Source organism: Emys orbicularis, chromosome 1 (genome assembly GCF_028017835.1).
Source record: "Emys orbicularis isolate rEmyOrb1 chromosome 1, rEmyOrb1.hap1, whole genome shotgun sequence".
NCBI lineage: Eukaryota > Metazoa > Chordata > Testudines > Emydidae > Emys > Emys orbicularis.
The window spans coordinates 336,582,475-336,654,563 of record NC_088683.1 but is presented as its reverse complement, the minus strand read 5'-3'; the positions used below and the strand labels follow the sequence as shown (position 1 = coordinate 336,654,563).

General features: G+C 42.7%; 1 protein-coding gene across 1 annotated transcript; it reads right to left on the bottom strand.

Annotated features, from left to right (window-relative positions):
- Positions 1–57,989: 57,989 nt before the first annotated feature.
- LOC135879521 (matrix metalloproteinase-27-like) lies at positions 57,990–66,951 on the bottom strand. The gene is made up of 10 exons (XM_065405539.1): positions 66,835–66,951; positions 66,232–66,470; positions 65,260–65,408; positions 65,032–65,160; positions 62,972–63,133; positions 62,690–62,810; positions 61,687–61,817; positions 60,868–61,027; positions 58,572–58,675; positions 57,990–58,312 (listed from the first exon to the last, which is right to left on the bottom strand). The coding sequence occupies exons 1-10, from the start codon at positions 66,949–66,951 to the stop codon at positions 58,212–58,214; spliced, it is 1,413 nt and encodes a 470-aa protein (XP_065261611.1). The 3' UTR covers positions 57,990–58,211.
- Positions 66,952–72,089: the final 5,138 nt, after the last annotated feature.

Sequence of the window (72,089 nt, the reverse complement as noted above, 5' to 3'; positions counted from 1 at the left end):
AGCTGTTTTCATAGAATCATAGAATGTTAGGGTTGGAAGAGACCTCAGGAGGTCATCTAGTCCAACCCCCTGCTCAAAGCAGGACCAACACCAACTAAATCATCCCAGCCAGGGCTTTGTCAAGCCGGGCCTTAAAAACCTCTAAGGATGGAGATTCCACCACCTCCCTAGGTAACCCATTCCGGTGCTTCACCACCCTCCTAGTGAAATAGTGTTTCTTAATATCCAACCTAGACCTCCCGCACTGCAATTTAAGACCATTGCTTCTTGTTCTGCCATCTGCCACCACTGAGAACACCCTAGCTCCATCCTCTTTGGAATCCCCCTTCAAGTAGTTGAAGGCTGCTATCAAATCCCCCCTCACTCTTCTCTTCTGCAGACTAAATAACCCCAGTTCCCTCAGCCTCTCCTCGTAAGTCATGTGCTCCAGCCCCCTAATCATTTTCGTTGCCCTCTGCTGGACTCTCTCCAATTTGTCCACATCCCTTCTGTAGTGGTGAGACGAAAACTGGACGCAATACTCCAGGTGTGGCCTCACCAGTGCCGAATAGAGGGGAATAATCACTTCCCTCGATCTGCTGGCAATGCTCCTACTAATACAGCCCAATATGCCGTTGGCCTTCTTGGCAATGAGGGCACACTGCTGACTCATATCCAGCTTCTTGTCCACTATAATCCTCAGGTCCTTTTCTGCAGAACTGCTGCTTAGCCAGTCGGGCCCCAGCCTGTAGCGGTGCATGGAATTCTTCCTTCCTAAGTGCAGGACTCTGCACTTGTTCTTGTTGAAACTAATCAGATTTCTTTTGGCCCAATCCTCCAATTTGTCTAGGTCACTCTTGACCCTATCCCTACCCTCCATCATATCTACTTCTCCCCAAAGCTTAGTGTCATCTGCGAACTTCCTGAGGGTGCAATTAATCCCATCTACAGTACTGACCATTTCTTCCTCCCTCGTTCCCCCTTGAAAGTGTAAGTATTTTAGGGCAATTACTGTAGAATTCTGTAATATATTTTCATAAAGGCAAATCTGTTCCTGCCAGTAGCAGCATGTGACTCACACCCTAGACTACATTTATCAGCTAATTTGGGCAGTGTATTGAAACCATCCTAACTACAGTTCAGACCCACAGAAAGTGTGATGAGTGCTTCCGTAATCTCCTCATCCTCTTCCCCGTTGTTCAGTACAGTGTCACAATTCTAAGGACATGACTCTTTTTCCCTTCTTCACAACATACACAGAAACCAACAGCTCTGAGAATAATTGCATAGTTTGACCCTTTGCAACTGAAATGTATACCATGCCATCACTCGTAGCTCTCTATGATAATTATAATCCCTCTATTAGTGACCCACGTCTCCTATATACAGATTCTGGTTCTCTAAGACAGTTTGCAGTTCAGACTTTTCCTTGAATTGTAGATCATCCTAGTGATCCTAACACTTCTCTTGGCTATTACAGTATTACAGCTTCCATCATTTCTTCACTAAATAGCCCTTCCAGTAACTAGAGTGACATCTTATAGAAGACAGCAGCAATGTGCTCAGTGACATCTTTTCTTTCTTCGTATCTCCATTTTCTAATTCCCCCAGCCAGCAGTCACAGACCTACTACCATTCCACTATAGCATCAGTATTGCTCAATGTATTAGCTGCAAATAGCAACTTCCATCAGGAGAAGTCAAAACTCTAAATAAACATCAACTGATCTTTTGAACACCCATGGAAGCAGGTGTTGCTACCATCATTTTACAGATGGGTAAACCGAGGCACAGAGCGGTTAAGTGACTTGCCCAAGGTCATAGAGAGTGAAACTGACAAACAGAAATAGATCCCAGGATTCGTGACTCCTAGACCCCTATTCTAATCACTAAATGACACTGCCCATACGCTAAACTGGGCATGGGGATCTGGAAGAGATACAATAGGTCTGTGTGTGGGTGGAAGGGGGATAGCTTCATATACCACATGCTGAGCAATAACATGAGAGGACTCCAGGTTTCTATAACTAAACCATCTCTTTATTAAGAGAACTATTTACAGAGGTGCTGCAACTGCAGGTGGCATTCTAGTCATGTGCACACACTGGTTCCTGATGCCTCCTCCAAACTCTTCCCTCCTGCAACTCATGATCCTCCCTCCAAATTCCATGCAGCTTGCTGTGTGTATGTGTGTGTGTCTGAGTCTGTGTAGAGGTCAGGTTAAGACTGCAAGGTTGGATTAAAGCATATCAGCATCCTAAGCACACCAGGACAGGGGATCTTCTGTAGCCCCACCCCTTGCACTGTGGCCTTGATCCCTTGGAGTGATGGCGGCAGGGGAAGCTGTATTGGCTGCCTTTTCCTCCCCAGGAGCATTGGTAGGTACCCCTCTCACCTCCTGAGATGGGGGTGGCAGCAGAAGGGCCACCTACTACTTACCAGCAACTAGGGCATATCTACTTGCATGCGTGAACTAGCCTGCTACACTCTGCTTCTCCTACTGCAGACACAATCCTTTCCTATGATAGTGTTGGCAGGGATCCCACAGAGCAGTGCGTCTTGGAGCTAAAACCCTATTGAGATGCATGGGGCAGTTCACTCATCTAAGAGCTGTTATTTCAGGCTGTCTGCAGACTCAGGTAGAGGTCTGCATTGGTTACACTCAGGTTATGTTTTCAAGTTTCTCTTTGCAAACATGAAGACTAGAAACTTTTTTGTTTGGATGAAAGCTGAGAGCATAATCATCTGACTCCAGGAGCCTGGGTCCTAGGCAAAGGTTGATAGTGCCTGTTTGACCCCTCAACTAATGATGAAGTTTATAGGAAATCCAAGGATGGTTTGGCAGTAGAGCACGTGAATGTCTCCGTTGTGTTTGAATGAGTGGGCCTCAAGAGAGAGCTACTTAATGTTCTGTTAAAAAAAAAAAAAAAAAAAAAGAATCTGGATAGAATAGAAATGTATTTTGGACATCTGTTTAAAAATCTTTGATCTAAATTTTGAAAATAAATATTTTACTTACATGTAATCAGTAATATTCTTCTGTTTCTCACTTTTTGCTCTATCTGCAGTGGTCAAGCCCCAATTCATCAAAGTGCCCACTTCAGTCTGTCCCTATTGGAGAAAGCACTGTCACACATGGTTAACATTGAAGTACTTGCTTAGTCGCACTGAAGAAAAAAAGTTTAAGTAAAGTTAAGCAGGATTGGGGATGGATTAATGAATCAAGGATTTACTGTTTTCTCACATTTGTCAATCAGTTATGCAGCCCTGGCAGTAATAAAGAAATCATCAATGATCACTGTTTAAAGCGCTGTAGGACAATACTTATAACGTCACCTTAGCAGTTGATTTTTTTCTACAACATTACCCGTTCTCTGATTTTTATGTTGTGTGTGTGTGTGTGTGTGTGTGAGAGAGAGAGAGAGAAAGATATTTTTCCAATATTGACTAGCAGCTTATAAATTTTACAGGAAAAATCCTGCATGATGAAAGCTGATGTTTAATAGTTCAACTAAATTATTGATTCCAAAAATTATAATCTTACCAGTCATTTCAAACGCTGCATCTAATTTGCCACTTGTTCCTGGAAAAGTATATGCAATGTTCTTGGGATAGTCTCTTTCCATAGTAAGGTAGACTGATCATAACTAAAGTACAACTATATAAACTAACAAGGAATACAAACAATTCAATAAATCCACAGAGTATCATTCAATTGATAAATAATTTCAGTAAATCAAGGATTGCACTGGCCAATGCCATGACTAGTAAAGTTGACTTCACTGGAATTAAAACTAGGGATGAATCTGGTCCCATATGTTTTAAGTGAATGTATATTTCAAGGTATATAACACTTATATATTTCAATAAATATTTCAGTTAATGATTTTTGAGCACTGTGATGGGATGTGAGCCCCACACTCTCCTTGAATGGGTTAACATAGGCCAGATAGGCCAATTCACCTATTAGACTGCAACGGGGGAGGGGCATTTAGGCTGAGAGGAAAACCCTAATTAAAGGAAGCTCATCTGTGCAGGAACAGGTGGGGCATTTATAAAACCAGGGAGCTGGCAGTAGAAACAAGACTACAGGGAGGAGAGGTGCAGTCATATTCCTTGGAACAAAGGAGCGAATGGGGTTTGTCTAGCAGACCCAGGTGACAGGGGTTTAGCTAGAAGGGTGGAGAATGCAAGCCTGGGACAGGCAAGGTAGGAAGTAGTCCAGGGGAGTTCCAGGAAGGTTCCTGGAGATAGGGCCCCTGGGCTGGGACCCAGTGTAGGGGGTGGGCCTAGGTTCCCCTACCAGCCACTGAATGAGTGGCACAATTTGGACAATGAACCTGAAGACTGTCTGGGACTGTTCATTCTAGTCACTGAGGGAGTGGGTCAGCCAGGACAGTGAATTTAAGAAGTGACTGAGACGGTGTGGAAGACTTTGATAGCACCCTGGAAGGGGAAGACTGTTGTGACTTGGTTGGAGTGCTAAGCCACGAAGAAGAGATACGGCAGCTCCTGAGGAGTAGAGGGTTGGGGTGGGGGTGCTGCAGAGCAAGAGAATGAGATGATGGGCCCAGGAACTGTGAGAAGAGGAAGTTGGGCTGGCAAAGCTAATCCTCAGATGCAGCCCGAAGGAGGTGCTCCAACGGTGAGTTCTTGAAGGACTGGTACCTGCTTAGCCAGTACTTCCAGGCGGGTGCGTTTCGCTTTTTTCGCCTGGTAGTTTTGTCTGAAGGCCTGCAACTTGTTCTGGGCATAGGCTTGGGTTGCTGCCTGGTTAGTGATTTGCGCTTTAAGTTGCTTAATTTTTACCAGCTGTTGGGTACACACCTTTTTCCCTTTTCCCCAACTTTTTTTTTTTTGTTTTAACAACATTTGATACTACATGGCTGCTGCAGTTTAAATTAATTTCACAGCTGCCCCTAGGTTTTTACCCTTTTGCTTTTTATACTTCGCATACAGGTCCAACAAATCCTGCCAAGTATCCATGCTCCTCTGAAGCTCCGCCATGGAACCCCAGGGATTATATCCCACCTTGGCAAGAGCCCTCTTCAACCAGGAGAGGTCCTTACCCACCTTTGAAAGAGGCAGCAAGGTTCCGTCCCTCTTTGCTGCCTCCCCCGTAGCACAGGCATTCAGCTTACCAGCCTCCCTTGACCCCAGCTGGCCGGGCGGTGTCCATGCTGCCTCCTGCCCTTGTGTCCAGCTGTGAACCCATCGATGATGCCCACAACTGTGGGACTCCTGATAATATTACTTTAAAGGCTTTTTAATTACTTGAGATTTTATGCTGCCCATGTTGGCACTGGGACTTTTAATGCTTACCCCTGGGCCGGAGGGAGAGACGCTAAGCCTCCCTTTGTATTACTTGGTTCTCTACCACCGAGGGTTCATGCACCAAATCCAAAACCCTTTGCGGGCAGAGTGAGAAACCCTAAGTTCTTCTCTTTTGCTTAGTTATACTACGACTGAGGACGCATGCACCGAGGTTTATCCCTTCTGCTCGGAGCGAGGGGCTCTAAGCCCTCCTCCCATTGCCCGGTACTTCTACGACCGGGGGTAGACCCACCTGCACCCTTCCCCCGCCGACCGGGGTGGAGAGGGGAATGCTAAACCTCCCTCCATTTCTCAGTCCTGCTACAACTGAGTGTGGGGCTTACCTTTAATTATAAAATTTTTAACATGAAAGACCAACAGTACCGGACAGAGCAAACATGAAATGCCAAGGGCAGAACAGAACAGTTGGTGCACCCCGCAAGGCCCCCCCCTCCGCAATTCTTCACCAAAAATGTGACAGATTTTAGTTACCAATCTGCCTGAGGCATCAGGTAATCAGGCTGAGGCCACAGGATTGTTTGGGGAGGGGAAGAAGGAGCACACCAAGGATTTAAATTTTAAAGCTTTATTAATAAAATAATAAAATAACAGTGGTGAGTGTTGGGACTGCTCCCACGTTACTCAAAGGAAGCAAGAAAGCATTAGTACCCCAGCCCTAATCCACTTCATACTCACACACGCATGACCCAAGGCTGGCCAAGCCTGGGTGTAACGTAAGAAGAAGAGGGGGAGGGGTGGACGGGAGTTTTTGTCCCGGGCACGGGTTGTCCAGGGTCTGCTGTGATCTCCAACTTATTTCGACCCTTAGAAGGGTTTTTAAGTCCCGGGTTCTTTAGGGGGCATTTCATTCAGGGACCTCTGTTCCCCGTGCTCTTTGTACCAGTCCAAACCGGCTTTCTGTGGCCTCCTCAGCGTTCCCAAAACACACCGGCTCCAGGGATGTGAGTGTGTTTTTTCCCCTTGCTGGCCTTCTCTGTCTTGCCAACTTTGCGATCCCCTGCCCAGCTGACCCCCCTTTTCCCATGGTTGGCTGAGGTGGGGTAAGAAACAGCTGTGACTGCAAGTTTTTTGGCTGCATAAAGTTTGTTTCAGCGCCGTGACCTTGGATTGGAGCCCAAATGATGCACATCTTATCCAAGTGCATGAGCCAGAGTGCCTCCTTGACCATCAAATGGATGTGATTCTCCATGAGCTAAAAAGATAATATACACTGACACGTAGACTTTTCATGTAAATCAAGTGCGGGTTATAGCCTTGATTCAGCAAAGGATGTAAGCCCAGATCCTCAAAGGTATTTAGAAACCTAATTTCCATTAGATCAATGGGAGTTAGGTGCCCAAATACATCTGAAGATCTGACCCTTACTTAACTATAGTATGCGTATATGTCCACCTATTTAAAGTTAAGTACATGCCTCACTGTTATTGTTGCCAATTTTCACGTGGTAAATAAGCATCCCAACTTTCACAATAAGCCAAAAATCAAGCTCATCCCATTTCAAAACAAGGCCAAAACAAGCCAATCCCTAAGAATCCCAACACTCTATCTGACTAGATTCCCCCGGTGTGCAGTCTGGGACTATGGTGGGCCCGCTGTGCACCCCTGACTCTCTCCCCCACATTGTCCCTGCTTTCCCTTGCCCCTGCTTGGTGGGAGCTGATCAATAAAAAGAAGCAACAAGCTACAAGGCAAAAACTAGCCAACAAGCAACTTACAAGCTAATTAAGCCAAAACCCAGCCCAATTTCTGCATTTCCCCCCCCCCCCCCCGCCCCGCAGGTTTGGCCTGTCTGCTCACTACTTTGCAAAATTGAGGCCTAAGCCTCAAAGAAAATGCAAATCCTGCCATTCCCTTGAACACTTTTACTGACCACTCTATCAGCATTTTTAGATGGGACAAACATCAGCTGACTCAGGCCTGGTCTACACTACGAGTTTAGGTCGACTTTAGCGCATTAAATCGAATTAAGCCTGGACACGGCCACACAACGAAGCCCTTTTTTTCGACTTAAAGGGCCCTTTAAACCGGTTTCTTTACTCCACCTCCGACGAGGGGATTAGCGCTAAAATTGGCCTTTGTGGGTCGGATTTGGGGTAGTGTGGACGGAATTCAACGTTATTGGCCTCCGGGAGCTATCCCACAGTGCTTCATTGTGACCGCTCTGGACAGCACTCTCAACTCAGATGCACTGACCAGGTAGACAGGAAAAGCCCCGCGAACGTTTGAATTTCATTTCCTGTTTGCCCAGCGTGGAGAGCACAGGTGACCACGCAGAGCTCATCAGCACAGGTAACCATGATGGAGTCCCAGGATCGCAAAAGAGCTCCAGCATGGACAGAACGGGAGGTATGGGATCTGCTCGCCATATGGGGAGACGAATCAGTGCTAGCTGAACTCCATAGCAGTAAACGAAATGGCAAAATATTAGAAAAAGTCTCAAAGGCTATGAAGGACAGAGGCCATAACAGGGACGCACAGCAGTGCCGCGTGAAAATTAAGGAGCTAAGGCAAGCCTACCACAAAGCCAGAGAGGCAAACGGAAGGTCCGGGGCAGAGCCGCAAACATGCCGCTTCTACGCGGAGCTGCATGCGATGCAAGGGGGTGCAGCCACGACTACCCCAACCGTGTGCTTTGACTCCGTCAATGGAGAAACACGCAACAGGGAAGCGGGTTCGGGGTACGCGGAAGATGATGATGATGAAGACAATGAAGATAGCTCACAGCAAGGAAGCGGAGAAACCGGTTTCCCCAACAGCCAGGATATATTTATCACCCTGGACCTGGAACCAGTAACCCCCGAACTCACCCAAGGTGTGCTCCCAGACCCTGAGGGCACACAAGGGATCTCTGGTGAGTGTACCTTTGTAAATATTACACATGGTTTAAAAGCAAGCATGTTTAATGATTAATGATTAATTTGCCCTGGCAATCGCGGCCAGTACAGCTACTGGAAAAGTCTGTTAACGTGTATGGGGATGGAGCGGAAATCCTCCAGGGACATCTCCAGAAAGCTCTCCTTCATGTACTCCCAAAGCCTTTGCAAAAGGTTTCTGGGGAGGGCTGCCTTATCCCGTCCGCCATGGTAGGACACTTTACCACGCCAGGCCAGTAGCACGTAGTCTGGAATCATTGCATAACAAAGCATGGCAGCGTATGGTCCCGGTGTTTGCTGGCATGCAGACAACATCCATTCCTTATCTCTCTTTGTTATCCTCAGGAGAGTGATATCATTCACGGTCACCTGGTTGAAATGGGGTGATTTTATTAAGGGGACATTCAGAGGTGCCCGTTCCTGCTCGGCTGAACAGAAATGTTCCCCACTGTTAGCCACGCGGTGGGGGGGGGGGGATGAAGTGATCATCCCAGAGAATTGGGTGTGTGTGTGTGTGGGGGGGTAGTTGGGTTTGTGCTGCATGTTAACCCGGAAACCCCAGCCCCTCCTTTTACATTGCAAACCCATTTTAAATGGCCAACCCAATGGGTCCTTGGTATGGGAAATGAGGGCGCTGCTGTTTGAAACCATTCCCACATGTTATGAAGGTTAAAAAAGCCAAAAGACTGTGGCTTACCATGGCTGCCTGCAAGCCAAATTCTGTTGCCTGGCACTGCATGAGTGATCTCTCACACCAAACTGGCAGGCCCTCAATATAAGAGGAAAAATGCGACCTTGTAACGAAAGCACATGTGCTGTGTAATGTGAACAGCAAAATTTAACGTGAAAGAGTGTACCCATTGTTCTCTAAAATGTGTCTTTTTTAACCACCTCTCCCTTCTCCACCACCAGCTGCAAATGTTTCTCCTTCGCAGAGGCTAGCGAAGATTAGAAGGCGAAAACGGCGGACTCGGGATGATATGTTCACAGAGCTCCAGATGTCCTCCCATGCTGAAAGAGCACAGCAGAATGCGTGGAGGCAGTCAATGTCAGAGTGCAAAAAAGCACAATATGAACGAGAGGAGAGGTGGCGGGATGAATCGCAGGCTGAACAGAGCAAGTGGCGGGCTGAAGATGATAGGTGGCGTCAGCTTGCAGACAGAAGGCAAGAGTCGATGCTCCGGCTGCTGGAGCATCAAACTGATATGCTCCAGCGTATGGTTGAGCTGCAGGAAAGGCAGCAGGAGCAGAGACCGCCACTACAGCCCCTGTGTAACCAACAGCCCTCCTCCCCAAGTCCCATTGCCTCCTCACCCAGATGCCCAAGAACACGGTGAGGGGGCCTCCAGCCACCCAGTCACTCCACCCCAGATGATTGCCCAAGCATCGGAAGGCTGGCCTTCAATAAGTGTTAAAGTTTTAAACTGCAGTGTGTCCTTTTCCTTCCCTCCTCCCCCACCCATCCCGGGCTACCTTGGCAATTATCCCCCTAGTTGTGTGATGAATTAATAAAGAATGCATGAATGTGAAGTAACAATGACTTTATTGCCTCTGCAAGCGGTGCTCAAAAGGGGGAGGGGAGGGTGGGGTGGTTGGTTTACAGGGAAGTAGAGTGAACCGGGGGGTGGGGGGGCGGAGGGATCATCAAGGAGAAACAAACAGAAGTTTCACACCGTAGCCTGACCAGTCACAAAACTGGTTTTCAAAGCTTCTCTGATGCGCACCGCGCCCTGCTGTACTCTTCTAACCGCCCTGGTGTCTGGCTGCGCATAATCAGCGGCCAGGCGATTTGCCTCAACCTCCCACCCCGCCATAAATGTCTCCCCCTTACTCTCATAGATATTGTGGAGCGCACAGCAAGCAGCAATAACAATTGGAATATTGGCTTCGCTGAGGTCTATCCAAGTCAGTAAACTGCACCAGCGCGCTTTTAAATGTCCAAATGCACATTCTACCACCATTTGGCACTTGCTCAGCCTATAGTTGAACAGGTCCTGACTACTGTCCAGGCTGCCTGTGTACGGCTTCATGAGCCATGGCATTAAGGGGTAGGCTGGGTCCCCAAGGATAACGATAGGCATTTCAACATCCCCAACGGTTATTTTCTGGTCTGGGAAGAAAGTCCCTTCCTCCAGCTTTCGAAACAGACCAGAGTGCTTGAAGATGCGAGCATCATGTACCTTTCCCGGCCATCCCACGTTGATGTTGGTGAAACGTCCCTTGTGATCCACCAGGGCTTGCAGCAGCATTGAAAAGTACCCCTTGCGGTTTATGTACTCGGTGGCTTGGTGCTCCGGTGACAAGATAGGGATATGGGTTCCGGCTATCGCCCCACCACAGTTTGGGAATCCCATTGCAGCAAAGCCATCCACTATGACCTGCACGTTTCCCAGAGTCACTACCCTTGATATCACCAGGTCTTTGATTGCCCTGGCAACTTGGATCACAGCAGCCCCCACAGTAGATTTGCCCACTCCAAATTGATTCCCGACTGACCGGTAGCTGTCTGGCGTTGCAAGCTTCCACAGGGCTATCGCCACTCGTTTCTCAACTGTGAGGGCTGCTCTCATCCTGGTATTCTGGTGCTTCAGGGCAGGGGAAAGCAAGTCACAAAGTTCCATGAAAGTGCCCTTACGCATGCGAAAGTTTTGCAGCCACTGGGAATCGTCCCACACCTGCAACACGATGCGGTTCCACCAGTCTGTGCTTGTTTCCCGGGCCCAGAATCGGCGTTCCACGCCATGGACCTGCCCCAGTAACACCATGATTTGCACATTGCTGGGGCCCGTACTTTGTGAGAGGTCTATGTCCATGTCAATTTCCTCATCACTCTCGTCGCCGTGCTGCAATCGCCTCCTCGGCTGGTCCTGGTTTTGCTTTGGCATGTCCTGGCTCTGCATATACTCCAGGACAATGCGCGTGGTGTTCATAGTGCTCATAATTGCCGCGGTGATCTGAGCGGGCTCCATGATCCCAATGCTATGGCGTCTGGGCTGAAAAAAGGCATGAAACTGACGGAGGGAGGGAGGGGCGTGTGACGACATGGCGTACAGGTACAGGGAATTAAAATCAACAAAGGTGGCTGTGCATCAGGGAGAAACACAAACAACTGTCACACAGAATGGCCCCTTCAAAGATTGAACTCAAAAGCCTGGGTTTAGCAGGCCGTTGATTTCACGGAGGGAGGGGGAAGCAAATGAATACAGAACAAATCTGGTCCATCTATTTTTTACATCTTAAGCTGGCAGCAGATGGTGCAGCATGACTGATAGCCATAGACATCTTCTGGGTGCTTGGCAGAAAATGATGTACTACGACTGCTAGCCATCATCGTCAAGACGGTTCAATAGGCCAGGAGACAAAACATGTCTGCCCAGGTGCCTCTGATTGAACTCACTGAGGAATACGACGATGACGGATACCAGTCGTAATACACCACCCACTGCCAAAAGGCAAGGAGCTGCTGCTGTGTAGCAATGCAGTACCATGTCTGCCGGCACCCAGATGACATATGGTGACGGTGAGCTGAGCTGAGCAGGCTCCATGCTTGCCGTGGTATGTTGTCTGCACAGGTAACCCAGGTAAAAAGGCGCGAATCTATTGTCTGCCGTTGCTCTGATGGAGGGGGAGGGGCCTGACGACATATACCCAGAACCCCCCGCGACACTGTTTTGCATGATCAGGCATTGGGATCTCAACCCAGAATTCCAATGGGCGGCAGAGACTGCGGGAACTGTAGGATAGCTACCCACAGTGCAATGCTTCGGAAGTCGATGCTAGCCTCTGTACTGTGGACGCGGTCCGCCGACTTAATGCACTTAGAGCATTTTATGTGGGGACACACACAATCGACTGTATAAAACCGATATCTATAAAACCGGCTTCTATAAATTCGACCTAATTTTGTAGTGTAGACATACCCTAACATCACTCCAAACTTTTAAAGCTGAAGAAATAAGGGATGATTGTAGTCATGAGGTATCTGTTGATATGCTGTGAAAAGTCAGAGCAGAAACTCTTTGTTTATTTTAGCAATTTTGTTTTAGAAATTATGAGTGGTCAAATCTGTGCTGGGTTTCTGTCTTAGGCTGATTTTTTTCTTGAAAGTTTCAGCCAAAACTGTCACCCTTTCTGAGGATGAGGTGAGGGGAAATGTATTGGTTTTGTTTTCCAATGAAAACTTTACAACAGTTTCATTGGGAAATCCAATGCCTCCATGCTTTGCAATGGAGACTTGAAATTTGGGCTGGGGCCAGAAAGCTGCCTTTTGCTGTACCCATACAGGGCCAATTTCAGCATCTGAAAATCACTGTTTGCAGATGCTCAGTAGACGGTCATTAGACCTAAGCAGCATAATCCTCAAGCCCCACCGTTCTGTGTAAACGTGCATGCTCCACCCTCCAGGCCTCACTGAGCACACTCTGAAGCTTTAATGGCTGAGCAGGACTTTTCTGCAATTGCTCCGAGCAGCTGGGGGCTGTAATGCTGAGCAGGGAGACTGTCTCTCCTGTGATTTCAATGCTCTTCAGTATAACATTATATATGAGCCAAATTCCGATGCAAATGCTGGGTAGACAGATTAGGCAGATGCACAAAGGGGTGGAGGAATCTTTCCCCGGCCTCTTCCACAGCTGCACTGCAGGTGGAGGACTGGATGATGATTTATTTAAGAATTAACAATGCACTCGATTCTGTTCCACACAAATTCCCGTCACCCTGCCCCACCTCAGTCTGCATTTCCCCTGCCCACCTTTCCTCTGTACCATACTACACAAGATACCCCTGTAGGTCTGCACTGCAAAGGAGGTGCGAACACTTCCTCCAAATCCTGCCTCCTGCATGGCCATAGAGGGATAGGCAGGATTTGTTCCTCAATTATACCCCTCTTCCTCATACAGTAAAATAATCTGATATGTTTTTTCCATGAGTTCGTTCTCTAATTGTGCACTGATCTCTATTTTCCATCACTTAAACAGGAAAGCGCTTCGGGTGAATCACTGAACATTATGCAGCTGAGTACAGATGATTTTAGAACTAGAGCTTTAACCACAGAATAATACATATGTGCCAGGGGCTCTTTACATGTATGTTAATACTTTCTTGAGCCAGGGACTCTGTTGCCCCACAGGGATGAAATGTTTTTTATCAGGTACTCCAGACCTAGGAGTTTTCATTACTTCCCACACCAATGTTGGCCCCCAACTTTAGAAGGATGTTTTAAAAAAAAAATACAGTTAATCAAAAATACAGTTCATCAACAGTAACAGAGTCTGGCCCATAGTTTGTAGATGTAATCCAACCAAGACTTTAGATTTGAATACCATCACTTAGTGGACAAAGGGGATGGTTCAGAATCTAAACCTGGATATAGATCTGAATATAGCAATTCTCTATCAATGTACAGTAGAACTTCAGAGTTACAGACACCTCGGGAATGGAGGTTGTTTGTAACTCTGAAATGTTCCATAACTCTGAATAAAATGTTATGGTTGTTCTTTCAAAAGTTTGCAACTGAACATTGACTTAATACAGCTTTGCAACTTTACTACGCAGAAGAAAAATGCTGCTTTTAACCATCTCAGTTTAAATGAAACAAGCACAAAAACAGTTTCCTTACCTTGTCAAATCTTTTTTTAAAGTTTCTCTTTATATTTTTTTTTACTATTTATGCTTAACAGAGTACTGTACTGTATTTGTTTTTGTTTTGTCTCTGCTGCTGCCTGATTGCCTGAGGTGTGTAGTTAGTCAATTCATAACTCTGGGGTTTGTAACTCTGAGGTTCCATTGTAATGGCAAACAACATCCACAACCCAAGTATCCCAAAGTGCATCCAGGTACCAATTATCTGGTTACGACCCCTCTTTAGTTTAGTATTTCTCCCCCCTCTCTTTTAATATCTGTTCAATTATTTCCCTAGTGAAGGAAGAACAAATATCAAGAGAAAATAATCCATAAGTGCCTAAAACTGGCATTTTCAAAGGAGCAGAAGGGAGTTAGGTGCCCAACATCCATTGGAATTCATTGAGTTCACCCAATTCCCAAAGTGAATTTCAATGCCTAACTTAAACCAGGCTACTGTCCCAGCGCTAGAGGATAATGGCATTGAGTCAGAGCTATTAGTCCCATTAATGACCAGGCTTGAGTCTGGTTACTGTGTATAGTCTGACAAGCTGCCAGATGATGTGGCTGCAGAAAAAAGCACTGTTGTTTTCCCCAGATAGCTTCTCATGATATAGTTCATTTCTTTATTAAACATCCTCATGTTCAATACCAACAACAACCTGCGGCTATGAAGAACACCTTCGAAAAGCCAGGATTTCATTCTTTTTTTTTTTTTTAAATCATAGTGCTCTGTGTATTTCTTTAGCACAAACCAGCCATATGGGCCCTATAGAATTAAATAATAATGGTAGTAGTAATAATATAAACTATACAAACCCTTGCAAATGTCAGGTTATTCTCTTTGAACCCATCAGCCATTTCAATCTGATCTCATTGCCAGAGACATAGTGAAAAGCGCAAAAAACCCAGCGAGGATGCTGTAACGCAATCATGATTCTGAGATTAATGGCAGATATATTAAAAATATATCTCCCTGTTTAAAAAAATGTAGTGTGCCAGTGTCTTTATAACAGTGTCTGTGTTGCAGTTGAAGATGATTCACCTGTGATATGTTAGAAACCAAATTAATGCCTTTGTGTTTTTAAGTACTCAAGTTCCAGATTCTGCAAATCCTTTTTATGCTGTGGTTGTTCTTGTATGAGAAGTCCCACTGGATCTGCTGCTCCTGTCACTTACAATGTGGTCAGCGAGGGCTAACTCCATTGAAGTGAATGTGATTCTCCACTGCCTTGCCCTCTTTGCAATCATTTATACCTGTGCAATAAAGAAGCGAAACACTACAAGCAGATTCTGATCTCAGTTACACTAATAAATCTCCAGAGTTACTCCACTGACTGAGGTCAATGGATTTGGCAGCATTTTACCCCCGCTTTGCATGCATTGTGCACAAATGACTATGCACAGTGCAAGGAGGTAGACAACTGATCCCAGTAATTTTAGACCAGTGGGAGAACCAAGTTCATAGAATTCTACTGGGACCAGCTGGGTGATAAAGAATATGGCCCATAGAGAGAAGGTAGACTGGCAAAGAAGAGGTGAAATCAAGAATATTCCTCTTTCATCTATAATTAGTGAGCAGTAAAATATTACTATGAATTGAAATATTAATTACATCAAGAGCTGGGTCATCTGGTGCATAATTCTTTATGCACTACATTTCTTTAGAAATAGACTTTTCAAACCTGTTAAAAATAATTTTTGTCACAATTTGCTTCCTTGGTTGCCTTGTGCCACTGGGCTTGATGGCCCCATCCAGTGAAAACAACTACGGGAGGTGGCTGTGGAAGGGGAAGAAACTGGAATGATGTCAGATTGGAGGGAGGTCTCAAGTGGGGTTCCACAGGGGGTCTGTTCTGGGCCCAGTGTTTAAAATCTTTATTAATTACCTGGATATAGGAATAAAGAACATATTGAGCAGATCTGTAGATGACACAGAGGGGGGGGGTTGACAATATTTTTTTAGGATAGAGCTACAATTCAGAGGGATCTTGATATATTGGAGAACTGGGCTATAGACGACAAAATGAAACTCAGCAAAGACGAATGTAAGGTGCTACACTCAGGGAAGAAAAACCAAATTCACAAATACAGAATGGGAGATAACTGGCTTGGCAGCAGTGCTGCTGCCAAGGATATGGGAGTTGTGGTGGATCACAACCTCAACATGAGTCAGCAGTGGGATGCTATTGCAAAAAAAGCAAATGCAATTTTAGATTGCATTAACAGAGGCATAGTATGCATGTCACAGGAGATGATAGTACCACTCTATTCAGTGCTGGTTAGGCCTCTGCTGGAATTATGTGTCCAATTTGGTCACCAATGTATAGAAAGGGATGTAGAGAAACTGGAAGGGATCCAGAGCGAGCGACAAAGATGATCAAAGGGACGGAATGCGAGCTATATGAGCAAAGGCTGAAGGAACTGGGTATGTTTAGTTTGGAAAAGAGGAGATGAAGGGGGGAACGTGATAGTGGTCTGCAAATACTTGGAAAGGCTGCCATAAAAGAGACGGAGAAAAGTTGTTCTCTTGCCCCAGAGGGCAGGACAAGAGGCAATGGGTTCAAACTACAGCATAGTAGATTTAGATTAAGGCTATGTCTACACTGCAGCCTATGTTGGCAAAATTTATGTTGCTCAGGTCTGTAAATATTCCACCCCCCGGAGTGACATAAGTTACACAGATCTAAGTGCCAGGGTGCACAGCGCTATGTTGGCAGAAGAGCTATTCTGCCGCCTACATAGTTCATGCTGCTCATAGAGGTGGGGTTTTTTTATGCTGACGGGAGAGCTCTCTCCCATTGGCAAAGAGCATCTTCACCAGACTCACTGAAGCGGCGCAGCTGTGTTGGTACAGTAGTGCCGCTGCAGTGCTGTACGTATAGACATGGCCTTAATCTCAGGAAAAACTTCCTAGCTGTGAGAACAGTAGGACAATGGAACGGATGCCTCGGTAGGTTGTGGAAGCTCCTGTACTGGACGTTTTCAAACAGAGGCTGGATAGCCATCTGTCTTGGATGGTTTATCCACAACAAATCCTGCATCTCTGCAGGGGGTTAGACTAGATGACCCTTGCGGTCCCTTCTAACCCTATGGTTCTATGAACATTCCATGAGATTCCTTTCATGGAGATTTTTCCCTCTGGGGTGAATGGGAAGGTTGTCCTTACAGGGAATGGGCAGCAGTTCAAAATTCTGTTGATCCTAGCTGCTCTGCAGGAGGCTCGGTGACTGGTGCTGCTGAAGACCTCTATTCCCATTGTTCTGGCTCTGTAACAGCATGGATCCTCTGGAGCTGTGCTGCCATGGCTTTGCTTAGCTGCTGCTGACTCTGCTCCCTAACCTCCCCTCATCCTTCATAGGCTTCCCCAGCAATGAACAGTTAACATAGCCTCAGTCACTTGCAGCTCTGATGCTGGCAGACCAGGTACCAGCTTATACCAAGGTCCCTAGTCCTCCCTGAACACTTACAAATGCATAGCTGGAAACCTGTCGGGCTCACCTGTGTGTTACATTGTCAAAATAGATATTGGCGTTATAACCATCTGTTTAGACTTTATGGAACACTTGTGGGATGCTGCATGTATTAATCTATTTTGAAAAATCTATATCCTCTGTTTATAAGATAACGTTTAAATATTTGCTCTGTAATCATAAAAATATTTGACTGTAAATTCCCCACAGTCAAGGGAGAAGCATTACCAAGTGTGAAATATTGGTTTACCCCAAGAGGTGTCATCTCTTGCCCATCAGGAAGGACTATTGAATCCAAATGGGCCATTGTGGAACAAAGACTTTGTCAGCTGTTCCCCTCCACCCATGAAGAGGTTACATGCAGGAGCGCTCATCTCATCAGCTTGGATTTTGGGGAGAAGGGGATAAAAGTCCCTGGACGCTGGATCTTTTATGCTGTCTGGACTCTGAGGGGCAACGATTCCTAAACATAAACAAAGGATCTCCAAGCTGCTTGGCCTGGGTCAGCCCTAAAGGACACGTAGAGCAGCTTATTATAGAATCTTTATTGCCTTTTTAAATGTAAGACTAACTCGTTTGTGTTTCCTGTTTTAACCCTGTAAATAATTCATTTCTTTTCTTAGTTAATCTTTAGTTAGTTTATTATAGGATTAGCTACAGGCATTGTCTTTGGGTTAAGATAGGAAAATAAATGACCTGGGGTAAGTGACTGGTCCTCTGGGACTAGGAGTAAACTGAATATTATTGTGATTGTTGGGGTACAGTGACCATCTATCACATAGTCCAGCTTGCCTGGGTGTTAAGATAGACTACAGTGCCCAAGTAGACTGTCTGTGACTCCATGGCAAGACTGTTGCTGCTTTAGGAGTTCACACGTTTTACTGGGTTGGTGAAACATAATTATAGACCATACAGCCAGTACAGAGTGTCTGCCCTGCTTCTTGCCAGTCTGCCCTGAGGATGGCACTCATGGTCATGAGCCACTCCAGACAGCATGAAAGCTGCTTTTTCCCCCCTGACTTTGTTTTACTGGCATGTAAGGGAATGATGCATGTGCTCCCTGTCCCAGCTGACCTTCCTGGGTTTTCTCTTCTCAACCCTATGGAGGCTTCTTTGGCTTTCTGCTGGACACACTCCATTCCCACACAACCAAGTACAAATCTGTAATGTTAATCATTTGCTTTTAGTACCAAAACATCCCTGAGTGTCATTCCCCAAACCATAGCTTATAGTAAGGATGGAATACATTCATAACACTTTAATCCTCTTGAAAGCCAGGGGATCCAGTGTGTTTTAGCTTTTAGATTAGACATGAGATTTACTCAAAATAGAGCTGGTTGAAGTTTTTCTTGCAAAACATTTTTTCATTGAAAAAATGGCATTATTGCAAAGACAATTTTTGTTGTGAAAAATGGTTGACATTACCAACATTTTCCACAAATTATTTTGATTAAAACGTTGCTAAAAATTGATTTAAGAGAATGTCACCAAACATGGGTCCATCTTGAACCCTCCAAAATGGAAATGTCTTGACATTTTTCATGAAATCATTTCCTGTTTTTTTGATCTGCTCTAACCCAAAACTTGAATGGAGGATGCAGAATCCACAAATCTTACCGGTTCTAGGACCGTTGAAGAGAGCCAACTGGGAGGGGGAAATGAATGCCCCATCACCACTTCTTCATCGTTGTTTAACTATAGGATAGCCTTTTAATTCTTTCATTTTGTCCTGCCCAATCTGTCCAGTTCCTTTCACTATTGTACTTGTATTTGGACTCTTTCCTGTTGGTTTGCATCTTCTTGGAGTTGAGGAGCCACAGCATGCCAGGTGCTATCCTCTTCTTGATTAGTGGTGCCTTTACTAATGAAGATGTTTGCAATTGCCCTTTGCAGTGCTTGACTAGTTTTGAATCCATATGATGTTTATACAACAAAGCAAATTGAATTAATATCTGAGTAAGGGGATGCTTTAGTGTCATTAGATGGATTACATTTACTGCGTCCCTATCATCCATTTCCCCCCACAAAATAATCATTTGGGGCCACATAACTACACCCCTCCCCCATGTGTGGATCATCTGCCTGCTCTGAGAGGAAAGGGGCCTCAGCTACCTCCTTGTCACTGTTTTCCCACTCTAGGCCCCTTCCCAGGCCCTGTGGAAAGCCTCATTTTGGGATTTGGGGATGAGTTGAAGACTGGCTAGTCTAGGGGTGGAGGTATGTCTATTGAAATGTATCAGGAATAAAGTAATACAACTCCAGGCTATACTGCCATTTCCACAGAGCTCCCCACCTGTTCCCAGGACAGCCACTGTCCGCACAGCTCTGTTGGAGCCACACAGCCTGAGAGCTAAGGGGAGTGCTGAGGGCAAGAGACAGTGTGGAGCTACAGAGCCTCCATGTGGAAGTCCTCAGGGTGGAACCCTCCCCTGATGGGATGCTATGGTAGGGTTACCATATTTCAGCAAGCAAAAAAGAGGACGGGAGGAGCCCCGCCCTAGCCCTGCCCCCGTCCTGCCCTAGCCCCGCCCCTGCCCCTTCCACTCCCTCCCACTTCCCGCCCCCGTCAGAACCCCCAACCCTCCCCCCGCTCCTTGTCCCCTGACTGCCCCCTCCTGGGACCCCTGCCCCTAACTGCCCCCCAGGACTCCACCCCCTACCTAAGCCTCCCTGCCTCTTGTCCCCTGACTGCCCCCTCCTGAGACCCTCCCCCCATCCTAACTGGCCCCCTAGGATCCTACCCCCTACCTGTACCCTGACCGCCCCAACCCTTATCCACACCCCCACCCCCAGACAGACCCCTGGGACTCCCACGCCCCATCCAACCACTCCCCACCCCCTGACAGCCCCCCCCAGAACTCCTGACCCATCTAAACCCCTCTGCTCCCTGTCCCCTGACTGCTCCAATCCTTCTCCCCACCCCTGCCCCCTGACAGCCCCGCCCCCAGAACTTCCAACCCCCCCCCCCACCGCTCCTTGTCCCCTGACTGCCCCCTCCTGGGACCCCTGCTCCTAACTGCCCTCCAGAACCCCACCCCCTACCTAAGCCTCCTTGTTCCTTGTCCCCTAACTGCCCCCTCCTAAGACCCTCCCCACCCTAACTGCCCCCCAGGACCCTACCTCCACCTGTACCCTGACTGCCCAAAACCTTATCCACCTCCCCCAGAAAGCCCCCCCCTGAACTCCCGATCCCCCCCCGTCTCTGGACTGCCCCCTCCAGAACCTCCCTGCCCCTTCTCCGACCCCCTGGCCCCCTTACCCTGCCGCTCATCCCGGCAGGCTGGGCAGCAGGGGAGGAGGAGCGGGGGAGGAGCTCCAGACTGCCGGAGGCGATTTGCGAATGCAGGGAGGGAGGGAGGGAGGGAGTGATTTCTGCTGCAGGGGAAGCGGAGGAGGGGCTCTCTCTGGCTGTCGGAGCCCCATGTAAGTGGCACCATCCGGCCTGCTGCCCTGTTAGCCGCTCTGCATGGGGGGGAAGTCCGGACATTTATAAATTCCTCCCGGACGCTATTTTTAGCTCAAAAAGCCGGACATGTCCAGGGGAATCCGGACGAATGGTAACCCTATGCTATGGGGGATCTCTGTGAGGGAATCTTTGGGAAGGTTTCCATGCAATAAGCTCCCTCCCATGGTTTTCCATGCAGGCGAGGCGCTTTACTTCTTGCTTGTTGTTCATATTGAATTATGCTCAAGATTATTAAATGGTAGTTGAAACAGATTTATTGCACTCTGTAACAAATTATGAACTCTGTGTTGTATTATGCGTGGGAATGCTACAGTACATGTTAGGGTTTACCCTAGGGAAGGGGCATCTCAGGATATTTATTTTTAAAGATCTTCAAGTGCTTTCAGAGTAAATTCACTACAGTTAAGAAGTCCCTTTGTTATGCCTGTGTTCCTTGCTTTCCTGCCACCTTGTAGAAATTCAGGGTGTCCATTGCCTAGGTAGAGCTCTGGGCAGTTGGGGAGGGGAAGGGGGGGCTGAGAGGTCAAACACTGATTTTCAGAGTAGAGGGCAGTTGGTGGCAGTGCCCCATGTCCCAAGGAAGGGCAGCAGACAAGAGGTCTGATACGGGGAGTGTGTCCTAGAGCTAGAAATGGTGAGTAGACTATACCCAGACCCAGCTGACTTGGAAGCACATGGGCCCCAGTAATTAGATTCCCTCTTAACAGATGGGTGACCATACAGAGGGATACTGGCCAAGGCTGTAATAAAAAGAATATTTTCCCCTATATGAATACCTAAACATCTCAAGAATGTGACTTAAGTATGCTGGTTAAGGGAAACTGCTATTAATACAAACCTCAGAGAATTAGTGTTTGTAAGATGTCAGTGTTTTATCTGTCCATGTTCACTGTAAAATATATTGAATACACAAGTTATAGATACTTTTGTGGTACTCCAACTTTTCTTTGTTTAGCCTCACAATGAAATATATACTTGTGATGCATCGGGATACTGGATTACAAAGAGTTTCAGAAGATAATAGGCATGAACTGGAGCTGGGACTATGCGGCTATCTTAAACATCCTGGGTGAAATCCGGGGTGCTGGAACAATTTGTATAGTGGGGGTTCTGAGAGCCATTGAACCAAACTGTAAATCCTGTGTATGATGGAAACCACTTCAAGCCAGGGGGTGTGGCAACACCCTTAAATCCCGCACCTATGTGTGAAATAGTGACTCCACTGAAGTCAGTTGCAAAATTCCCATTGAGTTCAATGGGGCCAGGATGTCACTTTAAATTTGATAGACTTGTAATCTGACCCTGGAACTACCAGAATCTCCACATAAAAATAAAAGGAAATATCTCAGTGTAGCCCATGCATGTCTCCTGCTTCAGTAAGAAACATCAACGAAAGGGACCGATGTAACAAAATACTGTACTTATTAGGACTAAATGTTGTAGCAAAGCCAAGACATTACTTTCCTAAAGGACACATTTATCTCATTAGTGTTTTGTTACAGTATCTTTCAGTGTTTTTTGAGTATGTCATGGAATATATATTTGTAAAACAGAGCAATTCACTTCTGGCATAAAGGGGTGCAGCTGCACTGAACTCTGAGGCAGAGTTTTAATACTTCTACCTCTTACCTCTAGACGTATACAACGCTATCCGTTGCATTTACAAAATCTGAGTGTTTTAGGAGAATTGTAAATTTGCTCAAAATTTATTTATTTTTGCCATTTAACCACAAAACACAGTGGTCAAAGTTGGACCTTGTCCTACCACCCTAGTAATACCTGGAAGAAGTTAGACCATTATTTGTAACAAAAAAAGCAACATTTCACCTTCACTTAGCATTCTTCATAAATTTGTCCCATGCAAAATAGCACCATTCCCACAACAAAAATTAGTTCCTTTGTTTTTTGTGAAACAGTAACAGATTCAAGATGTAACTGGAAAAAAAAAAAGAGGGACATTTATTTAACTAATTTTGCCAGAACCGCAGAAAAGTTTTCATGGATGATATATGTTAAACTTGTTGCTGATTTCATTAAATCGTAGGTCTTTATAGCTAAAAACTCTAGTTGCACAATCAAGTTGCAGAACAATGACAGAAATTAGAGATGGGTCCCATTTGTGAAGTTTGAACCTGGATTTAAACTTTTGCTAAGTTCAGGATGTTTGAATCCAGAGTTTTGGCTGGCATATGATATAGACGGGTGGGTCCAGAGGTGGAGTTCAGATCTGGGTCTGAGCTTCTTTAACGTGTGGTTCTGGAGGTTTGGGAGCAGTCCACCATTAATAAAAGTGAGCAGGAGAATTTCATTGAGGTGCTGCACATGAGAAGTTACACAGCAAATAACAGATAGCTTTTGTGTTCTCAGTTCATTTTTAGTAACAGAACTAACAGGAAGCCCCAAGACTGCAAATACTAGAGAATCAGTGCCAAAGTATGTTTCTATATTAAATCAAAAATTTTACTGCTGCAGGTAATCCATCTGGTTAACTTCCTAACATTTACAGCTCGATATGATGTGTTTAAATACAGGAATTATAGATGTGAACTAATCAGTTGAAAAGGAAACTTGCAATTTAGCAGATAGAAAGAGCACTCCCCTGTGAAAGCAAGATGTAACATGAGAGCCATGTTTTGGTATTGTATAATTAATAACTATATACTTACATATAGTCCAACATATTAGAATGCACTTATCTGACAACCTAAGATGTATAAAAACTAAAACAATAAACTACTCAATGGATATATTCACTTCGCCAAATATTTCCATCTCCTTCATGTAATAACTCTCTTCCCATCCTTTCTACACCCACACAAGCAAGTGTCTGATTAAACACAGTGTGTCCTGAAAATCAGCAGACTCAGACAATCCAGTCTGGGTATTGAGTTCAAGACCTCAAAGAGCCGTAGGTTTAAATCTAGGGTGTGTATTAGTAAAAATCACTCATACTATCAACCACAGAGAATTGTGATTTACAGTATTCACATGTTGTAATGAAAGGCATGACACTCATTTTCTATGTTCCCTTTTATTTTTCAGAACACTGAAAGAACTATTGTATTATCCCTTCCATTAGTCAGTTCTGTATAGAATACTTTAAAGATGAATACGTACAGGATTGGCTTATACTGCTGGAATGCATCACTGTGATTTCTTACACCTTTGTGGCCTTGGCCAAGCCTCTGAAAATCTGTTTCTTTGTTTGTACTGTTTATCAGGATTACTCAATTGTCTGCTATATTTAATAACTCAGTTTAGCGTAGGCAATGAATGATTGTTGCCTTTCACCAGCACACTTGACTTGGGGCTTATTTTCAAAGGGGCCTCAAACCAGGGTCCATTATTTATTAACAGAATGCAAAGCTTCAGCATTTGTACTTCAGATGAAAGATTGCATGCAGAAATTGGGTAATTAAATATCAAATTAGCAGATCTGTGTGCACAATTCTCATTTGCAATAGCTGTGCGTATGAAGCGAGAAGCCATCTGTGCCAGCACCTCACTTCACAACTTCTGGAAATTGTGAATATTATTTTTTCTTGATGGCGTTTGTTCTGAATAAGTGAGAATGTGGAAGGTTCATTCACTAGGAAGCAGGCTGAGAAACCAGAGAACTCCATTTGATACCCTGCAAATAGCCAAGAAGACATCCTGTGCTGCATCTCTTGCACAGATCTCAGTCATGAGAGGAGAGGCAAAGGTGGATTAACACCACTTTTGCACCTCCTGATTCTAGGTTGCTATTGGGGCCAAATGGCTACTGGTGTAATTTAAATTAGTCTGGGCAGCAGAAGGAAAGCTCCTGGAAGTTTTCCTGTGGGTAGCAATATTTTCCAGAATCCCTAGAGCACTATGGCCCAACCCACCAGACTCCCAGCACACTTCCTGGTCAGAGCTTCTGAAAGGCTGAGTTGCCATAGGCAGCCCAACACAGTGCCTGGGGTGGAGGAATTCTCCCCTTGGTGGTTGTGGGGTTTTAACCTGTGATGTACACAGGGCTTCATGGAGGGGGAGAAAAGTGAAAGTTTAATGTAACCCATGACACCACTTATCCTCATGGCCTTTAAACACAATTTGCTTGGGCTTGATGGTTGTTACTGGCAATAGAAAATACCAGAACGGTGCTTTTGCAAATCCATATGCTACAGTGTGCAAACCTTCTAATGTTTCCTGTCAACTGGACAGTTTTATAATCGCTAATTAACCTCACTCACTAAACAGCCCAAAATCAATTATATTGAACTTAGATAAGGAAGGGTAGATTCCAATTTGTTCCTTCATCATCGCCTTCTCAGCTAAAAAAATTTCTGTTGATGAAAGGGGCTAAATTTAAAGGCCTGGATGACTGATGTCCTCTATTTAGACATAGCAAGCAACTGTAGTGCAATCTTCCGTGTGCTGTCCTGCTGTGCCCTGACCTTGAAGATTCACATCTAACAATGAAGGAGTAATTCTTTCTCCATGTGCATTGTATCCAGAGACCTCTCTACTGATATGCCCAGGAAAGGGTCCAGTTAATTCCCATTGCAGTAGTGGTTTTATGTTGGGGAGAACCTGTTTACGGGACAACTTATTTAACATAAGCCACCAAGCATCTGTCAGACAATTTATCATTTTATTTTGTTAGAGTTAATTCTAGCTGGGGCTAGACTCAAAATTCATGTGAGCAGGAATTTAAGATGAGTCTGGGGCTCTTTGAAATACTGCAACGACATGACTATTATAACAGCTTTGTGTTTTTATGTTTTCTGAGCTGACTGATAGCAATGACACTGCAAAATGCCCTTTGAAAGGGAAAACCACAGCAAGAGAACATCCTTGACTCCGGTCCTTGAGCTCTAGTTTTCAGTTCCCACCAGCTGCAGTTGATGATCTGTTGCAGCTTCCAAGAACTGGATTTCACAACACTAACCACGTCTTTCTTCTCTCTGTGGTATTTATAGGCTTTAGGGCCAGAAAAGAAGTAAATGAATCCTAAAATAAAAAGAGGAAAGACTGATTATAGAAACTAACTTGTTGTAAGGGCTCTGTTACAACATTTTGTGGTTACATGTGCACATTCTCACAGATCCTAGAGAATGTTTGGGTGGTTCAACACAGGTAGATACTCTGGCTTGCTTTCTTATAGCTGTTAGAATTTTTTGGAGCTGCATATTAGCCTAGGCATAAGATGTTGCACAGCGACTTAGAAATATTGAATACAATCCTGGGGATGCCATCATATGCCAGCAATGCCCCTCTGCCATGTACATTGACCAAACCGGACAGTCTCTATGCAAAAGAATAAATGAAGTGGGCTTTAGCCCACGAAAGCTTATGCTCAAATAAATTTGTTAGTCTCTAAGGTGCCACAAGTACTCCTCGTTCTTTGTTTACTGAAGAATTATAGCATGAAATGATACATCAGCTAGTGACTCCTTCTGGACCATGGAGTTTCTAAGCTAGAGTGTCAAGTTCAAGCAATGTTATATTTGCCGTAGAGTAGTGTCCAGTGTCTCCACTCAGGATTTGGTCCCCACTAACACATTTTCTCATTGAGTCATTAAGAAGGCTTTCACAATAATCCGTAGACATAACTCCCAGAGACATTTCCTTGATACTGCAGCAATTTGATGTGGTCCAATGGACACAGTGGTATGTGAGTCTGTTTGTTTGGTGTTGATTGGGACATATACAAAACTCCCCAAAATGTTACATGTAACTACCAAAACCTATTGGATGCACTATCATAGTTATTGCTACCTGTCATAGCAGACATTTGTTCTGTCTTTGTCTCTGTACTGTTGGTTTCATGCCTTTTACATGAACAAATTTATATTTGGAAACTACATTTTGAACATATGACTTATTTTTAATCTTTAGTCATTTTATGGGTAGATTTTTTCTATTGACAAGGGGTTGCTTATATAATGGACCTTTATTATGGTTATTGAACACATGTCCTTCTGCTCTAAAACATTGGCCTTCACCACTTGAGCTGATGGAGCAACTCCCTTAGCTAAGAACAGTAGCAGGCTATTCTAAATGTGAACCAGCCACTTACCTGCATTACATTTACTCTAACATTAAGCCAAAGTTAAATGATATTTTGGATTTGAAGCTTTTCTACTCTATCTGTGATGTGTAGAAGGTCTTCAGTTCACTTATTGTTAGAAGAATAGTTTTTTTCCTCTTTGTGTTCAAAGAGGGTTAAAATTTACCTTAAGCAATGAAGAGAATTAAGAATTTTTCTTAACTGGAAACTCACAGTTCTTGCATTTTGCAAGTTTTCCAATAGAAAATTGGAGAGTTTCAGAATATTTAAAAATTAAAATGAAAAAAGGCCAGTTAAAATGAATATCAAATCTTGGGGTTTGAAATTAGTACAGTAATATAATAGTCCTGATCCATAACTGATGTCTACTGGAGTATCTCTCTGTGGAGCTAAATGAATTCAAACCAGCTGAAGGTTTGGTCCAATATTATTAAAAAATACCCACTTATTTATAGAGACTGACAATGGGCCTATTGTTTACATGCCTTCCTCCCACTGATGTACATGAGAGTTTTCTCTCAGGCATGACCAATAGGATCAGGCCTGTTACATGTGTTTGTGTGTGTGTGTGTATGAAATACTCACCATTCACTTCTATTGCTGCATCTATTTTGCCACTAATCCCTGCAGACTCTTCATCAATGCTCTTGGGAAAGTCTTTTCCCATCTTACTTTTTCTTCATTCTAGCTTTAGGAGCAGAGACTATCATCCTGGCCACTTCATTAACAGACACCTGCCATGAATAGGCCAAGGCCAATAGACCCAGGTCCCTTTTTGTAATATTAAAAATATCCCTGGAACAGTAGTAATTATTCAGTGCAATTACTGATTAATAACTAGGTGGTGCATTTTATGCAAAAACTGGAGTATGGCGGACTGGGACAGAGGAGCTTGTTACAGTCCTTTTTCAGGGTGCTACTTATCTCCCTCCCCCTATAGCTAGCCAGAGCCACTGGCCAGCTTAAGGGGAGGGTTGGGGATATAACTCTACCTATTCCTTGCCTCTCGCTAACTACAGTATTCATAGGGAGAGCATCTGGAGTGCAGTCAATGCACTTCCCTCAGCAGCTGGGACTAAGACCCAAGTAGCTCTAACATCTAGTGAGTGTGTGGGAATCTTTACTTTTCCCCTATGCAGTTGCATTAGGGCTAGGCACAGTCTCGCCCTGAGTGGCGAACTGGAATGCTGCTAATGTGCCGCAGTATGTGGATTGCAGTAAAACGTTCCATACAGAGCTGTGAGATGGACTGTATAGGATAATTATCCATATGAAAAATTTGAACAAATGCACACTAGAAAAAATAGTAAAGTAGGGCTAAGAAACTGATTGACCAAAAGGGGCTGGGAAGGCCCCCAAAAGGGATACCCTCCAGAGGAATTGTTTGACACTGCAGTTTCATCACTGATCAGAGTCAAGTTTACACCTTCCTTTAGTTCAAGCTTGCTAGTAAGACTAAAATGAGAAGGACAGCAAGTACTCACGGGAACACAGCCTAACTGCTGAGCTATAGGGAGTGTTCGAGGCCAACTGAAAATGTACTAGGATTGGTTGGAAAAAATATGGTAGGGGCAACTAAGTATCCACTTCCCTCAGATCTGCACCCGAGTCTCATGGCAATGAGAGCTGGTCAGTCAGGTTAAGCGTTTTTGGTGTCACTTTCGACCATTCTTACTTGGGTTTCCATTTCTATCAGATACATGTGATTGCTTTTCACTTGCATGATTTTCCCAGTCTGCCCTTAATTATTCCATTGTCCATGACCTTGTAAAATAGACACATGTCCTTCTAGCTGCAAAGTCTAATGACTTTAATATCCTCTTCACAGGACTTCAGAAGGGCAGGTTTGCTACGTGCAGTTTGTTCAGAATGAAGCAATGTGTTTGCTCACTGGTTTGAGCAACTGTGATAATATTACACCCACTTTGCATACTTTACATTGTTTGTAGAACGTGGACTGATTTTAAGTAGGTCTGGTTGAAATCTGTTAAACAATTGTTTTGACAAAAAAGGCCTTTTCATTTTCTTAAAAAATATATATAGATAGATAGATTTTTTTTTTAATTTTCTGGGGTTTTTTTAAGGGGAAAAAAGAAAACTAAAATGGTCTCAGATTTCACCTGTTTTCCCCTTTGTGATCCTTTTTTCTTCCCCCCTGCTTTTTCGGTGGCAAAAGAGAAAAGATGAATATAGAAAGGGGGAAAAACACTGAGAAACCAAAAATCAATTTTTTAATCATCATTTTCTTTAATTGAGAAAAATGAAAAGGTTTCACTTTTTTCCCCCCAGCAAAACATACTGACCATTTTTTGACCAGCTCTAATTTTAAGTGTAATTAGTGGTTTTTAAAACCATTAGCGATATAGGCCTAGGTGTATTGGAGGCCTTCTCCTGATATGCATCTGTATTCTAGTACAGCTACTTCTTAGAAATCCTCACCAGGTTTTAGGATCTGGGTGTGGAATTCCCTTCACCCCAGACTTCACAATCTACTTCACAATCTACTTTTTTGTATTGGAGAATAAAATATTGTTGTTAGAGCAAGATGTTTTCTAAAAAGAAAGGCAATAATAAATGCACCTGTAATATTCATTTCCCATAAAGAAGAGTATCTTTAGACAACTCATCAGTGTGCTGCACATTTCTCAAAAACCCAGAGTCAGAGATGGGCTGAGGAGGGCCTTGAATTTGAAACCCTCAAGTTGTCCATTAATGTGGGCCTGAAAAACATGAAATATATTATACGAGGATTATCAGTTTCCCTGAAATACTCTTGGGACCCAATTCTTCCATCCTAACTGCATGAAAAAATCCCACTGAGATCTCTCAGCATGAGTAAGGCTGAAGCTGGTGCAGAACGCAATGACTCACTTACTGAGTGGGCTGACTCACTGGGATCATATGACACCAGCACTCCAGCAGCTGCACTGGCTGCCCATTGTTCTTCAGGTGGAGTATGAGGTCTGGGTTATGACCTAAAAAGTCCTAATGGCCTGAGACCAGCCTACCTGAGGAACTGCTTTCTTCCGTGTGCAATATGCCACCGCTGCAGTGAGCATGGATGCCCAAGTGGATCCCCCTATTATAAAAGGGAGGGGGTGCTTGGCAGGGCACTGTCTGTGAGGGCTCCACGACTAGAACTTGCTCCCCTCTTGGTCCAAGACAGTCCAAACATGGTGACCTTTCAGGCATGCTGCAATAGACACCTGTTTAATTGGGCTGAGGGTAATGATTCCACCCCTTTCATTGTTATAGGCAAGACGTTTCTATATGTGGCTCATTGAGCGCCTGTTGAAATGGTCATTTTAATGATGGTGTTATTATAATATTAATGATGTATCAGGGTGCCTAGAGCCATCCATAGTCATCTTTTATCATTATTATTTAAATCTAAATAAATAAGGGGGACAAAACTGTGCCCATCATTCATAATTGTTAGTCTGCTGTTAACATTTTTAAGTGAGGGTAATTAACTACTGAAACATCTCATCAATGAGAATGGAAAATTCTCCAGCATTTGAAGTCTTTAACTCAAGACTGGATATCTTTCCCTACATTATCTGAACTGGGAATGTTGCAGTAAAGGGTTTTCTTGCCTATAGATTTTTCTTTTGGGTCTCAAAGACAGGGGTTGTACATCATATGGTGCTCTGCAAATCCTAAACCACTGTTCTGGGTGTATATGGGGGATGGCTAGAGCTTGTCAAAAGTTCGAATATCCATTCGATAAGAAATTCCAAAATTCTGAAAAAAAATATTCCATCTTTGGAATAAGTAGGATTTTCAAAATTTCCTGTGGAAGGGAAAATCCCCCAGAAGTTTGAAGAAAAAATCAAACCAATTTTTTTGAAAAATTTGAAATAAAATTGAGTCCTGCCTCCCAAATATTGAGGTTCTTGGCTCAGCCTGACCTTCCAGGGCTGTTGTAACCAGGTCACTCTCTAGCCCTGGCTTCTACAGTTCTCTCAATTTTCTAGAAATCTGCTCCTACTGCACTATTGATGGGGCACAATTTTTTTTAAAAAACATTTTATTAAGGGATGTCACAATACTACATCCTAAATTACTTAATTAGGATCAGGTTAATATTCGAAGAACCAGGCAAAAGATTCTGGCTTGCTGGCTGGGGAGCCCACCTCCTCTGAGTATGCTAAAACAGGTGAGCAAATTTCTAAATACCTATTCTTTTAGGCACCTTTCCTGTGTACCTACTTGATATGAAAGTTTTTCCATTAAAAGGACAGCCCATATTTTACTATACCAAAATACCATAGAAGAAGTCACATGTTTCCTTTAATGTGCAATACAAAGTCTTGATGCTAACAATAAACAAGAAATTAATTTGTTCTGTTTAAAATGTAGTTCCATTACTGGAACATTAAGTAGGCAGGTCAGGGGATCTCTAGGAAGCTGGTATTTTGTCATAAGATGAATTTCTTTAATAATTTCCTCCCAAAACCATTTTAATTCCTGGACACAACTACTGCCTGTACAAGTATGTTCCCCTTTTCCTGCAAGCCCTCCAACAGAGCACCTTCCTAGCAGCAAAACTATAATGAAGCTTAACTGGAGTTGAATGCGTTCAATACCGTAATTTAAAAAAAATTCTTTGAGCTATACAGATTGAAGATGTATATCCTTTCCCCATATATATCAATTTCTTTGTCCAAATCCCCCTCTCATCTTTTCATCTGTGTTGTTTTCTTATCAACATCTGTTTCAATCAAAATTGTATATATCTTCGAAATTAAATCTTTCGTTCCAGCTTGCTCCTGGGTCAACTCCTCAATTGTGGTTAAAGGTCTAGAAAGAACCATCTTGTATTCAGATGTCACAATACAATGTTTGACTTGTAAATATTGAAAGTATGGGTTCCTTCTGTTATTTACACAGTGTCATATAAACATAGTGTGAGCTGGGGTGGACAATGCCAGGGCCCTGTGTATGCTACATATTCTGCTCTTCGCAGGTTCACGCCAAGACTTAGGGAGACCCTGAATGGTGACTTGAAACATCACAGGCTGCATTTAGTTAGGCCTTGGTCCAGCAAAGTTCTCAAGCTCATGGTTAACTTTAGGCATGCAAGTGCCCTTATTGGGACATACTAAAGTGCTTTGATGGATCAGGGCCTTAGTCTGGCAAAGAGAAAGCCAGGGTAAATTACAGGGTCCGTGTCTGCCCAGCGGCTTCAGCAGAGAATCCTCTTTGCATACTCTTCAACCAACTCTCTGTCTTAGCCTCAACTACAAGCAACATAGACTCATAGACTAAGTTCAGAAGGGACGATTATGATTTTCTAGCCTGACTTCCTGCACAACGCAGGCCACAGAATCTCACCCACCCACTCCTGTAACATGGTGCTGGGGGGAAGCAGATGAATCTAATGAATAGGAATTATTCTTTGAAAGTTTTATCATTAGTAAGAAATTGTGTGTGTATCTGTAACTACTGTCTGGATAAATGTATATGGGGGAATCAGCCCTTTTTTCAGGGAGAGCTCTTATCCTGCAGCTCCCATGCCCAAGACCTATGTCTAATGTGTTGCACATTCTTCTCAAATGGGCAGCTGCCATCATCAAGGGATTTTCTCCATTTTAAGTTCCTCTTAGCTTCCTGGTGACTTTGTGGCTTCTTGTGAGCCGGCTGCTACTCTGTCTCTTTGTGAGAGGAGTTGCAACAGCTGCAGTTCCTATTCTGATTCTTCCTTAAAATCTTCTAAATACTCCAAAGAAGGCAGACAATGAAATCAAAGAAAATAATTAAAAAGAAAAGAGGATGGGCAGGAGGGGGAGAAAGTGTTCTGCCTGTTCACTCCAACTCAAAGCTATCATATCAAGGGTTGTAGAGGGGATTTGCAAAGGAGCCCAAGAGAGTTAGGCACCCAAATACTGGCATTTGTGTGCTTAACTCCCTTAGGTTCAATTGAAATTGTACTCTGTGTGGCTGCCAAAAATGCTGCACAATCCAACAGGGCCTCAGCAGAACAGTCAGGTACCGTTGTACGGACTCAGTCTGGTCTGAAGTCAAGTGACTATCTTGCCACTGCAGGGGTGTCAAATGAACATGGCTCTCCCCCATAAGTACATACTGTGCATGTACTGTGCATGACCATTCCCCTCTTTTTTACTGCAAGCAACTGAGCAGATGTTAGAAGCAGTGAGGAATTTTTCAGATCTCTCCCTGGTGCAGAAAAGGCTGATGACTCACAGGCCATTTACAGTAACTTTCAAAATGGGCTGGGCATTTTGCAGTTCTTCTAGGAAAAGGAGAAGTGAAAAGCAAAGTGGTCTGGGCTAATTGCAAAAACAACAAGGAGTCCTTGTGGCACCTTAGAGACTAACAAATTTATTTGGGCATAAGCTTTCGTGGGCTAGAACCCACTATGTCCAAATAAATGTGTTAGTCTCTAAGGTGCCACAAGGACTCCTCATTGTTTTTGCTGATACAGACTAAGACGGCTACCACTCTGAAACCTGGGCTAATAGCAATACTGAAAATAGAGCATGTAACTCAACACATTAGGAGTGGAGGATTCAGTTCCCAGGCCTAATTACTCAGTACCTGAGTTTGCACAGGCAAGATGGCCAGGGGAAAAAAAGGCAGAGCTTCTGAGGGAAGTTAGGGTTCTACCAACCTGAATTTTACCAGCCCCATGGTAAATTTGGAATGGATCCAGATAATATTTTGCAGCCCAAAGCTCCCCTAACACCATCAGTGATCAACATAGGCTGAAACTCAGCCAGGGAAAACATGTGCTTGTCCCCACTTTCACAGGTTTCTGACAAATCTACTGTGGAGTCAGCCAATCCAGTCTTGGAAAATCACAGGGGAATGAAGACCATATCGTATGAGATGAGACTAGCAGAGCTTGGTTTCTTTAGCCTATCAAAATGAAGGCTGAAAGGGTACATGATTATTCTCTATAAATACTTTGGGGGTAAACACCAGGGAGGGAGAAGAGCTACTTAAACTAAAGGACAATGTCGGCACAAGAACAATGGGTATAAACTGGTCATGAAGAAATTTAGAGTGGAAATTAGATGAAGGATTCTAACCATCAGAGGAGTGATGGTGTGGAACAGCCTTCCAGTATAAATGTGTGTGTGTGTGTGGGCAAACTGCCTAACTAGTAAAAGATGGAGCTTGATAAATTTATGAACAGGATTATGTGATGGGGTTGCCCGCGATAGCAAGGAACTGGACTCAGTGACTCACGAGGCCCCTCCCAGCCCTATGTCCCTACAGTAGATCTCATAACCAGTGTCCAAATAAAAAATTTTCTGATGCGGAAGGAAAATCCTTGTAAGCTGGTACCCTTCCTCAGGAAATGAAAACACAAGACAAACCTCCCATCTGATGTCTACTAAAGGGCCATTCCAATGACAAAGTTCCTTTGTACAAGTATGTGTACGAACAAGGGCTAAAAGACATCTCTGGAAGGGGGATGAATTAGCTGCATCCAGATAGGGGAATAAACTCACCCAGACTAGGAAAAGCCCTCAGACCCCCTTCAATGCAAATACTATGCATAGATACAGGTTCACCTAGAGACTATACAGTGTGATATAGAGATAAAACAGTGTCACAGAATAATGTTACATTATAGGTCTAGTGCAAATTAAAATATCTTGCACTTTCCAAGCAAATAAATAATGATTTTCACAGTTTTACCCATTTTATTTCAGGGTGTAAGAGGTGATATCCTCTAACAACAGTGCAGGGACGTGTTTCATCTTAATTGTGGTGTTGTGGTTTGAATACTTACCTTCACTTTCAAATAATATAATCAAAACTGCTTCCCCTGTGTTTGTTCTCACAGATTTCAATGGGGCAGCATTACTTCATGCATTTAACCCCATCTCTGCAGCTTTACTGACGTCTGCATGACTCAAACTGGATGTGTACTTTACTACTTTGTAAGAATAATACATGTTAGTATGGCTGCATGGGGCTGTACAGTTCTCCTAGAAGAGAAGGTCAAGAATTTAGAAGCAAACATTACTTTAAAAGAGGGGGAGTCCTGGCATGAGTTCATTTATTTGTCATTTCTATAAGGTTTTGCACCACATTAATTTTTCAGTTAACAGCAATATTAGTCTGATGGTGTTTCCTAGTAATGAGAATCAAAATGTATGTAAACTAATGAATCCCACCCTCTTTGTGACATCATTGTGCATTCCCCAGGCCCAAAATTGTACATGTGGAAATAATAGTCAGTTTTTAATTTTAGGGTCTTTCTTAATTTTTGCTTTATATATTCTTCAAGTTATAAAATTTCACTTAGTAAAAATAATGGGCTTGATTTTCTTCGCACTGGCCCTGGTGTATAGTCAATAGAGTGACACCAATTTAAAACTGGAATGAGAGGAGAATTAGATTCTATCGACCAATCTTTTTCCATTTAAAAGATACAGTTTTCAGTATGTGAATCTATGCACTGCTGCCCTGTTTATCCAGCCTTGCCATATATTTATTCCAGCCAAACAATAGCCTCAGTTGGTGAGAACTCAATTCATCCCCACCCAAAATCATCTCCATGAGCCATAAACGTTTTGTACTATTTTAATATCAGCATTATTAAGCACAGACAACTTATTTTTTGTTCACTAAACCAAGATATTTATATTCAAAAATCTGTTTGTACAGCAGTAAGGCTGCCTAGTTAAACTCGTAAAACGATGTGAAACACCCAAAGGGAATGTCCCACAACAATAACTCAGCTGCACTGCACAGCCTTAGTACTGTTGTTTTTTAAATTTGTCATCCCATTTAAATGTAAATGTAGCAAAATTTTTACTGCTCAGGCCCATCTCTACATTATTCTAGATACATTGTTTCTTGTGAATGTTAGACTGACAGTGTGTGGCTATTTGGCTTGTTGATTTTTTTAATGTGTTTATGTACATCTATATAGGGAGTCAGATTTGGTCAAATTACATGCTGTTTAAATGAGAGACAAGTTGGGTGAGGTAATATCTTTTACTCTGTTGGGGAAAAAGCCAAGCTTACAAGTTTCTTTTAAATGACATTTACTCATATTTTATCTGCTTTTTCTAGGGTGGCATTCATCCCTTATTATTATTTGTATTATCATAAAGCAGTTGTTCCCAAACTGGGGTTTGTGAGTCCCTGGGGGGTTGTGAAATGTTACAGGGGGTTCTCGGGAAAAAATTCCCTAATGGCGGATAGAGCTGTCCCTAGGGACCCCGGGCAGCATGGGGCCAGCAGCCTGGAGCCTCTGGACTTCCAAGAGCTAAGCAGATCAAAGCAAGCATATCTATCACACTGAGGAGATTTAAATTTCAAGACTCCTTATAAGAAATGGAAAGGGAGATGGATATTTTTTGCTGTTTTTAAAATTATATAGACAGCTAATATTGTTTTTAAAATTATTATGAAGAACAAATTTAAGCTTTGTTTGCCTGGACTGCTCAAGACCTGAATGCTTGTGTAGGAGGAACTCTTTGAGTTCCTTAAATTCTTAAATACCTTCATGTTGTTTCACATCTGATACTCCTTGATGAAACATAGGAGCCTTGTCTTATAACAGGCTTATTCAAAGTGATACAAGCTACGAAAGTAAGATCTTGGAAGAGTGTTGCCGTATTCATAATGTAATAAAAATGCTGTAATGATAAATAATAATTAATAAAAAGAACAGGAGTACTTGTGGCACCTTAGAGACTAACAAATTTATTTGAGCATAAGCTTTCGTGGGCTACAGCCCACTTCTTCGAATACATAGAATGGAACACACAGAAAGAAGATATTTATACATACAGAGAACATGAAAAGGTGGAAGTAGCCATGCCAACTGTAAGAGGCCAATCAACTGAGATGAGCTATCATCAGCAGTTGATCGTGTGGTGTGTCCTGGATGGAAGCTGGAGGCATGTAGGTAAATATAGCAGTCAGTAGGTTTCCGAGATAGGGTGGTGTTTATGTGACCATCGCTTATTAGCACATAAACAGACTCCAAAGAGAGACACACCACACGATCCATTGTCTACAGCCAAGCTCTAAGATACAACCGCATTTGCTCCAATCCCTCAGACAGAGATAAACACCTACAAGATCTCTATCAAGCATTCTTAAAACTACAATACCCACCTGCTGAAGTGAAAAAACAGATTGACAGAGCCAGAAGAGTACCCAGAAGTCACCTACTACAGGACAGGCCCAACAAAGAAAATAACAGAACGCCACTAGCTGTCACCTTCAGCCCCCAACTAAAACCTCTCCAACGCATCATCAAAGATCTACAACCTATCCTGAAAGACGATCCCTCACTTTCACAGATCTTGGGAGACAGGCCAGTCCTCGCTTACAGACAGCCTCCCAACCTGAAGCAAATACTCACCAGCAACCGCACACCATACAACTTAAACACTAACCCAGGAATCTATCCTTGCAACAAAGCCCGATGCCAACAATGTCCACATATCTATTCAAATGACACCATCATAGGACCATCATAGGACCCATCAGCCATGCCATCAGGGGCTTGTTCACTTGCACATCTACCAACGTGATATATGCCATCATGTGCCAGCAATGCCCCTCTGCCATATACATTGGCCAAACCTGACAATCTCTACGCAAAAGAATAAATGAACACAAATCTGACATCAGGAATCATAACATTCAAAAACCAGTGGGAGAACACTTCAACCTCTCTAACCACTCAGTGACAGACTTGAAGGTGGCAATTTTGCAACAAAAAACCTTCAAAAACAGACTCCAAAGAGAGACTGCTGAACTTGAATTAATATGCAAATTAGATACAATTAACTTAGGTTTAAACAGAGACTGGGAATGGTTGGGTCATTACACTAATTGAATCTATTTCCCCATGTTAAGTTCTCCTCACACCTTCTATGGGTCATCTCGATTATCACTTCAAAAGTTTTTTTTCTCCTGCTGATGATAGCTCATCTCAATTGATTGGCCTCTTACAGTTGGCATGGCTACTTCCATCTTTTCATGTTCTCTGTATGTATAAATATCTTCTTTCTGTGTGTTCCATTCTATGCATCCGAAGAAGTGGGCTGTAGCCCACGAAAGCTTATGCTCAAATAAATGTATTAGTCTCTAAGGTGCCACAAATACTCCTGTTCTTTTTGTGGATACAGACTAACACAGCTGCTACTCTGAAACCTAATAATTAATAATAAATAGTGTGTAATAAGCATGTCATAAAAACAAATTTTATATTTCCAAGATCATTTCTTTTATAATTTATACTGAGGAAAAAGGAGAAAATCCCTGAAAATATTCATTGTTAGGAGGGGATTCACGAGACTTGACATTTTAGTGAAAGGGATTCACACATTGTTAAAGTTTGGGAACCACTGCCATAGAGCCTAGGAGCCCCAGTCATGGCCAAGAACCTGTTGTGTTACGTGCTGTACAAACACAGAACAAAAAAGATGGTCCTTGACCTAAAGAGCTTACATGGGTTGATGGACCGTGTTGGTGGGATTTTTCAGAAAAGATCAATAATCACACTGTACGTTCTTGGCTTTCATTAGTATGTAACTGTCTTTTAGGGGATGTCTACACTACCCGCCAGATCAGCGGGCAGTGATCGATCCAGTGGGGATTGATTTATCGCGTCTAGTCTAGACGCGATAAATCGACCCCCGAGAGCTCTCCCGTCAACTCCTGTACTCCAGTGCCATGAGAGGCGCAGGCAGAGTTGACGGGGGAGCGGCAGCAGTCCACTCACCGCAGTGAAGACACCATGGTAAGTCCATCTAAGTCCATCGACTTCAGCTACATTACGTAGCTGAAGTTGCGTAACTTAGATCGATCCCCCCCCCCCAGTGTAGACCAGGGTTAGGAGTCCATGTGACCTTCTGTGTATTACTTAAATCTAGCTCATCTGCTAACTGCTTATGCTATATAATCAAATTTTCTTTGGAACCTTTTTTAGAGTGTGGTTGCTGGCACCTACTGGCTGCAGTGTGTAATAGCAACTAGGGCTGTAGGTTTGTCATGAAAACTTGGAAGTCATGGATGTGTGAGGTCAGAATTGTCAAACATAATGGAATAATCTTAAAAAGCCATCAGGTCATGTGAAAATCATCTCACTTTGTGGATTTAGGCTGTACGTTTAGAACAAGATTTTTATAGTTTACAAAATGTGGACACAAGGTATGTGCTTCTCAGTCACCCTGTAATTAAAACACAGTAAAAAAAACTTGCAATTGGATCTGTACAGTGCACCTTTATTATATATTCTTCCTTGATACTAAATACTCCTCCTCTCTGGCAAAATACTACAGACAGCAATGTGAGTTATGTAATCAGAATACACAATAGGGGTGAGAGCTGAAGTAAAGACGGAAGAGGAAAATTTTGTTCAGAGATTTTAAAATACCTTTAGTTAATTTAAAAATTCCCAGGAAAGACTTAATCTCATTGCCTGTATGTCAATGTATTTTTTTCCCATTTGGGCTTTCCTGGAAACAGGTGGTAGTTTGCTATATCAGGGACACCACCATGTGGCCTCTTTATTATACCCATAGTGCTATAGTTAGGGCGTTACCAAATTTACGGTCCCTTTTGGTCAATTTCACAGTCATAGAATTTTAAAAATCATAGATTTCATGATTTCAGATATTTAAATCTGAAATTTGATGGTGTTGTAACTGTAGGGGTTTTGACCCAAAAAATGGGTAGTGAAGGGGTCACAAGGTCATTGTAGGGGGTCACGGCATTGCCACCCTTACTTCTGCTCTGCTGCTGGCAGGTGGCACCGCCCTCAGAACTGGGCAGCCGGAAAGCGGCAGCTGCTAGCCAGGAGTCCAGCTCTGAAGGCAGCAGTGTAGAAGTAAGGGTGGCATGGTATGGTATCACCACCCTTACTTCTGCACTGCTGCTGGCAGTGCTGCCTTCAGAACTGGGCACCCAGCCAGGAGCTGCCGCTCTCCGGCTACCCAGCTCTGAAGGCAGCACAGAAGTAAGGGTGGCAATACCACAACACGCCCCCCCCCCACAACCCCCTTTGGAGTCAGGACCCCCAGTTTGAGAAATGGTGCTCTACCCTGTGAAATCTGTATCAGATAGGGTAAAAAGCACACAAAAGACCAGATTTCATGGGGGAGATGAGATTTTACGGTCCGTGACATGTTTCACGGCCATGAATTTGGTAGGGCCCTAGCTATAGTCCAGTTTCCCAGTAACCTGGAGACAAAAGAATACTTGCATTTCTTTAATTTTCCTTGCCATGGGAACTGTCATCTGTTACCATTGCCCCAACCTGGTGTCCTCCTTTCTGTATGTAATACTTGTCAAGGTATTCCTAAGAATGGAAAGAGACAGTCAAACATTGCTCTCTGTTTGACATGTGCTCTACTTTCGTTGATGACATTGTCATACATGTATGGTTTATATTTGACATTTAATTTTTGAAAATTGCTATGCAAGCTTATAAAACAAAACACATATTCTATACAGGGCTGAACATGTGGATGGTAGAAAGTCCTAGCAATGGCACTTCAGGAATATCAACACAAACAATGTGGCTATGAGTATCTCAGAGTAAGGCCACTGATAGTAGCTATACATTCTCCTGTGAACCCAATTCCTCCCAAAACTTCTTGGATTGAATTCCTTAATACAAACACTTTTCTTGGCTACATACTGTAACTTTCCTTTTTCTATATCAATGGTCCTCTCATAATCTGGGAATGATTTATTTTGGGACAGCTGTAGACATGGCTGGCTCTTTCTTCCTCCTCATGATATGCTCCAGAATTACAGGCTTCTTTTGAGCAGCAGGATATGTTGGCATTCTAACTATCTTAAGTATTTATATGTCTCCCATTATTGTTGTATCTGGGTGTCTTGTAATCTTTAATATATTCATCCTCACAACACACCTCTGATGTAAGGAAGTACTATTAGATCCATTTTACAGATGGAAAACTGAGGCACAGGAAGGCTTAAGTGACTACCCATGGTCACACAGTAAGTCTGTGGCAGGACAGGGAATTGAACAGCAGTCCCTCAAGTCCCAGCTAACACCCTAACCTCTGGACCAGCCTTTTTTCTTGTTGTCACATTATACCACAAATATTTAAAATGTGATCTTCCAAACCAAATTCCCAATATTCAGGTTTTGTTCAGGAGACTCAAAAACAGCTAGTTTGGGCAGACTTAAACATACACAAATACATTAACATTACATTTGTTCCAGTGTATTGCACATATTCATTTCTAAGAATGCTGCCTGGGTAAAGAGGTAGCTGTCAATTCGGTCCACCACAGTGTGGCAGTGTAAACCAGCTGGAAAGCTGCATAATCAGCTACCTGGGGATTCTGCTGGCCTGGGGGACTCTCTGGTTGGCTGGGTACTAGGACATCCTCCTCCTGGCCCCTGGAAAAGAAGGTGTGTTGAGAGCATCACTGGCAGGAAGGCAGTGTGATTACAAGGCAGTTGTGCTCACATGATCTCTGTGATCCCTAGACTAGGGTGACCAGATGTCCCAATTTTATAGGGACAGTCCTGATTTTGGGGTCTTTTTCTTATATAGGCTCCTATTACCCTCCACCCCCATCCCAATTTTTCACATTTGCTGTCTGGTCACCCTACCCTAGAAACCCCTATATTCACACCTTACACACTATTGAATAATATTTGTATAAAATATGCCTATGAGGTATCATATGAAAGCTGATAATATGCTGATTATTAATATCATTGTGAAGTTATGAATTCTCTCTGTATGATGTTACCAGAACATGTTAAAAACAAGACAGCCTAGTCTAGATAAAGATGATAAACAAGTCTGTCCTAGACACAGGAAGGTGGGTTTATCTCAGTTTACATATTAGCAGTAAAACAAAGCTATCCAGCTAAACCAGCAGGGGTTATCCTGATTTTGTCCTCAAGAGACAGAAAATTAACACGGCTACCGTCTCTCTGGGATATAAGAGACTGAATCCCCAGAGGCCTCCCTGACTTTTAAGGCAAAGACATCCCTTTGGGGATATAAAGAACACAGAGAGACTACATTTTTATCCATCAGGCTTAGGAGACAATGAAACCAAGTGATTTGATCACATCCCTCCACGCCGCTTCCCGCAGCTCCCATTGGCTTGGAATGGCGAACCGAGGCCAGTGGGAGCTGCAATCGGCCAAACCTGCGGATGCTGCAGGTAAACAAACCATCCCGGCCCGCCAGCGGATTTCCCTGATGGGCTGTGTGCCAAAGGTTGCCAATCCCTGGTCTAAGTGATCACCATATTTGAGGTCAGGAAGGAATTTTCGCCCAGGTCTGATTAGCAGAGATCAGGGGAGGGGAGGGAAGAAGGGGTTGGGTTGCCTTCCTCTGCAGCATGGGGCACCAGGATCACTTGCTGGTTTGTGCTAATGTAAATGGTGGAGTCTCTGTATCTTGAAGCCTTTCAATCAAGATCTGAGGACTTCAGTAACCCAGCTGGAGGTTATAGGCTTATTACAGGAGTAGGTAGTTGAGGTTCTGTTGCCTGCAATGTGTAGGAGGTCCGACTAGATGATCATGATAGTCCCTTCTGGCCTTAAAGTCTAGGAGTTCATTGAGAACTTGTTTTCCTTAGTTTGATAGTGTTCTCAAAGTAAAGGCCCCTACCTACTTTCATAGATGACACTTGCACAGCTCTAAATAACTACACCCTGCTTTTAATTTGCTGCCAAGCTATGCATGGGTTGTAGTTTCAGGAAGACTACTCAACCTTTAAATGGTCCCAAAATACAGCCCTGAAAATGTTCAGAATGTGTCACCAAATGGGAAAAGTCTGTTTCAGGTCCTACAAAATGTTTCATTTGGGCCACTTTTAAATGGCCAGCATCAGCAAAAGAGTGACTATCTTTTAACCCAGTGGGTAGGGCAATTAACTGGGATTGGGGAGAGCCAGGTTTGAATCCCCACTCTAGAGCCAGGATTTGAACTTAGGTCTCCCCTTCTCAGGAGAACATCCTAACCATGAGGCTATTGGGAGATGGGTTATGCTGAAGCTCTTCTGTTGAAGTGCCTCCACTTTGAACAATACTGAAAAATTCATTGGGCCAAAGGGGGAGAGAAAGAGAAATGACCCTAGAGCCTGGTGATTTACACATTCAGCCGTGAGATGGGAGATATGGATTTAAATCTCTTCTCTGAAACAGACAAGAAAGGATTTGAATCCACATCTCTTACTTCCCAGGTGACTTAATCACCAGGCTATAGAGTCATTGCTCTCTCTCTCTGGCCCAATGAATAGCTATGTATTTACACAAAGTGGAACAGTTTCAACAGAAGAGCTTGAGTGCAGACTAGCTTATAGCCTGTTGGTTTGGGCACTCACCTAGCAGGGGGTAGACCTGACTTCAAGTACCTGCTCCAAAAAGTGCTTATACAAAGTAGAATAGTTTCAACAGAAGAAACTGAGAGCAACCCACCCCAGAATAACCTACAGCCTAGTGGCTCGGATACTCACTTAGGAGGAGAGAGAACTGAGTTAAAGTCCCAGCTCCAGAGGGGGGATTTCAATCCTAGGTTTCCTACAGCCCAGAAGAGTGCCCTAAGCCCAGGACTAAACATTATAAAAGGACCCTCTCTCTCTTTTTTGAAGCTGGCCCCAAAGTCTTTTTCCAAGCTCAAACTAATCAGGGCAAATTCACAAATAGTTTCTACTGAAAGTGCATTTTTTTCAGCAAATAGTTTTCAGATAAATAGTTTTTTCTCCCCGCTTGACTCCTAAACTTTGTTAAGAATGATCCAGTCTAAATTGTCAGCTAAAAGACAGGGAGACAAGAATCTTTGGGCTGCTACCACCATCATCTTCTGCCACAGGAGGAGCAGAGCTCAGATGCTTTCATGGGTGGTTGCTACCATAATTGCCAGCATGTGAAGAAGTTTCCCCCAAACAAGTCTCTAAATAAGCGGAAAAACTTGGAGTATAGAGTTCCCATGGTCTGTCCCTGGTGTATATCACAATCTACACACACATGCAGCATTTCACACAAGTCTGACACCAGCTGAAATTCACCTCATTTGCAGAAGGCACGGATAAGGATAGACCACTTCAGTTCTCCTAGAGAGCTTAAGTAGTGCATAAGCGTTTTATTGGCCCTCTGTATAGGGTGATTTTCATCCTTTGCCTTATTTTTGTGCTTTTTCACTACTATAGTAAGACAAACAAGAATGTTTCCGCAATAAGTTTCTCCATAGATAGGATATTAAGCTGTGTTTATATGTGATAGTATTATATAGAAGTAAGCGTTAAGCCATCATCTCCTTAACTTTTAGTTTAGTGTTGTGCTTCCAATTGCATTTATTCTAACACAGAGGGGAAAAAAAAAAAAAAAAAAAAAAAGACAGGCAAGCCCTTTTGCAAATACCATTGGGCATGATAGACATTAAGCTAACAAGTATACATCATGTTCAGATTCTCATCTATTCTTATTGGCTAATCTTCTCCCTACATGACTTCAGCAATGATACAATTCAGATATACGAGAATCAGCTATTCATATATAAAAGCAGACAATAAATCTAAAACAAGTAAAGAAATAAAAACTGAGAACATAAAACACCACAAACATTCTATAACTTTTCAACTCCCCAAGGTTTGACCTTTCACCCTTCAGGTCACCTGATTCAGTTATCTTCCTTTTTTCAGCCCTCTTTTTCCTTTCTGCTTTTAAGTAATTATTCCTTCCATAGAGATTACAGCCTTTAAATAGTGTTCACCCTATTCTATCAATGTTTTTTAAAACCAATTAACTGCTTCACCCCACCTTCCTTTCATTTCCTGTCATGCTGGCAGTTTTCAACCATAAAAGCCATAACATGAGTGGCTGCTCCGTCTTATAGATACCTTTAGATTTCAGGATGTTTTAGCCTTATAGTTTTGTCCTTTTCTAGGGCAAGTTCTTGTTTTAAGCTTCTTAAAAACAAATGCTTCTAGTTCCTAAGGGTTTGCCTTTGTTTCTCAGCACAAATCCTCTTAAGTTGTGCCAAAGCTCCTACAGAGTTAAGCACAACTACATAGTCACAGAAGGAAATGAATAGAGCAGGGGTTGGCAACCTTTCAGAAGTGGTGTGCTGAGTCTTAATTTATTCACTTTAATTTAAGGTTTTGTGTGCCAGTAATACATGTAAACATTTTTAGAAGGTCTCTTTCTATAAGTCTATACTATATAACTAAACTATTGTTGTATGTAAAGTAAATAAGGTTTTTAAAATGTTTAAGAAGCTTCATTTAAAATGAAATTAAAATACAGAGCCCCCCTGTGGCCAGGACCTGGGCAGTGTGAGTGCCACTGAAAATCAGCTCATGTGCTGCCTTTAGCACGTGTGCCATAGGTTGCCTACCCCTGGGATAGAGAGACACAGCAAAAAGGGGGGAGATTGGGACGACTCTATTCTGACAAAATAAAATGAACTGTAGTGTTTCCATAACCAAAGCCCTTTTAGGTTTCTAAATGTATATGGTGCCTAGTGTCTATGAGATGGGACTAGATGAGATTATCTTGAGTGTAATACTTCCCCCTCTGCCTACTATCCCCCACATGCATCCCAACACTGCCATGGTTTTAAACTGCAGACAACGCATTAATAAAAACTGCATGGTAAATGTGTAGCTAACAAACAAGCTTGGAGGGTTCTCTACCATTCAAAGGAACTTCTCAGTAGAGAGAGATGGGGTGCAGCAATATAAACTCGGACTAAAATCAACTTCTTACTCCTAAGAGCTGCATTGGAAGGGAAGGGTGCTGGCCGGGCAGCCAGTCCTTGAGCCATCTTGCTCAGTGCAGAATAGGTGGGCTAGACTTGTAGAGAGGAGGAAGGACATGCTTGAAAGGGGAGTGCCTTAGTCCTGCTCTGAAAAGGAGCAGCATGAGCCCATCTCTAGTATGTGATTTAGCATGTAAGCTGTTATGGGCAGCAGCTGTCTTTATTTTATGCTTGATCAGTGCCCAGCACAGTGGCGCCTCATCCTGGCACCACTGTAATACACATAATAACCCATCACAACCCGAAAGGTGGGCTGGAGGGCATCTTGCAGAAGGGTAGCTATCACCGTGCCTCAGTGGGTCACAATGGAGGATGCCAGATTCAGGACAAACTGCTGAGAAATAGGGCAGATTCACCCCAATCTGGTGGTTATTCTATCATTAGATTACACCAAACCAGTAACAAAAGTAAACTTCTGCCTCACAGCACTGGTTAACAAGAAGCCAAAAATGCAGTCTCCTTAGGTATTCCAGTACATATTTCACCACCCAGACACTAGAATTTATGATGAGTGGTTATTGAAAACCAATTTGATTAAAAAAAGGCGGGGGGGGGGGCTTCTGATCTCAAGAGATCAGGCACATAGCCAGGTCAATATATAACTCAGATCTTATCCAATAATCATGCTGCTGCCAATCCTTTAGTAACTAAAATCTAAAGATTTATTAATAAAGAAAAGAAGAGAGTTAAGAATGGTTAATAGATCATTTACATACAATCATTGCAAAGCTCTTATCTCAGGCTAGTAGCAATGATGCTGGCTTGTAAAGTCTCTGGAAACTTCCAAAAGATTAGAAGCTCCTCAGTCAATAGTCCAATATCCTCATTTTAGTTGTAAATCCACAGTCCAGAGAATCAGAGCAGGAAAGAGACAAGATGGAGATGTTTCAGGGGTCTTTTATATCCTCCACCATGTGCTTGGAATTTTATTGTCCCAAACAAAGCTCACGGCACAGTCTGTGAAAAATTACTGGCACAAGAAGGAGTCCAGGGTCACATGAGCAGGTCACATGCCCTTACATGGCTTGCTGACTCATAGGGGCAACCATTGGCCATATCTATGCTAAGGTGTCCACAGGAAGACTTCTCTGGGCAGAATGAGTTTCTTCTATGGCCCATTGTGAGAATGAAGTGTCCTTAATGAGCCATCAAGCTTGAAAAGTCCATTCACAATGTGGATGTAAACTACTTTGTGGGTATTATCCCAGGAACAAACACAATGGTGATACAGGTATATAGCCAGTATTCATAACTTCAGATGCAAAAATGATACATGCATATAAACAGGATAATCATACTTAGCAAATCATAACTTTTCCATTGACACCTCACATGACATGCTTTGTACCAGATTTGTTGCATTGTTTAACAGTGGCAATATTAATGATATACATGGTCATATTTCAATCATACAGCATCACAGTAGATGTTCAGACCTTCTTTTTGGTGCCATAGATTTCTGGCATCCATGTTGGCCAATTTCCTAGCCCTGTGAGCAAAGCAGTGTTGGTTTGGAAAATGTTCCTGCTGCCACACTCTTTTAAAGTGATAACTTGCAATTCCAACACAGTCCTCAATACGCCACACAACCGATGGATACAGACAGACAGAGTACAAGGAAACAATGAGACAATATTGGTCAACATGATAGGCAGCAGTCTCAATGTACCAGTGGCCTAACCATTGTCAATTTTTTTGTAGGCAACACAGGAAATTCTCCTATTCTTGAACTGTTTGTACAGCACCTGCAATGCAAATAATAAATACTAATGTCTGGTATTTCTATGATAGGCTCAATCTCAATCTTTTAGGCTATAGCCCTGTAATTAAATTCAAATAGTAATTTTTACATTGGCATTCTGACTTGATACTGCATGACATTTTGATTAAAAACTAGAACAACCCCAAATTAACATGGCACATATTACATGGATTAAAAACTGGCTAATTGATACGTCTCCAAATATAATTGTAAATGGGGAATAATCAATTGGGCATGTTTCTAGTGGGGTCCTGCAGGGATTGGTTCTTGGCCCTATTTAACATTTTGATATTTTTATCAATGACCTGACAGAGAACATAAATTCATCATTGATAAAGTTTTCCGATGATACAAAAATTGGGGGAGTGGTAAATAATGAAGCGGACATGTCACTGATACAGAGCGATCTGGATCATTTGGTATGCTGGGCTCAAACAAACTATATGTGTTTGCTAGGGCCTCGCCCCTCCATTTCACTTTATTTTCACGGACATTACAGATGCTTTTTTAGGGGCTCTAAGCTCTTACCCCAGTGCAATTGCCCCCACTCCCATCAGCCCTATCTGTGTGTCACCTAAGACCGAAAATGCTTAGTTTTACTTTTTGAAATTTACACATTGATTCTTTACTTTTTAAAAAACAACAACTTTGATTTTCAGTTTTCAGGTTCTGTGGATAAAAAGCACAAGATTCAGCAATATATCCTTTGCAGTCGGTCATTTTAGATACTCTAATTACCCCTTGGGAAGTGTTTTTGTTACTTCATCTCAGGTCTGGTCATGATCCTGTGAACTCAAGCATTATTTAGAAAACCTGTCATTTAATTTGTCATTGGCGTGCTTGACTTTTGCTAGTTGTCTTATTATTACAGCTGTAAAATCAGAGGGGGAAAAAGGTTGTATATATAATATTGAAAAGTAACTTGTGCATCACCCAATTTTGCCAAAATCAATACACTACAAAATTGTGGTTCACTTGGTTTTCAAAAGGAAAAACAATAAATCAATTGGGACTTATTGGCAAGGTCCAACTAAGTGCCAAACATCATTATATGAACAATATGTTGACCCTTGAGTTCTCTCCTATTTTCCAGGGGGGCTTTTTAGTTTGATTTTAAACTCAGATACTCGCTCTTAAGGCAGTTGCCTCTTAAACCAACAGAAGGGGGAGCAAAGAAGCTGTAAAGAGCAGGTGAATAACTGCAGGTGATCCTGCTGAAGAAAGAACAGAATCTGGAATTGAATTAAATGGTCATGTGAAATAACTAGATCATGTCTTATGCCCATTAACTGCTAATGAGAAGTCTAATGAATGATGAAGACAAGAGGAATGAACATGGGAATGTAAGTAAGGAATAACCTGACTTCTTATCCCAGCTTTGTTGCAAATTTACCATATGTCTTTGGGCAAATCACTTCCCCTCTTGTCTGTTTTCGCATCTGTAAACACAGGAAGGATGTTACTTAGCTACCAAATAGGGGTATTGGAAGGATTAATTAGCTAACATTTCTACAGTGTTTGAATAATGAAAAGTACAAAATGCTCAGTGTTGTTATTATCGCCTCAGTTATGGAAAGGGACTAATTAGCGAACATTTGTACCGTGCTTGTATAATGAAAAGTTTGAAGTGCTCAGCATTGTTGTTGTAGTTGTTGTTATTATTTTTATCACCTCAGTTTTGGAGAGGGAATAAACTTTGAAAACAGAGCGCAGCGTTTATCATCTATAGGTTTCCAGATAACTATATCAAACCACACTGAAATTGCCAACCCTGGGTGATCACTCAGGCAAGCTCAGATCAGGGTATTTCATGAAATAATGTTGGGAAGTCATGCTGCTAAACATCTGTGCATTGCACTAAATATTTACTCCTACCTTGCACTTTACAGTCTTGTTGCAGCAAATATGATCTTGATTTTGTAATTTCTAAGCAAATAGTATATGAAGAAGTGAATGGGGGTTTATACACATAATTCCTATTTAGGTTATTGTGGTTAGCAATCAGCATACATAGATACAGTAATTTTATTAAGGCTAATTACTCAGGCCACTGTCTTGGTTGCTTCCCTCTACCGCCACAACACCCAGGTTGTTTAAGAGTGATTCAAGATGTGTGTAATTACACTTATGAAACAGCTGCTGATAGAAACATTTCCTAAGGTCCAAACTCCTCTCTTTCAAAGCTCCATGCACATAATTATACAAGGGCAAATAATTCATTAGGGGATTTTGGCCCAGCATACACACTTGTGGTACTAAAATGGTTAATCCTTGGCAATTCTTTTTTTGTCCTAGAAGATGGATGTATCCTGTAGCTCCCCTAAAATGAATATCTCCACTGGTGGTGAAACCTCCATCCCATTTCAGTGTCACTGAGTTTGAAAGCCCCTTTCTCCACCAATGTTTTGTTTCCCTTTTCCTTTAAGGCTTTCACACTCCAAACAATTTCTTAAAGAAATTTACATATGTAAAAACATCATACTGCATATTCCAAAAAACAACCTTAACTCAGCTCCCAGATAGTCACGCATCATCCAGATAGCAGGGAGCTCCCAACCCATCATATGTTTCCTAAAAACAAGGACATTTTTACAATTTGTCTGTCTCAAAATGGTGGGAAGAACTAAAAGAGCATAAGTATTCGACTGTTTGTATCTGAAATCATAGTACAAACTAGTATATAGAAGCTTGTCTATCCAAGTATCAGAACATCTTCCATGAAAGCAATGACAGAGAAGAGCTCTCTTACCGTTACCCAGATGACTTAATTATATCTTGGAGCATTACTGTTTATGCACATTCATGTAAGTGGGTGGTATTGGGAATGGCCGTTCTTTGTGCAAACAGGTGTTGTTATATGGTAATACGTTTCTACAGTAATAAGGAATACAGATATCCCCAGTAAGACCCTGATTCAGAAAGGCACATTCAAGTCAGTGTTATTTAAGCACACTTGAAGTAAGCATATGCTTAAGTTTTTTGCTGAATTAGGACCTTAATCACCAGATCATAACCAATGATGAATCAAGCAAGGGGCACTCTCAGATCACTGCACCATGCTATGGAAAGACAAGAAGGATTCTGTCACTCCAGGAGATGAAAGAGACCATCTTTAGTTATAAACAAATCCCTTCTGGATTACGTCTAGCCCCCAGAAGTTGTCAGGGCAACATTTCACTCGTCCTAGCATTCTGAGCACTATAACTATAAAACTTTAATGTCAAAAATGCAATGTAGGTGTTGGAGAAAAATGTATCAGTCTGACCCTAATTGTACCATAAGTTAAGAAAAAACTATTAATATTTATTTATTTTATAAATCACTTCCTGAGTAATAATTTCAGTGACGATCATGAGGAGAATAATGGTTATAAATGCCTTGAGGGTAATCTGGAATATAGTTAGTGGTTAAGAAAAGTAGTATCCAGTGCTGTTAGCCAACCACATATTTTTCATTTGCATTACCATGTACTCCTCTTAAATAGCAATATTATCCAAAACTGTCTGTAACATATATTTTCTCTGAGGCATCTTGACATCTAAGTATTGAGACTCAACCTTGATGAGTCTAATTTTAATTATCTAAAATAATGGGTCTTCTACCACTTCTCTTGAGACTTTTCCACAATTTAATAGATCTCACCCTCTAAGACATTTTTATTAATAGTCAGCTTAAATTTTCTTTTTATTCCCTCATGGCTGTTTTGATTTCACACACACACACACACACACACACACACACACACACACACACACACACACACACACACACACCATATATATCTGAAATTTAAGAGTATACTAAATTAAATAAAATGTTTATTTCCAAATCTTCCTTTTCTTATTTCCATCCCATCAATCTTGTTTTCATTTGTACCACCCAAAATAATACTCTTGTCTGCCTCTACCCCTTTAGATAGCCTGCTTCCTGCAGAATAAGTTGCTAAGGCTCTAAATCAGCAAATTACTTAAGCACATACTCAATGTAATCATGTGAGTAATCTCATTGACTTCAAAAGGACTTATGTAGGGCCACAGACGCTTGTAGCAAACTCAAAGCTTTTGAATATCAAATTGATAAAAGCTTGTCAAAACAGTTAAGACCACTAGGTGGCATTTATAGCTCTACATATATAACCCTGAAAGAACCAAAAATAATTATGGCTTGGGATGATGAAAGCTGAAGTGTTTTTAGACTAGTATTTTTATACTAAATCCTAAACACTAGTGCGGCACACATCAGAATCATACAAATATTTTAAAAAATTCCCACTTTTTTGCACAAAGAATTTGTCAGTCCAGCTCCATACAACAGCGCCAAATTCATTATGCATATTTAAGACACAAATTAGCCTTCAATTCTTCCTTTAATTCATATCTATACTTATGAATCTAATGTATCACAGTATGTACAATTAATTTATCACAATATGTTGCTTTTGGGAGAATTCTCCACCCCTCTGTCTTTAAAAACTATTTCCCCAGGCAGGATTGATCTTTATTGTTATTTTCCTGCAGAAATACTGCAGACCATCTGCTGCTTAGGAAAGACCTACAGAAAGAGATGGGTCTTGCATCATGTCCTTGGAGAGGCAAGATTCAGGTTTGTCCTAGTTTCTGATGGAAGCTGAGTCCTCTCCCCCACCCCCCCTTTCCCTGAGAACACATTGTCTCCAGGCCCAAAAGGTTTGTATCTGGGGACTGTTAGGTACAGCTTTCCTGTCAGTCACAGCTCTCCCGGTGGGGTGTAAAGGTAGGGGCATTCCCTAAGGTAATAGGCTCAGTGAGAGACTGAAAAATAGGGATCATAAACCAGGATTTCAAAATGACCCATGAATTGAACAAAGAGCAAGTAGAGAGTGTGGAGAATTGGTGTGATACGTTCATGTACGTCTTTCTTACCTAGCAACTGGGCATTGCTGAGGCTGTGTCTACACTGCAGTTTATATCAGCATAACCCCCCCGAGTGACATAAGTTGTACTGACATAAGCGCTAGTGTGGACAGCGCTATGTCGTCAGGAGAGCTTCTCCGGCATAGCTTCTGCCGCTCGTGGGGGCTGGAGTAGTTAAGCCGACGGGAGAGCTCTCTCCTGTCGGCTTAGAGTGGCTACATTACAGAGCTTACAGCGGCACAGCTGCATCACTGCAGTGTAGCTGTGCCCTAGTGTAGCTGTGCCCTTAGTAACCTCTGTGTGGCCTTCACTGCCAGCAAGTAGGAGCAGACCAGCCTGGAGGTGATCACAGTGTGGATCACCGTGGCTAGTTCTGTATCTTAGAGGAGAGGATTCCGGCTCCAGAACAGCTGTAAAAGAGGGATAAGGTGTTTTTGGTTTTTGGACAGTGGATACCCAAGGGCAGTAAAGAGTCCATAAGGACTGAATACTAATCTGGCCAGTACCATGGCAACCAGTGGCGGAGGTTTACTCAGGCAGAGGTTTTCTCAGTCACAGCTTCCTCAAAATGTTTTTTCCTTCTTACCAACGTTATGTCTGTGTTATTTGAGCTGAACCTGAGCCAACTCTTATGTTACCCACATTCCAGTTTCATTCAGACACTGGGGTTGCTGGGGAGAGATACAGCATTGTACATGCTCAACGAGAAGATGTAGAGCAAAGTATCATTAGCTATTAATGGTATTGTAGTCCGTAACCTCTCTCCCTGGTCTAACAGCCCTGTTGGACATGTTCTGTAGCCATGAGAAGAGTGTTCAGCTAGGCAATCTGACAGATGTGTGCCAGGTCTGAATCCTGACTGGAAATAATCTAAAATGATGATGGAGAACAGGCACTGCTGGAGCGTCTGAAGAAGACGACTGGTAGTTGGAGATGTTTCCGCTGAGGAAATGTTCCTTGAGTGCTGATATAAATGTCACATTTTTGAAGGTGTCCAGTAAACAAATAGGGGCAACCTCTACCTCATTCACTCACCATGTCTTTTCAAATCTCATATACCTTTTCCCCCTTACTTACTCCGTTTCATGTCTCCCTCCCTCTGTTATTTATTGTTTTAACTTTATGCAAAAGGTATGATGACATTAGTTGTACTGTACTGAATTTTAGCTGTCTTCTTAGATGTGGTTCTGGCTATACTGAGGATTTGGGAATCAAGGGGTTAACACACTGAACTGCTTAAGGGCCTCTTTGTTCTGATTGCTTAAATGCAGAGCTTGCAGTTTCCTTTTCTATTGGGAAAACTAACCACAGTGCGCATGAAATTATGGCCTGGGTGAGAAGTTATTGCATATGTCCTGGAACAACACATTGTGGTGGTGACATTTTTCCTGTTTGTATAAAGTAGATATGTGGGAAAGGGATAAAAAACAAGTAAGCGTCAGTAGAAATTAAAATGAAGTGTGGAGTAATGTGATGGTAAATGTCCGCTGTGCACACAAGCACAACTTTATGGGGTTCATGTTACTGTGGGAAAGCTGGTGTCAAAGAGGCAATTACTTGCACAGAAGCAGTAGCCAATCAGCTATTAATGCACTGTGGTCCCTTTGAACACACAATAGGAAATGAGACATTTCTTGTCACGAGTTTCTTTCAAATGAGGGCTTCACCCCACCCAAATCCCAAATTACTCAGTCAAAGCTCCCATTGAAATCAGTGAGTTTGAACAAATTGACTGCAAAATCAGGAAAACATAAGGAAATTCCTAATTGTGCAAATGTTCAGTTTTGCTCTGAGAATGCAAAATTGAAGCCAGCCCAATTCTCAAGATTGAGGCATGTGTAACCAGCCATGCAACTGCAGTCTAAGAAATACGCAGACAGTATTTTGCCTTAAGTATATGGAATTACATTTTCAAAATGGTGCTTAGCAGAGATACCTGTGCCAATGCTATAATTTAGGGCCCAATCCTGTAGTTCATACACACTAACGTCAAAGGAAATTGTGTCCATTAAGGACTTCAGGATGTAAGCAAACAAAAGTAACAAAAGGGGATATTTTGGTATCAAGCGGAGTGCCCTAGGGGTCGATCCTGGGCCTGTTTTGTTCAACATCTTTATTAATGATCTGGATGATGGGATGGATTGCACCCTCAGCAAGTTCACAGATGACAATAAGCTGGGGGGAGAGGTAGATACGCTGGAGGGCAGGGATAGGGTCCAGAGTGACCTAGACAAATTGGAGGATTGGACCAAAAGAAATCTGATGAGGTTCAACAAGGACAAGTGCAGAGTCCTGCTCTTAGGAGGGAAGAATTCCATGCACCACTACAGGCTGGGGACCGACTGGCTAGGCAGCAGTTCTGCAGAAAAGGACCTGGGGATTATAGTGGACGAGAAGCTGGATATGAGTCAGCAGTGTGCCCTCATTGCCAAGAAGTCTAACGGCATATTGGGCTGTATTAGTAGGAGCATTGCCAGCAGATTGAAGGAAGCAATGATTCCCCTCTCTTCGGTACTGGTGAGGCCACATCTGGAGTATTGCATCCAGTTTTGGACCCCACACTTCAAAAGGGATGTGGACAAATTGGAGAGAATCCAGCGGAGGGCAACAAAAATGATCGGGGGGCTGGGGCACATGACTTACGAGGAGAGGCTGAGGGAACGGGGATTATTTAGTCTGCAGAAGAGAAGAGTGAGGGGGGGATTTGATAGCAGCCTTCAACTACCTGAAGGAGGGTTCCCAAGAGGGTGGAGCTTGGCTGTTCTCAGTACTGGCAGATGACAGAACAAGGAGCAATGGTTTCAAGTTGCAGTGTGGGAGGTCTCGGTTGGATATTAGGAAACACTATTTCACTAGGAGGGTGGTGAAGCACTGGAATGGGTTACCTAGGGAGGTGGTGGAATCTCCATTCTTAGAGGTTTTTAAGGAGGCCCGGCTTGACAAAGCCCTGGCTAGGATGATTTAGTTGGTGGTGGTGTTGGTCCTGCTTTGAGCAGGGGGTTGGACTAGATGACCTCCTGAGGTCTCTTCCAACCCTAATCTTCTATGATTTATATTACTGAATAAAAAGGTCACATTTTGTACACCAATTTGATTGCCACTCCACTGTATATGTGAAAAGTACATGACATTAGGAAACATGATTTTGTGTAACATGGTTTTGTATATAATCTATATAATTTAATAAGTCACTTACTCCACAGTACCATGATATGGTCTCCTTTGAAAAATATTGGTTAAAATAAACATGAAATATGACCTGCCAAAGAAACAAATGGCCTTTGTTTCTTTGCCATGTAAGATGTCCTAAATGGCATGTGAGGAGTAGACTTTTGCTTGTTTTCATATGTCTTTTCCATCCTATCTTTCTTTCTAGAGTCTGTAGTCACCAATGAGTAGGAATATGGCAGCAGAAGTAACAAGTGAAACGTAAGTAATTGAGAGTATCTGGGACTTTGAGTCAGACGATTTAGATTTTTTTAACAATTATTTAGCTGTAGTGCCCAACAAAGAGTTGGGTGGAAAGGTCCTTGGTAAAGACTCACCTCCCCTTCCTTTTAAGTAAAGGGCTGATGAAGCTCCCATTCCAGTTTTCTAGTCCTCCAAGGAAACATCCAGCGTCAAACAGGGAGGACACGATTTGATAGTACTGGTATCTCTAAGGTAAAAATCAAGCCCTTTTTGGGTATTCGGAGGACCTTGCTGGACTTCTTTGTATATGATAAAGAAGAATTAAAAAAAAGGACACCCACTTATCTTTTCCTTTGCTAATAAGCTGTGAACATATTCCACATGTGTGTATTTAACAAACTGAAAATAGCCACATGTCAGGAAACGTAGGGAATAAGTATGTAACTATTGAAGGTAAATTCTCATTTAGACAAAGGATTTATTCTGGTAACCAAACAATGTTTCAGCTGGGAATGGAATGGGGTACAGATTTATTACAATTATTTGTGCTTTTACCTGAAGAGCTGGGAACCTCACCTATATTCTGTGGGATGTGGAATAATTTCTTTTCTAGCTTAATGATTAAACTTTTATTGCAGGTAAAACAAACATTTTTTTTAAAATTAAACAGCTAAGGCAGAGTACAGTGTCTGATAATAGCCTTGCCTCTGTTTGTAAGTTGGGGTGTTGACTGACTTGGCAGCTTCTGTAAACATGCCATGAAGCTGTGTCCTCTAGACACTCTTTACTGAAATTATGATAGAGATGAATCAAAACAGGGAGTAGGCTGAGTCATTTTACATATCCCACCAACCTCCACTACAATCTGTCAGCAACATCCTGAGTGTGTAATAATCAGAAAGGGTATCTTCAGACAGTTGCATCATTGGGCAATGGTGATGAAAGGCTACAGTAACCTCCTGCCAAGAAGTGCCCATTTCATAGTCTGGGAAGCTGGCAGCCCCAACAAGTTTTCTCTCCCACAAAATTGGGGGTGGCTAGCAAATATTTTCTACTGCAAGCCACTTCTAGTTTAAACTGCATTAGGGACCTGCATCTAACCAGCATGGTTCTAGCTGTGTTTCTTTTGTTCTCGAATTTACATGTTCACGGTCACAAAACTGAAATATCTGACCTGACATATTGCCCCGGGGTACTCTCGAATGCACCAGGGGCAATAGGGTCTGTTGAATTTTTATCTCATTTTTAGATACAATTGGCCAACTGGTGTAATTCAGTGTCGCTCCATTGGCTGCAGTGAGACTAGAACAAGAAGAGAAACATGAAATTCTGTGGAGCTACACAGAACAAGGGTAATAAATGTTGGAGCCCTGATTGGCCCCATGTTGGTTCAGATTTCCTGATAGCAAACAGGTCAATGGGAATGGAGTAATCACACTTTCATCCCAATATTATTATTTATTATTATCATTATTATATATTTCTATTATTATTGTTTTATTTACAGTAGTGCCATGAGTTTCCAGGTAGGGATCAGGGTCCCACTGCACTCAGCACTGTGCACACATGTAGTAAAAAGAAACTCCTTATTCCAAAGATGCAATGTGTGATGAAACAAAGATGACAATGTGGGAGAAGGAGGACAAGCCAATATCACTGCAAGCATGTTTTCACATAGACTAGCACACAATATAACTTGCCGACTGGCGGTTTTCTATAGGCATTATTGCACAAGGGTGTCTGAAGGAAACATATGAAGGGAGGATAAGGGAGCGACTTTATGGATTTTTGTGGGGAGTTTGTTCCATGCACAAGGGGCAGCATGAGATAAAGCACAGAAGTATTTGAGTTAGAAGTAGACTAATGGGTGGGAAAGGCTGGCATTGTTGATGGCACAAAGATTTACACATGGTAAGATAATGGATTAACTGAACAGAACAGGGCTAAATTGTGAATGGACATAATGTTCTAAGAAGATACTTGATGCAAGAGAGAGGGGTGACATGGTTGAAGCAACAAGCCAGGAGGGTGATTCTGAATTGATATGAGAGGGTAAAGGTTGAAGCAGTCAAGGCCAAAGTGGAGATGATGACAAGCTTAAGACACAAGACAATAAGGGCCTGGGTGAGAGCTTTGGCAATATGGACAGAACAAGGCAGGAGCTTGGAGGTGTTGTGAAAGAAAAAGTGAAAAGATGGGGATATATAGTTTTAAAATATATTCAGCGTATTTGTGTCAAGTCCTTCAGACCTTTTCTGTTTTAGAAATGTGAAGTGTCATGAACGGATGAAGCAGACGGCAGTTAATACCAAGTATAAAACACTTTATTTCCAAGATAGTGGGAAGTCCATTCAGAGTATAAAACACACATGAATATGTTATACTTTGTTATGAAAAGAAATCGAAGACTGTAGCTCTGCTTTGACTGTTGGACATACACTAAATATGGACAATACTGAGAATGTAGACATTCATGAAAAAACAGCCCGTTTGCCTTTCCAATATACTAGGTGCCTTGATATCACAGTGATGGGCTATTTTATAGAAAGCTAGCTAGCTAGACTTTCTTTTCTTAAGTTGCATATAATAATGTTTAATGTTAACAGTTAAACCAGCTATTGCTCGTCATCACACGAATAACTCTCTTAGCATTAGGGTCAAACTCCCATTGCTTTGATCCATGGAAAAAGTAGAAGAATCCTAGAAATAAAAGTAAGAGGAATGATTATATTGTACAAGTCATTTGTAGCTCTGTTTTAACAAATAATGCTGGAGACAATAGCAAAATAACATCTTCCATATGCACAGAAAACCTCTTGTTACTTTCTGCTCTTAGCAAGGTAATAATAATAATGGCATATAATGTGACTAATATAATAATGACTAATAATATTTTTAATCCTTCTGAAATTTACAACAGTGCAAATCTTCCACTTACTTGAAAGTTCATTCCACTTACCTTTATGCTGGAAAACAGCATCAACTTTCTTGCCAATTCCTGGAAAGTCATCTGTTATCTGTCTTGGATAGCCCTTTTCCATGGATTGACTGCTTTCCTCATACCTGAATGATATAACAGGGTGGAATGGATTTGCAAGAATTTAAGCCCTAATCCTGCAAAGACTTAAGCACATGGTTAACTTTATTCACTGTGAGTAGACCAAATGACTTCATTAGGCTACCCATATTTCACAAAGTTAAGCACATGCAGCAACGCAAGACTAGATGATCACAGTGGACCTTTCTGACCTTTAAACCTATGAATCATAGAATGTCAGGGTTGGAAGGAACCTCAGGAGGTCATCTAGTCCAACCCCCTGCTCAAAGCAGGACCAATCCCCAGACAGATTTTTGCCCCAGACCCCTAAATGGCCCCCTCAAGGATTGAATTTACAACCCTGGGTTTAGGAGGCCAATGCTCAAACCACAGAGCTATTCCTCCCCCACAGGCCTGTCTCTTTGCAGGAGTGTGTTTAATGTGGGAGCAAACTCTGATGTGGCAGAGCTCCACTAAGTGTCTGGCTGGAAGCTGAATAAAAGCAAATTCAAATTAGAAACAAGGCACAAGTTTGTAACAGTGAGGGTGATTAGCCATTGGAAAAAACTGCCAACGGAAGTGGTGGACATTCCATCTCTTCGAGTCAAGACTGGATGACTTTCTAGAAGATGTATTTTAGTTAAACACAAGTTACTGTTCTAAATGCAGGGGTAAATGCATGAAATGTAATGACCTGTGTTATACAGGAGGTGAGACTAGATGATCTAATGATCTGTTCTGGCCCTAAAAGCTGTGAATCTATGTATTACCATATGGAGGCATTACGTTTGGCATTTAAGCTTTGTCCATTGCTTGTAACCTGGAAGCATACTCGGCTTTGAAATTTAGAGGAGAGAGGGGGAACTGGCTTATCACTCTTTGATGATCCATCTAGTCAAATTAAGGTCAGTTCTGATGGACCCAGTTCTCATTGGCCTGAAGGACCGTTAATATAATGCCGGGTTGACTTTAGCGGGTGAAAGGAGGAACTAAATGGTTCTTTGTTCAGAAAGAACTAGGAGAACTCCATGCTGAAACAAAAAGAAAATAATTTGTTTTAATTGTCTTTGGATATGAGACTTTTTTGGAGGAAGGCTGTGGTTCTGAAATAATTACTGTTTTAATACTACATTTTAAAACTCTGTATGGTAGCTTTTATGTGGGCAGCTAATGTCCTTTGCCCTGTAAACAGGCCAGTAGAACAGCAGCGTATGTTATTGCAAGGGTTCTTTCCAAAACCAGTAAATACAAACAATAGGAAACCACAGACAACTATAAATTCAACGAACATTGTGTGGCTGACTTGAATCATCAGACTAAGGAAATACACAATGATGATAAAGCCTCTTTGACTCATACCATGCTCCTTACTTATTGCAGGGATCTCTGAATAATGACCAGCTTTGCATAATGGGCCACTCACATGACTAGTTTATTATCTGTCTTATCTCCCTGCATCTTATTTCTCTGGTATTTGGGTGCTAAAAGGCACTCCTGTGAATTAGGTGAGCAGAGTTTGGCTTAAATGTATTGCAAATCAAATACAAAGCAGATTGATGGAGAGTTAAGGACAGTTAGTTTCATTGTACCTATCAGTTCCAGGTGAATTTGTACGTGGCATGGCTAAGCCATGCTTCCACTGAACGTACCCATGCTACTGTGACTACACAGCTGTTTATACTCATGCTGACTTAACAAGAGCTAACCACGAGTCTGTATATGTGAGGAGAGGAATCGCGCTTCCATCTCATAGGGTAGACATAAGCCTACACTGTGAGTCAATTTACTGTACAGAAGTTAGAGAAGGTAAAGTCCTGTTGGATCATCCAGTCCATCTCCCTGCCAACAGAGAATTGCTTTGTATAGTACATTTTCTAGTTTTTTGCCCACTTTATTTGTAAAAGTCCCAAGTGTTAAGGCTTCTGCCATTTTCCTTGAATACTCTTATTGTCTTGTACAGTGCACCAAAAGAAATCTACTTGCAGAGTACTGTATTGACAGTCCTGTTAAATAGGCCTTCGAAAGAGAAGCAAAGGTATATTCTTTTCTCAGTTCAGGAGTCATTTAAACAAATGTTTCCCTTGAAAATTAAAATATATTCCTTATTAAAGTGTCCTAGCTGTCTAAATATTTAAAGGGCAAATCTTATCTTTAAATGCACACATGAAGGTTGCATGGAAGTCAAGCAGAAAGCAAAATTTTTAGCCATTGACCTTACCTCCAATACTTGTCACCTACAAAAAAGTCTGTTTTTCCTGTGTTTTTATTAGAAACAGCTGCATCAATTTTCTTAACACTCCTTGGGAAACCCAACGTGTTGATGTTCTTAGGATAACCAGGGAGCACCTGGTACCCACTGATAACCCAGAAATTATTCCCTGTTAAAAACAACAGCAACAACAAGATTTGTAATGTTGCACCTGTGGTTTATGACAAGCCAAACAAACATTAGGGTGACCAGATGTCCCGATTTTATAGGGACAGTCCCGATTTTTGGGTCTTTTTCTTATATTGGCTCCTATTACCCCCCACCCCTTGTCCCGATTTTTCACACTTGCTGTCTGGTCACCCTAACACAAGTGCATTTGCTTAGTGGAAGTAACACATGGGCCTGCACAGTAGCAGAATTCATGAAATCCCATGTAAGGAAAACTAGGTAAAATTTCCTGTAATTGTTCATTCTATACACGCCAGGTCTATACAAGGACTTACACTGGTGTAGATATATCTCTCAGGAGTGTGAGAAATCCACACCCCTGAGAGATGTAGCTATAGCAATCTTACCTCTCCCCGCTACTCCCTCCCTCCTCCCGTGAAGACAGTGCTAGGTCAACAGAAGAATTCTTCCATCAACCTACCTATGGCCTCTTGGGGAGGTGGATTACCTACATCAGTGGGAAAATCCTCCCATTGGCATAGGTATTCCAGGTGCATAGGTATTATGCACATTGAAACACTACACACCCTGTGCTTTCCTCCCATGTCCTCCCAAAAATTACATCTACGAAGAATTTAGAGAAAATCACACATATTTTACCTTTGAAAAATAGAATCTGATCTTTAATATTTTCATAAGCAGCTTGAATACCAGATGGCAGAAAAGGCCAGAATGTAGAAATTAATTCAAGTTCAACTTCTGAATTACCAGGATAAACTCGCCATATGTGCCTGATTTAAATATGATACAATTTTCACTGTAAATAATAAACCCACATACATTTCTGTATATTCATAAGACTGTAAACAGTGATGGGACTTATAACCTCTTTCTTGTCAAGGGAATCTAGCAGGATACCATGTGCATTCTATTAATCAGTCAGTGATTTCACCATGCCAGAAAGTAAAATATTGACCATACTGGGAAAGAAAATTCTGTCACTTGCTGCAGTCAAATATCCGAATATATCAGCTACTTCTAAAAAAACCCTTTTGTTGACTGACCAGTCCACCCTGGGTGTTGACTGACTAAGAATATAAGTTAGGACTAGATGAGGGATTGGGTAGTTCCTGTGCCACACTCTAACATGAAAGAATCAGCTAGAGGATCCAGGACACACAAAATAATGAGTCTGATTCTGATCTGCTAACTTATGAGTTCCCACCGACTGTGGGCTTGTACAGGTATAACTGAGAACTGAATTTGGCCCCAAGAGGTATTACAGAACATAACCATTCCTTTGCAAATGATGGTAGCATTTACTTATCTCACAACTCAATTTGACCATCTGCTTATTTTGAAATGAATCATAGACCTTTGCTGGGCCTGAGATATTTTCTGGGAAAGACAAGCAACTCTTGCCAGAGGACTCACTTCACCTCTAGTATAAATGTAGGCGAGTTTGTAAATAGCTTCACTGTTAACAATAAAACATCTCTTATTTCTGTGGGTTATTAATTCTGAAATCTCCTTTTCTTTCTTTCAATCCCTCTATCTATGGTGCTGATCATTGGAGTACATTGTTGCATTCAATCATTAAGAAATAATGTAAAGGAAACGTCCAAACAAAGGTTAATGTCATTTGAAGAGGGATTGGGTTTACCTGTCTTTAAAAAACATGACTTCTCTGCGCAGTGTGGTGATGGCATCAAAAGACACCATAGGGTCACAGGTTTTAGGTGATGTGGGTCTGGCTGGCTCATCCGGGGTGTTAGGTGAGGGTCCTAGGGAAAGCAGTTTAAAAAGAATATATCAAAATGTGTGGGGATAGTCATGTATTTCACACACAGAGGAACAATATTAAAATATAATTAGTTAAAAATGATTTCACTTTGTTTGAGATATTGTTTATTTCTGTTTTTTTGAGGAGATGGATTCTACTCACCGTAAATGGCTTGTATACCATTAATGTCATCTGGGGAGAGCAGGAATTCAGTGGGGTTGATGTAGGCATAATTTGGGAACATCAAGGCTCCACGGTCAGTGGAATGTGAGAGACCCAATGCGTGGCCAAACTCATGAGCAGCGACCAGAAACAAGTTGAACCCTAAAAAAAGCATAGGTGCAAGACAGCTTAGACGTATTTGTGTCTACAGGCCTGCAACTGGGAAGTCCAGCTTACTGCTCAACACACAAGTGCTACAAAGGATCTTAGTGATTCTACAGCCATCACAGTATATACCTCAAACCACTGGTGCTGGGATATAGTATGAAACATGTTATATAAACAAGGCGGTCAGGGCTTAAATTTTGCTAGAGCTGTCCAGAGCAGAGCTCCGGTAAATATTTTCAAACCTGTGGGGCGAGCCCTGGCACAACCCATGGGGCTGAAGCCCTGAGCCCCAGCATGCCCCATAGGGTTAAAGCCCTGAGATTCCCCCACTCCACAGTTGAAAACTGGAGCCCTGAATGGGAAGAGTATGTGTGTGTGTGGGGAGGGGCTCCAGGAAATCATCTATGAGAATTTAAGCCCTGAAGGCGATGTTCTTCCAGAGTCAAGAAGGCAGTGGCTGTTTGGCTCTTTCCTGTAGTTGTTGAAACTAGCTGAGCTGAGTGAGTAGGTAGCTGGAGGTGAGAGTGGGAGCAGTTTTGATGAATTGCCAGGAAAGGCTTTCCAATTTACCTACCCCTGATTGTATGGTGATTCAGAACTATCAGTAGGAGGACTAGAACAAGAGGAATACTCATATTTATGCCTAAGGCACTAAATTGTTGTTCTATGGGACTTTCTTCCCTGCACACATGGTACACACAGTTTGGGCAGGAAATATACATTTAAAAAATAGCATTGACTCAATGTTTTCCCTTTTATAAATAGATTTTTTCTAGGTCCATGGTTTATTTAAAATATCCCCTAATAAAACACATCAGACAAAGGTAGCTCTGGTTTCACTCTGATTTAATGTCATCTCAACAAACAGGAGAAATTAGATTTGCTCAGTTATCTCGATACCTATAGTTATCCATGTAGTATCTGAGTGCCTCACAGACATTAATAGATTTAGCTTCACAAACCCCTTGTGAGGTAAGGGAGAATTATTATCTCTCCTTTAAAGATGAAAAACTGAGGTCCAGAGTTGTCAAGTGACTTGCCCACAAGTCTGTGGCAGAGCAGTGAATTGAACCTAGATCTCCTGAGCATGGCTGGCTGGAAAACAATAATTCCATTTTGCAAACAAAATGTGAGGTTTGGACATTTCTTTTTGTCCCATTGAAGAATTATACCTAGACTTTCTGAAACTTTTCACTGGAGGGGCGGAATGGAAGAAGAGAGAGAGGGGAAAGAGAGTGGGCCATCCTTGAATATTCAATAGCCCAGTGGTTTGGACACTCACCTAGATATGAGAGACCTGGATTCAAGTCCCTACCCTGCCTGGTGTGGAACATAAGAAAGGGACTAGGAAATTGTATTGGAACTAGGGGGTTAATGTGAGTTCCCCCAGAGGATTCTGGGAGTTTGACCTCTTTCATAATTTCCTATGGCTCCCCAGGGAATTCCAAAAGGCCTTTTGAAATATCCCAGAAACCACTACTTGAGGGAGCTGTGCTGGAAACTGTGTGATAGGTACTGCAGAAATGTACTACAGCTCTTGTGTGGACATGGGTCAAAACTGCAGTGGCCTCTATTGCTACTGCATTAGCAAGGACACACTATACTGCTGGTGCTTAAGAGAGTGCTATGGCTTTGGTACCTTTACCACTGGTTCCATCCTATAGTGTAGACAAGGCCAAATTTGTATATCTGCTGTCAGTCACTGTGGATACCCCAATCTAAACAAACCAGGTTGCTCAGGAGAAGTATGTACCCTTCCGCTACAATCTTTTTTCAAGCAGTTCTATGAAAGAAATTTGAGGATGATCTTTAATATCCTAATTATTTTTAACATTTACTTTGTACTACAATAAGGTATCATTAACGTAGTACAAGAGACCTTATTGACCTACCAGCAGAGCCTTCTGTCCAGTGTTCATCTTCATCAAAGTGGACATCCCCTCCAATACCATTGCCAGGTGGAAAGGCATGGCCAAGAACACCAAGGGGTCCATCAAAATAACGGGGACAGCGACCATGAGCTAAACAGGAATTTGTTGAAAAAAAATTAGAGCGCCATATCATTGCCGTAGGCAACAATATAAATTCATCTTACCAGTTCCATACAGTTATTACAGTACCTCCAGTCCCAAAAGCAATCATTATGTCTGCTATCCCTTTATAAATCCTAGTGAAAGTCAGTGGGGACACAGTGCTCCATACTTTAAATGCCTTCTGGATTGCTTTATCCACATCAGTTTGTGTCATATCTGGAGTGTAATTCACAATTCTGTAGGAATAAAGAAACAAATGCATATGCTGTAATAATAATACATCCCGCGGGCGAGGGATGTGCTGGCCGCGGCTTCCCGCCTCCCCCATTGGCCCGGGACGGCGAACCGCGGCCTGTTGGGGACGCGATCGGCCGAACCTGCCGCCTCAGCAGGTAAATAAACTGGCCCGGCCCTCCAGGGTGCTTACCCTGGTGAGCCGCGTGCCAAACGTTGCCAACCCCTGATCTAAAGAGTTTATCCAGCAATGACAGCATGTTGTACTAGAAGATACAAAAAGAGGCCTGATCAATGATCCTTGAGCATTCAAAACTCACTTTGGATTCTGTGTGCCAGGAATGTGATAACTCGTTTTTTCCATCTCTAATATTTATAATACTCATGTTCTATCATATATATCTGACCTCTTAAAGAGCAGTTCTACCCTGTCAAAATGGCTGCTGTTCAACAGATCTTCTCCTTGGGCGCATTGAAAGTCATATCTACTGACTTTGGAGACAATATTAAGTTGCCACTGATTACATCATTTGAAGACAATAGGGGTGTAACGAGCGTAAGTGAGGCTCATATTTGGCCTACAGAATCTTTACTAGAAATTATGTCTAAGAGGTAAAGTACCCAGCTAGACTCCATGAGTCCAGGGTATATTTGCATGACTGGCAGGGAAAAACTAACAAACTTTTGTCTGTGTTAACTGAGTACACTTGCTATGAGAGTTTTTTTTTTAAGAAAATAAATAAGGATACCCACAAGATAATTTTTGAGCTACTTTTCAGATGAGAACCACATTTTAAACACAAGAAAAAATGACATAGATATTACCTGTATGTCAGTTTGTTTTTTTTCCATCCTGGGAGAATGAAACCATACTGTCCGACATCAGGAACTCCACACCTGGGCTTCTGCATCACTTCCAAAGTCTCAGGATCTGGCTTCCCGGTCACTTCCAACCCAAAAAATTCTTGCATTTTTTGGATTTTTTCAACCATGGGGCTAGTGCTCCTTCTCCATGCTAGATGCTCCGGATCTGGTTGAAGCTCATAAAATTTCTCTAGATACTCCTGACAATAAATAAATAAATGAATTCTACAACCTTTTTTTAGATCTTAAAAAAATTACCTTAGGACCACTATTATTCGTACACTATGCTTTCGTGCCTCTGATTTCCATGTGCTCCAGCAGCTGTTTGTCTTAGGAATCTGGCTAAATAGAAACAGACCACACATTCCATTTTTTTAATCACTTGACAATTCCTACTCATGCTGATTTTTATCCGTTTTAGCAAAGTGTGCTTAAAAGATCTGTGTATGGCTGTGCAGGGCATCCTCATGCGATAACAATGTCTTGACCAATTCAAACATGCAGATGCTTTAAAATCTGAAAGGAAAAGGCTCAGCACATCTTAGATTCAGAAAATGAAGTTACCTGTACAAGCTGCATATTTTCTCCTTCATTGTTTTTTTCTGGAAGCACAGGAAAAGCATAAGAAAATGCCACATATAGTAACAGCAAAAATGGAAGGCTCTTCATTCTTATCCTCATTTCTGCCTTAGCGTAACAAGAGTCAGGCTCTACTTTCGGTATACATGTCTTTCAGGCTTCTCAGTTTATATGGTTAATAGGGTGTTTCATAAAGTCTGCTGTAGAATGACTCACAGTTTAACATGCTTTAATTAGCAACAGATATCATATAACACAAGATGGGGTGACACAAAACAAGTTAACTAATACCATTTGATTGTGCAACCATTTGAAGACAGTAAATACTGGAGATGATTGTGAAATTTTTGATTAAAGTTTTTAATCAAACTTGGGGGGGTTCTCTCTTTGCAAGTAGGCTCAAAACTAGTAAGGTCCAGCAAAACGATTCCATTTTGACGAATCTGCATTTTTGATTAAAGTTTTTTTTTTAATCAAAAAAGCAGATTCGTCAAAATGGAATAGTTTTGCTGGAACATACTAGTTTTGAGCCTACTTGCAAAGAGAGAAACCCCCCACTTCCCTTGAATAGCTTGGTGGGTAAGCCATTTACTTTGCTTATTGGAAGTCCAGGTCCAAGTTTCCGATTTGCCTGATTTCAAACCAGGAATTTGAACCTGGGTATTTCAATTCCCAGCTAAGTGCTTTAACCCCTGGGCTATTGACAGGTGAGACTCAATTTGTCCTATTGAAGTTGTTCCACTTTGTATAAATATTTATTGGAACAGGGATTTGAATATCCACACAGCCAACATTCCCATCCAAGCTCTTGTCATCTCATGCCTTGATTACTGCAACATCCTGCTCTTCTTAGGTCTTAACAAATGTGATCTTGCCCCACTCACATCCATTTAGAATGCTGCTACAAAGAGCATTTTCCTAGCCCATTGGATTGACCATGTGTCAAGGCTGATTCCCCACTCTGGCACTTCGAGTGCAGAAGGTGGGGGCCCACAAGGATTCTAAAAATTAATAGTGGCCACTCCAGGCTTGTATTAAACTCCCAAGGTTACAGTTTTCTCTGACCTTGGCTTGGTAAACCCTGCCACCACCCAAATGCAAAAACCCTTGGGGACCCAGGAAGGTACACTTGGGAATTCACCCCACCTCTGGGGAAGAGCTGAGAAAGAAAACAAAGGAAATCAGCTGTTGCCACCAGCTAATTAAACAACATGCACAAACCTCTTAGGACACCAAAAATCCAATCCTGTTCTTAAAAAAGGTAAATTTTATTAAAAACAAAAAGAAAGAAAATACATCTGAAACTTAGGCTTTTTGCTAGATCTTAAAAGAAACAATAACAAAAATTAAGCATCAAGACATCTCTCTTGAGGTTCAGCTTAAAGGTTACAAGCAAAACAAAAGCATCTGGGGTTAGCACGGAGGAGTCCACAAGCCTTACAGAAAATAAAAGAAATAAACCTAATCACGTCTTTCTAAACATTTCCTAATCTATTTACATATTTGGATAGTTCTAGGTATAATCTGATGATTCATAGATTCATAGATTCTAGGACTGGAAGGGACCTCGAGAGGTCATCGAGTCCAGTCCCCTGCCCTCACGGCAGGACCAAATACTGTCTAGACCATCCCTGATAGACATTTATCTAACCTACTCTTAAATATCTCCAGAGATGGAGATTCCACAACCTCCATAGGCAATTTATTCCAGTGTTTAACCACCCTGACAGTTAGGAACTTTTTCCTAATGTCCAACCTAAACCTCCCTTGCTGCAGTTTAAGCCCATTGCTTCTTGTTCTATCCTTAGAGGTTAAGGTGAACAAGTTTTCTCCCTCCTCCTTATGACACCCTTTTAGATACCTGAAAACTGCTATCATGTCCCCTCTCAGTCTTCTCTTTTCCAAACTAAACAAACCCAATTCTTTCAGCCTTCCTTCATAGGTCATGTTCTCAAGACCTTTAATTATTCTTGTTGCTCTTCTCTGGACTCTCTCCAATTTCTCCACATCTTTCTTGAAATGCGGTGCCCAGAACTGGACACAATACTCCAATTGATTTCCATACCTGACAAAAAGCTTTTTACAGTATAGTCATAGCCCTGACTTTGTTCTGTTCCCTTTCTCCAGAGAACAACCACAGAACAACAAAGGGAAAGCCCCCCCCCATTTTAAAAAGTTCTAGCCTTCTCATTGGCTCTTTTGGTCAGGTGCCCACTCCCTTTCTTTTGAAGCTGGTCCAATAAAAGATATTACCTCACCCACCTTGTCTCTCTTCCTATCATCTCTCTTTTGTAATTGAGCTGTCAATAGGCCCATTATATCAGCCTCCCATTTCCCACTTGCAATACCTACTTATTATAGTGTCTAGGAGCCTTAGGCATGGACCCTTTTGTGCTAGGTGCTGTGTGAACACAGAACAAAAAGACAGTCGCTGCCCCAAGGAGCGTACAATTTAAGTATATGACAAGAGATGACAGATGGATAAGACAGGCAGATGGGGGAGTGCAAGAAAACAATGAGACAATGTTGCTCAGCACCATAGGCTGGGTCTCATGTGAGTAGTCTGTCTGTCTGTCTGTCTATCTATTTCATGTAATCAAAATGGTTTCACAACTTAGTTTGTCATTTTAACCACATTCACCACAGGACACTAATCTCTGAGTGGTTTAGAAGAAGGGACATTTCAGGCATCACACAAGCTGTAACAAATTAGAGCCTGAACCTGTCAGGGGCGGAACTGCTCCCAGTCCCATTGGTGTTCACAGGGCTGCCCAGAGGATTCAGGGGGCCTGGGGCAAAGCAATTTCGGGGGCCCCGTCCATAAAAAAAAGTTGCAATACTATAGTAACATGAATTTGGAAATGTAAAAAATAACTAGTGAAATACATTCAAACATTAATTTGTAATAATTTGAAAATACACGAAATACATGATTTAAAAACATTCAATGCTTTAATGGTATGTATACATTTGCAATTACATAATGGGCTGTTGCTGGGCGATGGTGATGGTTGGTGCCAATGGGCTGTCGCTGCCTGGGGGTGGTGCTGCTGGCGCCCAGGGCTGGGTGGGGAGCTGGGCTCTGGGTTAGGGGGTGCCCGGCTCACAGGGGCTGGGCTCAGGGCTGTGGGGAGATGGGGTCAGGGGGGTGTCCGGGCTCAGAGGGGCTGGGCTCGGAGCTGGGGGTTAGGGCTGTGGGGGGGATGGGGTCTGGGGGTGTCTGGCTCAGAGGGGCTGGGCTCGGAGCTGGGGATCAGGGCTGTGGGAGGGATGGGGTCGGGGGGTGTCCGGCTCAGAGGGACTGGGCTCAGAGCTGGGGGTCAGGGCTGTGGGGGGATGGGGTCAGGGGGCGTCCGGCTCAGAGGGGCTGGGCTCAGGGCTGTGGGGAGATGGGGTCAGTGGGGTGTCCGAGCTCAGAGGGGCTGGGCTCGGAGCTGGGGGTTAGGGCTGTGTGGGGGGGATGGGGTCAGGGGTGTGTCCGGCTCAGAGGGGCTGGGCTCGGAGCTGGGGGTCAGGGCTGCGGGGGATGGGGTCAGGGGCATGCCCGGCCCCGGCCCCTTACCATGCCGCTTACCCCCTCTCCCGGAGCCTCAGCGCGCCGTGTTCAGGAGCGGTCCCAGACAGCGCTGCAGCGGCGTGGTGTCTCCAATGGGGCCTGAGCTCCCGCGGCTCGGCCGCAGCTCGCAGCCCCACCCCCTTACTAGCTGAGACGCCGGGGGATGGGGGAAGACGGAGGTGGGGGGAGCCTCCGACATACTCATGGGGGCCCTTGCAGGACCCAGGGCCTGGGGCAAATTGCCCCACTTGCCCCCCCCTCTGGGCGGCCCTGGGTGTCCATGGGAGCTGAGAGGGTTCAGCACTTCTCAGGAGCTGCGGAGCCTCTGACAGGATAGCGCTTGTCATTTGCAAAATAACTTGTGACAAATATCCTCCGTGTCTGGCTGTGTCATTCTGAGGAAACACTTGTTTTCATGTTTGTTGCTTCACTGTCCTTTTCAGCCAGCATCTGAGGAAGTCAGTGGACGATGGACACAATCCCAGTTTCATTGTATAACATTGTTTGCTGAGCAGTTTCTATTGTTACTTAGCCTCAATGTGAAAACCTGCTCTATTATTATTAATTGATGTTATGATAGCACTTAAGGACTCAAGTTCAGATTGGGGGTCCATTATGTTAGATCAGTAACTTCCAACCTGAGGCCCTCAAAACTCTGAACTGTTGCCCTTGAAGAAAGCTATGTTTGTAAGAAAATGAGTCTTTAACTATTCACGGAGGCTGTGTTTCTTCAGCTGTGCTTTCTATTTATAAGTTAAATTTTTTATTAGATTAATAGATTTTAAGGCCAGAGGGGACCATTGTGATAATCTAATCTGACCTCCTGGATAACACAGTCCATAGAATTAATGATTCCTGCATCAAGCACATAACTTCTGGTTGAGCAAGAGCCTCTCTTTTGTACAGGTATTCAAAACTGAGTTACTGTCAAGGTTTGAATTAGCTCTGTAGCTACAGGGAGGAGGTAGGGGCATCACTTCCCCACTTTCTCCCCTATAGCATTAGCAGCAGCTCTGGTGTGAGATGGGAGTGATCTGAGAAGCTGCTGTTTCCTCTCAACTGTGGTTTCTCATCAACTCCTCCATTGGTTGCCTGCTGCATTGCAAGGGAGGGAAGAGAGAGTATTCCATAGCCTGCTTTCCTGCCATTCTATGGGAGCCCCCAAGAAGAGCAGGGTAGGAGCCTATGAGAGCACCTAGTAAGGGATGACTCCTCTACCCCACCCCCCATGACAGGCTAGGAGAGGACAAAAAGAGTAGAAATGTGAACCAGCAACCAGTTATAGCTCCTTGATTCTTTGTGTCAGGCCCAGCGCAGGTGAGAGCTACCTCAACAGTGCTCTAATTTGTGCCAGCCCGCTGTGGTCCCAGTATCTGGGTACATAGCAAAATGTATACTAAAAACCAAAACACCCTATCAAAACAAGATACCACTGCACACACTTCTCCTCAGTATGTTGCCTGCATCTGCAGCTGCCCAGAGAGGACCAGAATCAGACTATGCTGTGAGTGAACCTTATTTTAGTATCAGGAAAATTAGTTAAAAAAACAATTAAATATAAAAGCAACTAAATGAACTTGATGTGATAGGGACAAATGAATATGAATTCTGCAAAAGAAAACCATGCCACTCCAATCTACTAGAATTTTTGGGGTATAGTCAACAAATACTGGATAATAGAGAA

What these genes read in the sequence shown, in the direction of transcription:
- LOC135879521 (XM_065405539.1), bottom strand. Translation starts at nt 66,951, where the DNA reads ATGAGGATAAGAATGAAGAGCCTTCCATTTTTGCTGTTACTATATGTG. An exon ending in GTCATGTTTTTTAAAGACAG is followed by an intron (nt 61,818 to 62,689) that starts GTAAACCCAATC and finishes TATTTAAATCAG; the next exon opens with GCACATATGGCGAGTTTATC. An exon ending in TGCTGTTTTCCAGCATAAAG is followed by an intron (nt 58,313 to 58,571) that starts GTAAGTGGAATG and finishes TTTTATTTCTAG; the next exon opens with GATTCTTCTACTTTTTCCAT.